Source organism: Nicotiana tabacum, chromosome 20 (genome assembly GCF_000715075.1).
Source record: "Nicotiana tabacum cultivar K326 chromosome 20, ASM71507v2, whole genome shotgun sequence".
Lineage (NCBI taxonomy): Eukaryota > Viridiplantae > Streptophyta > Magnoliopsida > Solanales > Solanaceae > Nicotiana > Nicotiana tabacum.
Genome location: NC_134099.1, coordinates 40120899 through 40181846, shown reverse-complemented (window position 1 = coordinate 40181846; position 60948 = coordinate 40120899). Strand labels below are relative to the sequence as shown.

Here is a 60948-nt window from a genome sequence, read left to right as displayed (position 1 = left end):
AATTAAATTCCTTAAGGAAACACTGTGAATTCAGTGAGCTCGAATTAATTTTTGTTTTAGTTATATCATTTATATTTACGTATGTTACTGCTGTAGGTAGCTGATAAAGAGGATAATATATATCTAAGAGTGGAAAAGTTAAAACTTGATCTTCTATCATTCCATATTTATATCAGATAAGAAGTACTATACAGGAAACAACAACAACAATTACTCAAAAGAAATTGAAGAATTCTCTTTACGAACATTAATTGGTAAAAATGGAATGCAATCTTAGTAAAATTCACAAAATAATGCAAAATCTTTATACCAGGGATACATATAATTTGAACTCTTATTCTAGATACCAATCAATTCTTATGTATATAGAATTATCTTCAATTGCCTTTTTAAATTACTTGATTATCTAACTATATTTTACAATATAAAATATAAGATAGTGTAAGAGTTTTTTTTTTATATTGTCCTATATAATCTAAATCCACTTTATGTTAATCTCTTTTGTTAATGATCGTAATTTGACGTGTATAATTTAATTTGACTGAATATTTAGCTTAATATATATATTTAGATTATACTTTTTGAAGTGATAATTGATGATAACGGCCATGATTTTGCGGGGAAAAGATTGCACCACCAAATTGAAATCATTTTTTGGACGATTTCTGCCTCATCTTATATAAGTAGCGTGTTGATATGCATGGATAACTCACTTTTCTCTCTCTATCTTTTGTTTAAATTCAATTTTTTAGTCTGAAGTATTACTTTTTGATAAGTCATACACTTGCCACCGTATACGTGACACAACAAACTATTCATAGACTTTTCCTGTATATAAAGTTGCTACTCCATCTTTTACTGGTTCTTCAATTCATTACAGTGAGAAACTTTCATTTGCTCTACTGTTCATATTAATGGCGGCTCGTGTGTTTACCTCTCGTCTCTCTCGCTCTTTGACATCCTCTTCTCATCTGCTCTCAAGAGGTATATATATATATATATATTTTCTTTTATGAATCATTTTTTCATCTGAGATTTATTACTATATGTTTGTTTTGTTTTTCTTGGATTGGGTTTTTGTGTAAATGGATTTTGATACCTTTGTTTGATCATGATTTTGTGATGTGCATTTCGAAATATGATGAGTTTTCGTTGAAACTCTTACATTTCTTCATGATCTATAATGAATTCCATGACCATGTTATATCATAAGCCCTGGATGCATTGTATTTCAAGATCTGGATTGAAAGTTTCAATTGCCGTTTGGTTATAAATTTTGGGATTAAATGTATCCTGTGTTTGGTTGAAGGTGGGATAAGTTATTCATGTTATAATCCTGGTATATCCAGGTTTGATCATTGTGGATAAGCAAAAATCCCATCTGGGCAGAATAGCTGCTTATCAATACAGCACGGCGGCTGCTATTGAGGAACCGATCAAACCAGCTGTCAATGTGGAACATACTAAACTTTTTATCAATGGCCAATTTGTTGATGCTGCATCAGGTAAATATGTTGTCGCACTAATAGATTCTGTTCTCTTTTTTCCATATCAACTTTGGCCATTTATTGTACAATGGAGCTAATTTTCTTGAGATTTTAGGAAAAACATTCCCTACCCTTGACCCCAGGACAGGGGAGGTAATTGCACATGTTGCTGAAGGTGATGCAGAAGATATTAATCGGGCAGTAGCTGCTGCTCGTAAGGCTTTTGACGAAGGACCATGGCCTAAAATGAATGCTTATGTATCGAATTCTTATCTCTCAGTTCTCTCTTATGCTATGTTAATGGTTGTGCACGCGATATTGCGCCTAATTCTCCATCTCTCATAACTGCAGGAAAGGTCAAAGATATTGCTACGCCTTGCTGATCTGATTGAAAAACATAACGATCAAATTGCAACGCTCGAGACTTGGGATACTGGGAAGCCGTATGAACAGGCTGCTAAGATTGAAGTACCAATGGTTGTACGTCTACTCCGTTATTATGCTGGTAAGTCAGAAAGCCAACACGAAAGCAAGTATATCATCACTTATTTCGCGTCGAAAATATTAATGATCTCCTATTGGTTTTGCAGGCTGGGCAGATAAAATTCATGGTATGACTATTCCTGCAGATGGACCATATCATGTTCAGACATTGCACGAACCAATTGGGGTTGCTGGTCAGATTATCCCATGGAACTTTCCTCTTCTCATGTTTTCTTGGAAGATTGGACCTGCTTTAGCTTGTGGGAACACTGTCGTGCTAAAGACAGCTGAGCAGACACCATTATCTGCATTCTACGTAGCACATCTGTTACAGGAGGTAGCATCAAAATTTCCATTACTTCTAATACTATAGTCACTAAAGTATTTCTTCTGTTTCCATGAGTTTATGGTGTTAATACAATCAGAAACTGAAGCATATACTAATTGATGAGGAATTTCAACAACTCTTTTTCTTTTTAACACATTGTTGTTGCTACTTTCTACAAGTTATCTATTGTATGGAATATCTCTAATACTCAGTTATCACTAACAGGCTGGGCTGCCTGAAGGTGTTTTGAACATCATTTCTGGTTTTGGTCCAACAGCTGGTGCTCCTCTTTGTAGTCATATGGATGTCGATAAGGTAAACTCTTTAAGCTCTTCTTCAGTCCTATAGTCCACTCTGTGTAACAATCTGACATTTGTGGCTTTTCAGCTTTTAATTCTCCACGAAAGTAATCTGGCAATACTTTGGTTGGACCGATTGCGAGACACTGCAACTACTCCTCGTTCATATTCAAGCACTGATCTCATATATTGCATTTGCTGCCATATCTTGTCAAAACTAGTGGTGTCAAATGAGCTAATATTCCTCAATTTTATATTATTATTTTTAAAAAAAACAATGAAGAGATCTTTGTTGCATGTTGTATCTGCAACTTTTGAAAGGATGAATTTTTATTCAATAATAAAGAAGGCAAATTTCATAGATTTCATGTAGAAAATCCAGCCATCTTATAGTTTTGATCCCATTATGGAAGTCTAGAAATATTTAGTGTTATCATCACACTCATTCTCTTATCCAATCATGGAATTGTATTAAGGGATTTTAGAGTTGGCAGCTTTTGATTCTTTAGCGCGCTGTGCTATTTAATGCAATTTATCCAAAGTCAAAGTATTAGCATGGAAGTAGATACCAGTATATTGCATTGGATTGGACACTGATTCACCTTCGTTTCGTCCACAGCTTGCTTTTACTGGATCGACAGATACAGGAAAAGCTATACTTTCACTGGCTGCTAAGAGCAATCTTAAGCCGGTGACTTTGGAACTTGGAGGGAAATCCCCTTTTATTGTTTGTGAGGATGCTGATATTGATACGGCCGTTGAACAAGCTCACTTTGCTCTCTTCTTTAATCAGGTTATTTCCAATCTATACTTCTGCAAAAAGGTGTTGGTCAGGTTAATGGTAGATACTAACATCAATGGCATTTATTTTAAAGGGGCAATGTTGCTGTGCTGGATCTCGGACTTTTGTTCACGAGAAAGTTTATGATGAATTTCTTGAGAAGGCAAAGGCACGTGCCTTGAAACGAACAGTTGGTGATCCGTTTAAATCAGGCACTGAGCAGGGTCCTCAGGTATTGATGATCCCCTATCTCTATTACCGATCATGATCAAAATAGTATCATGGAAAATATGTCCTTCCTTTTAAGTCATTTGTTGAGGTAATACTAAACCCAAGAGTTTCATGTCGCAACAGATTGATTCAAAACAGTTTGATAAGATCATGAATTACATTAGATCTGGTATCGATAGTGGAGCAACTCTTGAAACTGGAGGTGAGCGACTTGGTGAACGGGGATACTATATTAAGCCCACAGTTTTCTCTAACGTTAAGGTATATGCATCACTTCACTTTAATAGACACAATTTCAGCATCAACATCCACATATTGTTATAACTAACACATTGTAAAATTGTCAGGACGATATGCTGATTGCACAAGATGAAATATTTGGTCCAGTGCAGTCCATCTTAAAATTTAAGTATGTCTGAACGCCCTAATGTATATGTAAGCATGGCGCTTTGAAACAGATTTATTTATTACATGAATTTGTTATTACAGGGATGTTGATGATGTGATACGGAGAGCTAATAACAGTCGGTATGGTCTAGCTGCTGGAGTATTTACACAGAACATTGACACTGCAAACACATTGACACGAGCCTTGAGAGTTGGAACGGTATGGGTTAATTGCTTTGATACCTTCGATGCTACAATTCCTTTTGGTGGGTATAAAATGAGTGGACACGGAAGAGAAAAGGGAGAATACAGTCTCAAGAATTACTTGCAAGTAAAGGCAGTTGTGACCCCATTGAAGAATCCTGCATGGTTATAAACATAATCCTGAGCAATTTTTACAAATAAAACTATATCAAGTTGCTTTATTTTATGATGCTGATGACGATTAAGTGTTGGTTTTCTTTAAAACTTGCTACTATAAGCAAACTGCAATTAATTTTAACAGGCAGCAGGGTTTATTGAATCGTCATTTCTCTTTTATATATCCTCCTTGCATATATGTTTTATCTATCCCAATGAAGATCTAAACTATGAAGTAGAATCCATCCGTTAACGCTGTGATTCTTAGATAGACTGGTCATGAAATTCTGTGAGAACTGAACAGCTTTTTAGGTTATAGGGAAAAATATGACAAATTATAAGAAAACTGCACATACAAACACAAGACTGAACATTGTGATGATATACTGTAGACCTACTAGAGACCTTAGTACATGGAATGGTTATAGAATACAAAGAATACAAATGAGACACTGATTACAAGTGATGTTGGAACTATTTCTGACTCGTATCGTCAAGTATATATCTTTTCATGTTCATTGATCACCATCAGGATTGATCTTCTTTTTGCTGTTCTTGACAAGGGAAACAACGGACTGACCAATTTTCTCACCCATCATGGTGGAAACATGTTTTTTCTCTTTAGGAAGTAGACTTCCTTTCTTGGGAGTGAATGGGAATACGCCACTTTTGCGCGCTCCACTGCCTGCCATCTCTGCTTTTCCTTTTCCTTTGCTTTCCTTATCTGCCATTTTTCTCTTTCTCTCTTCTTGCTTTTCTTGCTTAAGATAGTAGCTTAGTTTGTTATGTGAATTGTGTGTCTCTAACCAACAAGGAAAAGAGGCTTCTTATAGGCCTAAGAAACCAATTCTCCTACTACCATTTTGATTAATTTCTTGTGTGTGTATGTGTAATGTGTATGTTTGTGTGTGTTTAAGCAAGTCAACATGAGTTCAAGCAAAGATCATATTCTGAGCTATGTGTGTTTGTGTGTGTTTAATTAAACTAGTCAACACGAGCTTGAGCAAAGATCATATTCTGAGCACAAAGATCATATTGTGTGTATGTATGTTTATAGCTAGTCAACGTGAGCTCAAGCAAATATTATATTGTGGTGTTTGCCTTCAGGCGGAAAAAGAACACAAATTCCTATGCTAAATCCTGTGTGTGTTGTGGTGTATGCCTGTTTACATTACGAATGTCCTCCAGCTGATATATAATACTCCCTCCGTCCCAATTTATGTGACATTATTTGATTAGACATGAAGTTTAAGGAAAAAAGAAATGTTTTTTGAAATTTATAATCTAAAAAAAAAATTAAAGTTATTGTTTTTAAATATTGAAATGTGACATTCTTTTTGGGATATATTTAAAAGCGAAAAGTGTTATTGTTTCTAAATATAGAAACGTGACATTCTTTTTGGGATAGACTAAAAAAGAATTATGCTACATAAATTGGGACGGAATGAGTACTAGTTTGACGGGCTATTTCACCTAAAATTAATTTTTTGTAATGAAATAAATTGTATCTATACTTATGTATCCCCTAAAAATAAAAACGCTAGAAAGTTATAAATCCAGTGCCATGAACATGTACATCTCCTCCAAGTTAACGCGGAGGCAAGTTTATAAGCCAATTGTTAGATAATGACATACCGTGTTTTACCTATCATTGGCCATGACATAAGTCCCAAGCACTGTGGGTATCTCCCATGAAATTTAAATTTTTAATACATTTAAAAACAAAAGTGACATTTAAAGATTGATTAATATATGAAATAAAAAATGTATAGTAAAATATGTCTAAAAATTGTGTAAACCAATAAAAACATTGATTTAACTATATATCTTGACATTCATAATATATGTACATAATAATATTGTAAATTGCCTAATTCTCGATTGTAGAACAAAATTATAGATTATTATAGTCAAATAATGAAGATTAAAAAGTAAAAAATTATTTGGAGACGAATTTTAATAGAATTCAAATTTTACACGTTTTAATGTTGACGACAAAATAAACTTACGGAAAAAGCTTCATGGTGCACGCCTTGGCTAAACTGCCTGTGATTGTGTGTGTGTGTGCTGGGGTGTGAATCTCCGCGTTGTCTTATTATTTTGTATTGCCATTTTTCTTTTAGATATAACCACACACAGAAGAAAGTTCTTCCTTCATCTCAGCATACATGACATTATTTTACTTTAGAACTTCCTAAAAAGTTAATCATTGTTCTATTAATGGTATTTATTTCTAAATAATTTTAACAATTCAAATGTAATATGGTATTTGTTACTATCTAATTGATTTTTCAACATCATTTTAACGTTTTCTTCCAATGTACTGATATATAAATCAAAAGGAACATTTACGTTCTTGTCCTGCTAAACACCGTTACTCCACCATATAAAATCAGAGTAAAGAAGAGTAATTTTTTGCACAAGATGAAAGAGTCGTGATGTTACTTTTGTATGGAGAATTTATAGGTATTTTGAGGAGGACAAGCATAACTACGAGATCAAGTTACACTGGATTTCAACGTCAAGAGATAATTCATTTTGAACAATATAACTTAATTACAGCTTCACAATTATTATTTTTGCATAAATATTGGGTACAAATAATTTGTTTTCGTACAATAATATTTGTGGGCGACTTACTAACTACTTTCACAATAGATTTAATTGAATAAACCACTTCAAGTGTCACTAAATGTTCTTCTTGCTAGTATTCTTTTTTAACAAAAAATCAGGAACTAAAAAAAAAAAAAAAAAATCCAACCTCATGTACTGCTATCAAATTTCCCTTGCTTCTTCCCAAAAGTCCTAGCAATTTCTGAATTGTGTTCACACAAACTTGAAGAGGAAGCACAAAGGAGATGCTTAAAGAGTCACTATGGCAATATCCTCAATTTCTTTGTAACTAGAGTGAAAGATCGCATAATTGTACTAAAGCTTCTCGTAGACCAAATAATCATCTTTCTTAGAATCTTTTCCTTTTACCATATTTCATTCTCTCCCATTTTCTTAATAAATTTTTTGGTGATTAAACGGGTAGGGCGTCCGCAAAGGAACAATCCAACAACTAAAATACCACAATTTGAACTAAGTTTCACGAATTTAAATCTTAGAATTTTTTTACCATGAATTTAAGTCTTAAAATCGAGATTGAAAAACTCAAATTTTATTCGTTTGGTTTGATTTATAGATAAAATCCGATACAATTGGTTTGAAACTTTAAATTGATAATTAAAAAATCTGAACAAACTTGATCTATGTATACCTCTAATTCAATTAATATGCTCTAAGGTAGGGGTGTTCATGGTTCGGTTTGGATCGGTTTTTCCCTAAAAAGAAACCAAACCAATTTAGTCGGTTTTTCAAATATTAGAACCAAACCAAACCAATTAAGTCGATTTTTTCTCGATTCGGTTTATGTCGGTTCTTCGGTTTTTTCAGTTATTTGTCGGTTTTTTCTTAAATATAAGACATAGACTACCAAACATATATTTCGACGACCACATTTTCAACGTAACACTATCAAATCAATTGTCCTTTGAGAAATCTATTATTTACCAAGATATATTGATGATAATTGAATCAAATAGTGATGAATAATTTAAGGACTTAATTAAAAATATATTATTTTTAACATGAAATAGATTTTTACACTTAACAAAAGAAAACTATCAATCAAACTAGAATGTAAAGGTAAAGAACTGTACTAAAAGTGCAAACGATTAACATTTACTACAAAAATTTTGAAACTTTGTATAAAAATATACATATATATACGTGTAATAATAAATCTAAAATAGCAACTCCTATATTCGGTTTGGTTCGGTTTTTTTAATTAAAACCAAAACCAAACCAAATTTGATCGGTTTTTAAATTTCAAAACCAAAACCAAATCAAACCAAACCAAAATGTATCAGTTTTTTTGGTCGGTTTGGTTTGGTTTTCGGTTTGATTCGGATTTTCGGATTTTTATGAACACCCCTCCTCTCAGAAAAATGTACTTGTGATCCATTTATCTAAACCAAGCATTCTTTCGAACATTAATTGTCCTTGGTGTGATATGATTAAAAAGTCTAAATACTCAGTGCGAGTCTACTCACAATATTTCTTTTTACTTAGGTGCACTTTGTTTAGAGCTTAAACTCACAAGAGTCAGGGCCGGCTCAATGGTAAAGCCACTCAAGCAACTGCTTGAGGCCCCATATCTAGGGGGGCCAATTTTTTTTGATATTATAATAAATTTTCTGATATTAATAAATAGTTGTATCTGCATTTGATGAATTTTTAAAGAAATATTTAGTATATAAAAAAGTATATTCTTCAGAAATAAGGAAACTATGGGACCGTGCTATAACTCTCAAAATAACCGGCCGGGTCGTTACATATTATCTTTTTTAATTTATTAGAATTTTAATATATCAACAAGAAAATATGAATCCGCATATTAAAAATATCAAAAAAAGAGAGAAAATTTGAAACTTTAATACAATCCCCAAAAATAGGAAGAATTTATGGTAGATAATCAGATCAGTAATACAATTGAGCTAGAAGAGAATTGAATCCAACAAGAAGAAGAAGAAGTTGGTGAGAGTTTAACATAGGTCTTTTAAAAAATCAGGAAATCCTAAAAGAATTGAATAATAATCCTAGAAAGTAGAGTATATATAATCCTAGTTAAGAAATCGATTATAAATAAATTATTAAAAATTTTACATCTCAAAAAGCTTGAAAAATAAACTTCAATTTTTTTTTTTTATTAAATGAGTTTTTAAATATAGAAAAACTTAGGGCCCCTCGTTGAAGTTTGGTTTTAGGCCCCGGATACTGTTGAGCCGCCCCTGACAGGAGCCCTACGGGAGAACCTCTCATCTTATCTCTCTCACTTCTTGAATTGCTAGTACAGTAAATGAAAGGGGGGGGGGGGGTTACCAATATGCTCTATTTTGGGGTTATTATTGAAGTTATATTCGTATTATATAAAAATTTATAAGTTTACTCGTTTTAGGATCAATATAGATTTAGCGGGTGTGAAGTGGGAAATATTCGCGTCTGAAATTGCAAACTTAAGATGCACTTAAGATTGTTTAGTTTTATGTGCGGCTAATTTTTACATGAACAGACTTTTTAGTCTGAAGTGCAAAAATTGCACTTAAGACTTAATTGGTCTGAAGTGCAGCTAATTTTGCATGCATTTAAGACATTTTTAGTCTGAAGTGCAAATTGTCTAGGAACAAAAAAAAATTCTTCGAATTTTAACAATGTAACACATGATTCAACACTCAACTTTACTCCTAATGAACTCAAATAACTTTTAAACATCATACTGAACGAACCTCAATCTTCAATTTGTCATAACAACAACAAATCTAACAAACTCATTTTGCAATTAAGAGGGAAAAAAAAGAGAAATCCTAAGCAATAGCAAAGAAAGGAGTGCCGCAACAGCTCACTACTGTAAAACACCTTAAAACCTGCTCACAAATATCATGTAAATCCACTTGTCACTTTCTTTTTATAGCAACTAACAATCACAAGAAGGAGGAGGATGAGGAGGAGGAGAAGAAAAATGTCTGAAGTTATATGTATTTAGGTACTAGTTAATTTATTTTTAAAAAAATTGTGTACAAGTTAAATAGGGGCGACCAAATATGGTGTCCCGTGTCCGAATAAAAGTCTCCTGCACTTGTTCTTCTGACATAGGCCCATTTGTTCGAGAAAAAGAGGGGAGAAATTAAAAAATAGTCAGATTTACAACTGGTCGTTCAAAAATAGCTCAATTTCAAAAATAATCGAATTTTAGCCACTTTTCATGTAAAGATAAATCTGAGCGAAAATACTATTCAAAACCCGAAAAATAATTGTACAGTATATTATACTGGAGTTCCAACATAAGTATGCTTGAACTCCAGCTTATTATACTGGAGTTCCAGCATAATTACACTAAAACTCCAGCATAATATACTGGAGTTCCAGAAAGTATAATTGTACATTATAATATATTAAATTTTGGAGTATTGGTGCTCCAGTCTCCAGTATATTATACTAGAGTCAGCAAAGTATACCGGTCCAACATAATATGCTGGAGGTCATACACAGGTGCACCGAACTCCAGTATATTATGTCGGACCAGTCTCTGTTGCAGCAAAATAGTGACTATTTTTCATTGACTTCGTAAACACTGGCTATTTTTGAATGACCAATCTGAAAACTGACTATACCGTGCTATTTTTACGAAAAAGAGACTTGAGACAAGAAAGCCCAATTTAAGGACCAGTGGCCCATTTCCTCCACGAGCCCGATACAAACCCTAATCTATTTCATACACATATATAAGATTTTTATCCCTCCATCTACAAAAACCTCAGGTATTTTCATTTTAGGTTAGGTCATTTTCCAGCGGAAGAGTGCGAGCAAACCAAACAAAAGCAGAACAATGAACGCGGCACCAGCGGCGGTGGAATCAGTCCAATGTTTCGGTCGAAAGAAGACGGCGGTAGCAGTAACACACTGCAAGCGCGGCCGCGGCCTGATTAAGATCAACGGTGTACCAATCGAGCTCGTTCAACCCGAAATCCTCCGGTACAAAGCCTTCGAACCAATCCTCCTCTTAGGTCGCCACCGGTTCGCCGGAGTCGACATGCGAATCCGCGTCAAAGGAGGAGGTCACACTTCTCAGATCTACGCTATTCGTCAGTCGATAGCGAAGGCGCTGGTTGCTTTTTACCAGAAGTATGTGGATGAGCAGCAGAAGAAGGAGATTAAGGATATTTTGGTTAGGTATGACAGGACTTTGCTTGTTGCTGATCCGAGAAGGTGTGAGCCTAAGAAGTTTGGTGGTCGTGGTGCTCGTGCTAGGTTCCAGAAATCTTACCGTTAAAATTCCTATTTCCATTTATGGCATCTGCTTTTATTCCTGTTGGTACTGTTTGAATTTGAGTATGGTTTTGGTTTAGGAATTGTTATGGATTTACTGCTATCTGAGAAAGTTTTGGATTTTGATAAACGTTCATGTAGCTGTTTCACATGGTAATGGTTTTATGCTATGAAATATGAATGCAATGAATTGTGCTTTTAAATGCGAATGTAGAATTTCTGTTATGCAATGTGGCCTACTTGTAGGCTGTAGCTAAATTGATATTTTTGTTAATGAGGAAACTGGAGTAAAGGTCATTCCCCTGAGAAAAGATATAGGGAACATTGTCCCGCAATATTGAAAATGTCGTTATTCAATTAGTCTGTAATGGTTGTCAGTTCCCCAGACTCTTTCTTTATTCCTGTAAATTATTATTATTTATGGATTAGTTTGAGATTAGGAGACCCTTAATTTGCCTTGAAAGAATGATTATATAGTATTGGGATTAGACCTGAGTAGAGCAGAACAATATAGATGAACCATACAACCTACCCTAACTGAGTTTGGTATATGCCTGTTGATGTGCTACCGTTTTATGAGTTTTCAGGTGAATAAAGGGTTCCCTTCATGCTATGACCTGTTTATACTATCCTAGTTACGTGTATTGCTTTATGGATATAGAAATGAAGCTCTGACAAGAAGCAGACATGCGCTACTAACTTGTGTTGATATTAGGTTCCCTCTAAGTTATCAAAAAATAAAAATGTCAGTTATGCTTAATTCTAGGAACCCCGTAGCTTCTTCTGACGGAGTTTAATACTATACATACTAATGTCTTGGACACAAGAATCCAACGTCCCTGAAACGCGTTAGGATATGGGATTGTTTCTCACTTTTGATTTGAAGAAAAATAGGATGTAACTAGCCCATTACGTAACATGTTGCTCCACTGTCTCATTAGCATGTGTTTACAACCTTCAAGTTTAAGTGTAGGTGCCCACACCACCATATTGGGTTCTTGAAAGTATTAAGTTCTTTGCCATGATTTCCTTTACTGAAAGCCTTTTCCATTTGTTTACCTATTGGCTCTTCCTCATTTCATACCATTCTTGGGCAGATTGTTCTGTTTTATCATAAATAGTTCTTATTTGTATTTGTTCTTCCAGCATATTCCTTGGTGGAGTTATATATGTTAGATCTCAGTTTTCCTGCAGTAATGTGTTGAAACAAGTAAATAAATGAGTGTGCAGTCCATCTTTTTGGTGATAATGCTAAGAAGCTGGAAACTGAGATTTGTGCAATTGCATACTTCTTTCCCCATGGCTTACTGATGATTTTAACCCTGTAGGGAGTTTTGCTCAGTAATGCTTTGTCTTATTACTTTCACACAATCTTTCTTTTTGGCTATTACTTTGGCACACAATTTATCTAATACACAGTGATTCCTCTGCCAAATTCAGTCTCTTTGATGATCCTAGATTAAGTCTAGAGCTATGAACTAACCATCTCAACTCATGTAAGTCCATTGGTGGCATTCAGAATCCCCATAATTCCATATTATGACTTCAGCTGTATTTTGCTTATTTTGCCATAAAGTTCAACTGGCTTTTGGGTTTAGATACACAATAGTGGAAATGGTCCATAGTTTTTGTTACCTTGAAAAATGTAGTCCAGTCGGGCGGATTATTTGGAAACTGGACAATGACTTTAACTTTATTGTGAGATGCAAATACGCCTATAGATGCTGGATGCAACACTTGGTAGCCCATTATTTCTCTCCTTGATTGTTGATTTCTTCCTTGAGTTAAGATGGGAGCTCTTCGAGATAGTTTTATTGGATCAACTAATAACAAATCCCTCTTTCGATCTCTTTGTGTGTGTGTCCACGATGAATAAGCTCCAACCAGGTTGTCTGTTACAACTATAGTGAAAAAAATAAATGAATTGCAGTATGGGCTGTTGATATGAGAATTAGAATCTAGGAATTACGTATGTAATCCTTTTCGCTGCGTGAGAAGTCATATATGCAACGTATAAATGTATGCTATGTTTGATTTGCTTTTTTGTTTCTCTAGTTTTGTTCAATTATACAGTCTAGTGCTTAGCCAGTATATTACTATATACTTTAAACTAAACTTATGGAAATTTTATGTCATATACCCAATTTGTTTCATTAATATTTGAAGAATGTTGTATTAATGTAATAATCACCTGGAGTGTAATTCATGAAATTAAGTTCCTTTATCTTGTTAGTGCCCAATTCACCCTCTGTAAGTTAAGTGAAAGCTAATCAAAATTAAATCTTAGAAAAGGGGTTCCTTGTCGTTCAAAACCTTATGCTCCTTATTAAAAATCAAAATATACACAAAATTAAGTAATACTAGAAGAAGGTAGTATTATTACTCAGTTACATTAACAGTACGGACAGTTTCAGTATCTTTTTTTGCTGACAATCTCCTTTTTATAATTAGAGACAAAGAATCCCGCTTTTTATCTTGGATTGTTATTTTTTATCCCATAAAACAAAGGACCCTAAATCAATAAAGACGAAGATTATTTTTAACGATCTCTACCCCCACCCCACAGAGTTTATCCCGTTGCAAAGAAAACTTTAACACGAAAGAAGAGAAAAGAGACTATTTTCTTTTTTGAATTAACTCAAAATGAATGACATTATGCATATTAAACTTTGGAACTTGTTATGCGTTAATTTTAAAACTTACGATTCTATTAAATGCCAAAAGTGAATCATTCCCCCAAAATACACGATACTTGTATTTTTTATCTTTTTTAAATTTTCATTCAAATTGATATCGTTATTGTTTTAAGAGCTCTCTTCGTAACCTTTTTGTTTTTTGTTTTGGCCAAAATCTCATGCAAAATACTCCCCCCCAAAAAATAATATTATATGCAAAATACAACTGACCACATTAATGCATTGGTTCTTGAAGCTGCGAAAGAATCTTATAGACCAAACCACCAATCCAACATACGCCTTGTTAAAGTAGGCTCAATCACGAATCAACCACTTCATCATTAGCTCTATTTGATTTATAAGAATATGGAAAAGTAATAAACTTGAATACACATCAAACAAAGACTACAACGCACCATCAAACCTGACAAGTATTAAACAAATTTTGATTCTTCACTTAAAATTGGTAGATAGGAAAATTAAACAACTCCCGTAAACAACTCCTAAACTATACAGAGTCAGCGTTTGTAAGAAAAGAATAAACACTAGAGACTCTTGGCTAGGGGTGTACAAACCGAACCGGAAAATCGCATCAAATCGAAAAGTCAAACCAAACCGATTAAAAAATCCGACTAGGTTTGGTTTGATTTGGTTTGGTATTGAGTAAAAAAATTCGAACCAAACTGACATATAAATATATGATTTATATATATATATATATTTAAGGTTTTATAAAGAATTTTCTTTAAAAATGTCTAGAAATATTTGGGATTCTCTTACGTGATATAATATTTAATAGAATATGAAGTGCTCCATATTTATTAACCTTAAATAATGAGTTGTATGATCACTTTCTTATCAAGTGTTACTGAAATGTGTCAATCTTTGTTCTTCCATATTCATATGTCAATATCTATTAAATTTTTTATGTATTGCATATTTACTTTGGGACTACGGAACGGATCTTTTTCAAATTTGAAGTGATTATTATTATCTAGGTAACGTGTTGATTTTTATGTTTAATTACTAAATTCGATTAACCTTAAAAGTATACATCAACAAAAAAATTATTGTCAGACGACTAAAAAGATAACTATCATGTGTTACCAAGTAATTTCTCCCATAAAAATATTTTAATAGATAATATGTTTGTCAATTTTTTAAATTTTTACTAAATATATATTTACTTATAAAAAATTTAACAAAGCAAGATTGAAATAATATTTAAGTAACAAAAAACCCGAAAAGCCCAACAAAACCGAACCAATCCAAGCCGATATAATTGATTTGGTTTTGATAAAAACCGAACCAACCTGGTCCATATACACCCTACTCTTGGCCATAATCTTCAGCAAATTACTAACACTTCACAGTAGCTAAACGTTTCTTCGACTTGGCTTTTCCCATCTCTTCACGTAATTCCTTTTCCCATGTCTGTTTTTTCTCGTTGATTTGTTGTTCATCAAATTCTTTACCCATCAGCAATAAAATTTCTTTTTCTGTTTCCAAATTCAAAGTCTTTTTTATGTTTTTTCTTTGGCCTTGTAACGTTAACTTTGCTTGTTTTATCTCTTCAAACAATTCCTTTTTCCACATCTCTTTTTTCTTGAAATTGCTCTGCTGGGAGCAAGCCATTGGAGAATAAAAATTTTGGACGGAGAAAGAAAATATCGAGAATGAGAGAGTAGAGCAACTTTGGGTAGAGAAACAAAAATATATAGAGAACGAATAGTAATACCGAGGAACAATTTGGGTAGAGGAAGAGAATGAGAGAATAGTAGTAATAGTGAGTAGCAGCTTTGAGCAAAAGAAAGAAAAATATATATAGACAATGCTTTCCTGATTGACACGCTTTCCTATTCCTATCTTCAACAGGAAAGGAAATTTTGATTCTATTTTGCAGTTTAGGAGAAAACGATTCTTTCCTATCTCGTGTAGGAATTGGATGTTTAACCAAAATTTGTTTCAATTTTATGTTTAATAGTTCGGAAATTTTGAGACCCTTTTCTTTTAGGTAAACTTCATAAATGATTATATAATTATAATTTTGTTTATTAAAGTTATAATTATGTTTTCTCACATAAAAATCATAAAACTTTAATTAACTCGTACAAAAATCATAATGACCTAAAAACACAATTTTCCGGTAAGTTTTTTCTTATTCCACATTTTCTTATTCTTTATACCTATATACATAAATCAAAATAATAGTAAAAGTGAATCATCCCTCTCCCCAAATTACACGATACTTGTATTTTTTTCTTTTTCCTTTTTAACATTTTTATTCAAATTGATAACATTATTATTTCAAGAGCTCTTTGATTATCCATACCTTTTTTTATAGTCAAAATCTCATGCAAATACTCCAAAGAAAGAAATATAATATTATATGCAAAATACTCCAAATAGATAATCATATACTTACAAGGACGTCTCAATAAAATTCGTGGTCTAAAGCCAAATTTTAATAAGGGGCATTTTTTTTTCTTTTGTTTATACTGTAGTTATCTTACAAAATGTAATACTAATATTTACTTTGGTTTTTTCCTTTCTTTTTGTCTGTAATTTAGTTACCTTACAAAATATAATACGTAGTACTAATATTTATATTAGTAAGAAAATTCAAGTTACTAAGATGTTAGTACTAATATTTATATTACTAAGAAAATTCAAGTTACTAAGATGTTAGTCACGTATTTACAATGTGTTACCATGGATCTTATTATAAAAAATATTATTTACCAATATAAAGAATTGAGTATCTTAATTCAAAGTTCTAAAATATTTCTACTGTTAAAAATAAACACTCTTTATTTCTACTTTTATAAGGAGTTTGTATAAACTTCAATAATGTCTAAGCAAAAAAAAAACAAAAAAAAAATCGAAAATTCACAATTATTTTTGGGGCCCCAAAATTTAGGGGGCCTAAATCAAATGCTTTACTAGTCTACTCCTTGAGCCACCCCAGTACACTTAGTAATTAGTATTTGAAGCACCTTCAAGTAGCAAATGATTCTAAGATTGGCGACCTAATTCATGGAGTATTATGTTGATGACACTGTCATCGCATCTATTTATGCCCTTCTGGAGGGATTCAAATATTATCTACTTAACTGGACCAATCAAAATAATGAATTTATCCTAATTTACCAAAGTGAACCTAGAATGACCAGAATACCCTTCAAGAGGCAAGCAGACATGGCAATTTGTTTATGAAAATACTAGTGGTGTGTGCCCGTGGCGTACGCCCGACATTAAAGTTCATTTTAGTAGAGACCATTTCTAAAGCTTTACAGCTTTTAAAGGAGAACAGACTTGAAAATATGGCACTCTTTGAAGATTGGTGGAATACAAACCAACCTGTTATAATTTGATGTTTATCCTTCCTTATCTTTGATGAACTTGTTGAAGTTTGGCAAAATGCCAAAGTCCCACATTGGTTGGGAGTTAAGTTTGGAGGGGATTTTCCCCTATAAAAGAAGGCCTAATGTTTAGGATTGAGACACACCTCTCATTTGCCTTCTCATCTGTTTAAGGCATTTGTATCTTCTCTCTTTAGTATTATTTCACTTGTATTTTTGGAGTGGAATAAAATATTGGTTGTGTCCGAGGAGTAGGCAAAATTAGCCGAACCTCGTAAATTCTGGTGTTTCCTTTATTGTTGTTTTATTGTCTTATTTATTATTTGGTGGCTGTCATAATTTTTGGTATAGTAGTTGTGACTTATTCACACTATATACATTTGGCTTCCGCAACAATTGGTATCAGAGCCAAGGTACTGTCTAAGTATGCTCTGTGGTTGCAGCATAGTCTGATCTTCCACATCAGAAAAGATTTATCTTGGTAACTGAGTCAAGGTTCTGTCTGAGTATGCTCTGTAGTTGCAGCTTAGTCTGATCTTCTACATCAGAAAGGAAATAATCTTGATTTGTGTCGTCAGCTATTAAATAATATTTGTGTCAAATATGGGAGACAATAAACAAGAAGAATCTACATCAAGTGTCAACAATACGTCATCATTGGCATCTTCGCTTATGACAAGAATTGTGTCAAATGCGAAATTTGCGGTAGAAATTTTTGACGGGTCCGGACATTTTGGAATGTGGCAAGGCGAGGTTCTAGATGTCCTTTTTCAACAAGGGCTAGATCTGGCCATTGAAGAAAAGAAACCAGATGTTATTGGAGAAGAAGATTGGAGAATTATCAACCGTGTTGCTTGCGGTACCATTCGATCCTACCTTGCTAGAGAGCAGAAATATCCATACACAAAGGAAACTTCTGCAAGTAAATTATGGAAAGCACTGGAGGATAAATTTTTGAAGAAAAACAGTCAAAATAAATTGTACATGAAGAAGAGACTGTTTCACTTCACCTATGTTCCTGGTACCACGATGAATGAACATATCACCAGTTTCAATAAGTTGGTCACAGATTTGCAAAATATGGATACAACTTATGATGATGGTGACTTGGCCTTAATGTTGTTGGCGTCACTTCCTGATGAGTACGAGCACCTTGAATCTACTCTACTCCATGGAAATGACGAAATTTCTCTCAGAGAAGTTTGTTCAGCTTTGTACAGCTATGAACAAAGAAAGCGAGAAAAACAGAAGGGCGGAGAAGGAGAAGCACTGTTTGTGAGGGGTCGTCCTCAAAATCAAACGAGGACAAAGAAGGGAAGATCCAAGTCAAGATCCAGACCCAGCAAAGATGAATGTGCCTTTTGTCGAGAAAAAGGGCACTGGAAGAAAGACTGTCCGAAGTTGAAGAATAAGGCCAAACATAACAATGGAAAGGCTATTATGGATTCAAATGTAGCTGATTGTGATGATTCAGACTTCTCATTAGTTACAACAGAGTCATCAACATCATCAGACATATGGTTGATGGACTCGGCTTGTAGCTATCATATGTGTCCCAACAGGGGCTGGTTCGTGGAATTTCAAGAAGGAGAATATGGAGTCATCCACACAGCGGATAACATCCCTCTTACCTCATATGGCATTGGTTCAATACGATTAAGGAACCATGATGGAATGATCAGAACATTGATAGATGTTCGATATGTACCGGATTTGGAGAAGAATCTCATCTCTGTGGGAGCCCTAGAATCAAAAGGGTTCAAAATCATTGCAGAAAATGGAGTGATGAGAGTATGCTCCGGTACACTAGTGGTAATGAAGGCTAATCGGAAGAATAATAATATGTACCGCTATCGTGGCAGTACAGTTATTGGGACAGCGACAGTAACATCCAGTGACGACAAAGAGGCAGAAGCAACCAAGCTATGGCACATGCGCTTGGGACATGCTGGAGGAAAATCCTTGAAAACTCTATCAGATCAAGGATTGTTAAAAGGAGTAAAGGCTTGCAACTTGGAGTTTTGTGAGCATTGTGTTAAAGGGAAACAGACAAGGGTTAAATTTGGTACAGCGATCCATAATACTAAAGGCATTTTGGATTATGTACACTCTGATGTTTGGGGTCCTTCCAAAACACCTTCATTGGGTGGGAAGCACTATTTGTAACCTTTGTTGATGATTTTTCCCGAAGAGTATGGGTGTATACAATGAAGAGCAAAGATGAAGTGTTGGGAATTTTTCTCAAATGGAAGACGATGGTGGAGAATCAGACAGGCAAGAGAATCAAGTGTATTCGCACAGACAATGGAGGTGAATACAAAAATGATCATTTCAATAAGGTCTGTGAAAATGATGGCATCATCCGACACTTCACTGTTAGACATACACCACAACAGAATGGAGTGGCAGAACGTATGAACCGGACCTTGCTGGAGAAGGTACGGTGTATGTTGTCCAATGCTGGCTTGGGCAAAGAATTTTGGGCTGAGGCAATTACATATGCATGCCACCTCATTAATCGTCTACCATCTGCTGCTATTGATGGCAAAACACCATTTGAAAAATGGTACGGAAAACCTGCTGTAGATTATAACTCTTTGCACGTGTTTGGCTCAACTGCATATTATCATGTGACGGAGTCAAAATTGGATCCAAGGGCAAAGAAGGCTATTTTTATGGGAATTACTTCTGGAGTCAAAGGATATCGCTTATGGTGTCCTATGACAAAGAAAGTAATGTTCAGCAGAGATGTTACCTTTGATGAATTTGCTATGGTAAATAAGGTAACAGAAGATACCAAACAAAATGAAGGTGCTTCTAAGCAGGTGGAGTTTGAGGGAAAATTTATTTTTCCTACACAAGAAGCAGAGGAGGAAACAAATGAAAATTACCCTCTGGAAGGAGAGCCAGTAGAGGAGATTCCAACTCAGGAATCTCAACAACAACTTGAATCAATAGCAACCAGCAGGCCAAAAAGAACAATAACGAAACCTGTTCGTCTCATAGAGACGATTGCTTGTGCAACCTCAATTGTAGCTGATGATGTTCCTACTACTTACAAAGACGCTGTCCAAAGTTCAGAAGAAGATAAGTGGAGGATTGCCATGAATGATGAAATACAGTCCCTTCATAAGAATCATACATGGAGATTGGCCAATCTCCCGAAGGGAAAGAAAGCAATTGGGTGCAAATGGGTATTTGCAAAGAAAGAAGGATTTCCTAACCAATTAGATGTTCGCTACAAAGCAAGATTGGTGGCCAAAGGATATGCTCAAAAGGAGGGAATTGATTACAATGAAGTGTTTTCTCCAGTTGTAAAACATTCCTCCATTAGAATTATGTTGGCTTTGGTAGCACAATTGGATTTGGAACTAGTTCAGATGGATGTAAAAACTGCGTTTTTACATGGAAACTTGGAGGAGGAAATCTACATGACTCAGCCAGAAGGATTCAAAGTTGCTGGAAAAGAAAATATGGTGTGCAAACTTGAAAAATCGTTGTACGGATTGAAACAATCTTCTAGACAATGGTACAAGCGATTTGACGAGTTTATGTTGCGGCAAGGGTACAAGAGAAGCAAATACGATCATTGTGTGTATTTGCACAAGCTTAAAGATGGTTCCTTTGTATATCTTCTCCTATATGTTGATGATATGTTGATAGCTTCCAAGAATTTGGAAGAAATTGATAAGTTGAAGATTCAACTGAAGAAGGAGTTCGAGATGAAGGATTTGGGTGAGGCAAAGAAAATTCTTGGCATGGAGATAATTAGAGATAGACGTTCAAAGAAACTCTGTTTATCTCAAAAGGAATATTTGAAGAGAGTACTTCAACGTTTTGGCATAGATGACAAGACTAAGCCAGTTAGTACTCCACTTGCTTCCCATTTTAAGCTAAGTACTACTATGTCGCCAATGGATGAAGCTGAACGAGAGTATATGTCAAAGGTACCATACGCAAATGTTGTTGGTAGCTTGATGTATGCAATGGTTTGCACAAGGCCTGACATTTCACAAGCTGTTGGAGTTATTAGCAGATATATGCACAATCCAGGGAAGGAGCATTGGCAAGCTGTGAAGTGGATTCTACGGTATATTCATAATACTGTAGATGTCGGGTTAGTTTTTGAGCAGGAAGACAATCAGTCTGTAGTTGGATATTGTGACTCAGATTTTGCGGGTGATATGGACAAACGAAGATCAACTACTGGTTATGTGTTTACTTTTGCAAAGGCACCAGTTAGTTGGAAGTCTACTTTGCAGTCAACAGTTGCTTTGTCTACAACAGAGGCAGAGTACATGGCTATTACAGATGCTGTGAAAGAGGCAATTTGGCTTCAAGGATTGCTAAAGGAGCTTGGTGTTGAACAAAAAGGTATCACAATTTTTTGTGATAGTCAAAGTGCTATTCAATTAGCGAAGAACCAAGTTTATCATGCAAGGACGAAGCACATTGATGTTCGGTATCATTTCGTACGAGAAATCATAGAAGAAGGTGGAGTCACGGTGAAGAAAATTCATACTACAGAGAATCCTGCTGATATGCTGACAAAGGTGGTGACTGCGGTCAAGTTTCAACATTGTTTGGATTTGATCAACATTGTTGAACACTGAAGATTGAAGATGAAGACACAACCAAAATTTGTTATTGAGAGAGAATTGAAAATGTGGAATTTTGCCAAGGTGGAGATTTGTTGAAGTTTGGCAAAATGCCAAAGTCCCACATTGGTTGGGAGTTAAGTTTGGAGGGATTTTTCCCCTATAAAAGAAGGCCTAATGTTTAGGATTGAGACACACCTCTCATTTGCCTTCTCATCTGTTTAAGGCATTTGTATCTTCTCTCTTTAGTATTATTTCACTTGTATTTTTGGAGTGGAATAAAATATTGGTTGTGTCCGAGGAGTAGGCAAAATTAGCCGAACCTCGTAAATTCTGGTGTTTCCTTTATTGTTGTTTTATTGTCTTATTTATTATTTGGTGGCTGTCATAATTTTTGGTATAGTAGTTGTGACTTATTCACACTATATACATTTGGCTTCCGCAACAGAACTAATCATATTATATAAACACCTAAGCTGTCCAATAGTCTGATGAAATTACATTCTTCCGCTCATTCATTTCTAAATGTATCGAAGTCCTGGGTAGTAAAGAAAAGTGGGATGCTATATTTCCAGGATTGGGATTCGTAAATATGTTAATAGATTCTTGATCTATATCTTCCTCATTGCGGACTGAAATTTGACAAAGTAAATCAACTGCTTCACAGTTAAGAAAAGCAAATGGGAAACCATCTGAAAGAATATAAACAAAGGTATCAAACATGAAAATCGGATATACATAAAACTAAAAGGCTGACAATACAGAACTCTCTTGCTTACCTATAAAGGTCTTCAGTAAGATTAGGTTGAGCACTGAAAAGCAGCTTCTGAAACATTTAAAACACTCAATTGCTACTCTCTTCTTTGTAGAAGTTGAAATCAAGAATTCACCTGATCATTCTTTAGACACACCGATTGGCGCGACTAATGAATCACATTTACATCAAGCAGAAGAATAGCATCCTCCCCGTCATAAAGCTTAAAGCTTAAGACTTGGTTTACACTATCGTTCCATCCGAGCAGCGAAAATTTGCAGAAGAACCGGATGAAGCACATATAGACCAATCACGAATTCATGATCTTCCAGTGGCTGAGTTGTTATGGTTTCTTTATTTTCCACGTTTGAAGTTACTTCTTGAATTTGCTTATCAGGCTGGCTGAATCCCCCACTGTGTCATGCACAAGAAATGCTCAAGCAAAATAGAAAGGATAATAGAGGTAAATTACCTCAATTCTCAAGCATATGGTATTTCCCTCAGTTTAAATACATTTATTTTCTCAAGCTCCGGTAAGATTGGCATGAACAATCAACAATGGTATCTCAACTACAAATACATTATGCATAAGTGAAAGTAATATAACTATTACTTCATGATAGACGACATAGTTAGAAGCATCTCGTCCTCATTTGCTTTTATTTAGCACAGACGATGGATGAATCTGCACAAATCAAATAGCTATGTGAGATTTGAGAATTCAAATACACCAGTATAAAACCATAATAATGGCCAAACATAAAAAGAGACTATGGAGAGCATACACCATATTTAAAGTTCATTTTCAAACTACAAATGAAACTTGAGCACATGGCCTCCACATAAAAGGACCAACATGCATGACAAAGTACCACTGTGAAAGAGTAATTATCTGTATGAGTTTAGGCCTGAAACCAAGAGTTTTACCTATCATGTCAAACCTTCTAATTTGCATAGTCAATGCACATTGCTTTCCGCACATTGCTTTCCTCATTTTTAAGAAGGTAAAAGTATTTGTATGAATGAAGCAATACTAAGAGTGATGTGAGAACCGTACAAAAATACATTTAGCAAAGGTATATCCCTTTACACCTGTAGGAGTTGTAGCATCTCTAGAATTGATTCAGCCTAATTTACATGTTCCCTACAACTCCAGAAGCAAAACAAAGCTATACAAATATATTTCTGCTTCTGGATATTGTTTGCATCGTTTTCCAAGGACTTTCGATTTTTTTTTATCCAAATAGTCCACCAAATAATGCTAGAATAGCGTGTTCCTGCTAGTTCTTCTTCCTCCTAGTCAGCCCTTTTCTACCCCCAACACTTCAGCACTCAGTAGTTTTTCTTGCACGACCCACTGCATGCCAAATAGCATTAAAGAACAAGCTCCATATTTGATCAGTGATGCAAGAGTGCAAAAGTAATCTATCAATAACTTCAACATGTTTTCAACATAAAAACACCTACTGCACAGTACTCTTTTCAGTAAATTTTCATGTGTAAGACATATCCTCAAATTTTTATACTCATGTTGGCTGCCTCACTGTCTTTTGCTTGTTTGAACATCTAATGAGCCTAGTTTAACAAGACAACATAGAGTGACATTAGGAGCTTGATTTTCTCAAAAACATTATAGAGGCACCCATGCACTTCCCAAAATCAGAAACTAAATACTAATTTAAGGGAGATTTCAAAGTTAATATCATAGTAGACTACAGATGTTGGATTATGATGTTTAAGAGAAAAGGACAAGTTAAAATTCCTCCCAACAGCAAAATCAGAAATGACTCTTATTTATCAATAGTTTCTATTTTAAAAATTCTAGTAACATAAACCATTACCTTTAGCCATTTTTTACATTATTTGGTCAAGAAAAAATAGAATCTACTTATATCATTCCACCTATGTGTAATTGCATAAAAAGTTAAAACGACTTCAAATAATAGTGAAAAAACTACCTGTAAGTTGTTCTCTTTACACCAGCCTGCATTGTAGTCAGTCTGATGCCATTTCTCACAAAGTTAAAGTAACTGGAGTGATTACCCAGCCCAGAACCATCCAACTTGAGCCACGACAAACTTCCTCCCCCTTTATTTTAAGTCATGTCTTCGGAAAATGGTTCGAGTTATAGTAGCACTTTCTGATATATGAGCTCTGGCCTTTTCTTCCTTGGTGCTTCGCGGAATAGCATATAGTTGTAATTCTCATATAAAATGGCAAATAGATAAGTATTAGTTGAAAACAACATTTGTAACAAATCTAATTGAGTTATCTCGTCCATCAGCTATTGCCTTAAAGAAGAATACTAACAGAGTTGTGTATTTTTTCCTAAAAGATCATTAGGATATAAATAAACCCAGCCAATATTTGTAATAGGAACGACCACAACAATTTGCAAATTCAACATTTGATAAAGCGAGAAATCGACATATCACAGTGCAATTTGTACCAGTTTATCTTAAACCTTAAATTTAGGTAAAATAGATTATGTGTATTATTCTAAAACAATGATAGCTCCTTTCAGCTCCTTGCTGTTAGATCGTCCGAACCTGAAAAGATAAAAGGAAACTAAATGCTCAAAAAGTATATCCATATTTGCACATCCAAGCAACATCAGATGAACAGAGGAAAACGTTCACCATGTAAGAGTTCCATAAATTTTTCAAACTCCTCTGGAAAAATTAAGTGCTGAGAGGCAGAATTCAGTAAGTAACAGCAATAACGTCTATAAAACAAAAGGTTAGGTTACCTGCGAGAACTTAATCAATTAATAGTCTGAATAAACACTACTGTGACCTAACTCCTAACATTTTATCAGTGTAGTCTGATACTGTAAAAAGATTAATATGCGGGATTTGCAATGAAACTCACAAAAAAATGCAGTATGCTCACCACTAAGTTCATTCCAAAACAAAGCAACAATACCGAATACATCAAATAATTAGAGAAAACATCTTAACTTCCACTCTGTATGTCACGCCATAGCTAGAACATGCACTGCAAGAGAATAATTTGACAAAAATCAGAGAATATCAGACCCAAAAATTTTATTTTGAAACACATGCATGGTTGGAAAAAAATGCAAAAAAGGTGTCCATTTTACTGCTACTAAGTAGTGAGGAAACTGAAAAGTCACAAGAGAACTTCATTATCTTAAATAAAAAACCCAAATCAGAGATTGGATTTCTTTGATTATCTGAATTGGACAGCAACTAATTAATTAATGATAGATGAACTGTGGGTCAATTTTGGAATATAAAGAATATTATATCAAGTGACTTAGAGAAGAGAATGCTCCAGAGACAGAAGCACAAAACTTACTGATGGAGGAACCGGTGATGGATTTTGGGTGTGAACAAATATATCCCACTGTAACGCAGCGAACCAAGTCAATTTCAAGCATAAATCCACTTGCATGTTCAAAAAAGTGTTCCCAGCCACCACAATGGGAAGGATGAAAAGGGCTGGAGAATGGAAAAGACGAAAATGAGAATTGTCAATTGTGTACACAAGAAATTAGAGTATTTGTACAAAACACGTGGAAAGCTACTAAATCAAGACTAATTTACCATAATACCCTTCGCCGTACCTATTATACTTTCCTTGTATACACATTTGATATCTCCAAAATACCCTTATTAATAGCGAGAACCTTTTTCTCTTTTCATCAACTTTTTCCATTTTACAACTATCAGGCGGGAAACATTTCCCCCTCTATTTTTCTTCTCCAGTCATTGCTCTTCTCAGATTTTAGAAGGGGGTTTTCTTTTATTATCTTTTTTGGTTGCACCTTGACTAGCACTGCAATGAAGATAGGAGTTTGGTATTCTAATTTCTCTTCATTCAGTGATCAGAATCATGGTGTACACTTTTTATAAGTTTTTTATTTATTTGTTTATACCCAGCAATTAGTCTTTCTAATTTTATTCGATAGAAACCACCATTGTTGTTTCATTTAATTTTGGATTAGCTTTAGTTTTTCTTCGATCACTACAACAGGATTGGTAAAAAAGTTTTCTTCTTGCATAATATCTAAAATCTAGGAACAAGGGATGAACATTCAGAAAGATCTAGAAAATAAAATTTAGAATTCTTTCAAACCGCATTTTTTTTTGGGTTTACCTCGTAGTGGAAGTGAAAATCTTTAGTATTTGGGTATTTGTTACTATTTGCCAGAAATAAAAATAGAGATGAATTTGGGGAATATGTTATGGAATAATGAGAATAAGTCTATGGTAGCAACTGTACTAAGAACAAAAGCTTTAAATTGCTTAATGTCCAGTTCTGTTTCATACAATGTTCTTTAGTGACAACGTGGAAATTGATGGGAAGCTGTAGATTGAGAGGGTTTGGGCTTTTGGAACAGTTATGTATCGAGTGAGAGTAATAGAAAACTTTTGGTGAAACGACAAAAAGCTCCTCACTATTAATGAGGTGGTAGCAAATAATAAGGGTATTTTGGAGATATCAAATGTGTATACAATGCTAACCTAATATATATATATAACCCATTCAACTTGGCCCCATTTTTCATTTTGGCACTCTATCTCTACTTTGTTTCATTTTGGCCCTCAACTCTATTTTATATGTTCCATTTTGACCCTCCAACTCTATTTTTTATGTTCCACTTTAACACAAAAGCTGAAACCAGTGTAAAAAATATAGCGGGTGTGTATACACAAATATGAGGTGTAATAAATATCCAATTAAATGTTACCACCTGGTTTTTCCATTCATGTCAAACGGGTCAATACTAAAATACCCGAACCCGACCGTATTTTTTCATCCACTGTTGCCCCATCTTCATTCTCTAAGTTCCAAAGCTTTCATCTACCGATTTCATACTTGGCCCGTTTAGATGAAATAAACTCACAAAAAATATGGTCGGGTTCATGTATTTTAGTATTGACCCGTTTGATACGGATGAAAAAATCAAGTGACAACATTTAATTGAATATTTATTACACCTCAGATTAGTGTATACACATGCGCTATATATTTTGCACTGATTTCAACTTCTGTGTCAAAGTGGAACATAAGAAATAGAGTTAGAGGACCAAAATGGAACATATAAAATAGAGTTGGAGGGCCAAAATGGAACAAGGTAGAGATAGAGTGCCAAAATAAAAAATGGTGCCGAGTTGAATGGATTATATATGTATTTGGCCATATATATATATATATATATGTATAACAAAGGTCGCCTGATATAATTGAATGACAGAACAATCGTTAAATCTTTACTTTAATGATTATTTTTCTGTTTCTAGGAAATGATGATATAGGGAATTAACAGAGTAAAATCACTAACCCTGTTTTGAATATTACTGATAATGATCTGCACTATACAATAATATGCTTCCAGCTAAGGAATTTGGTAATTATATAATGTAATAATAATGTTGAAAACGCAAGCTAGTAGTGGATGTTTCTCCTCACACTAGCTTGAAGGAAAGTGTTGAAGATACTTGTAAGTTGTAAGGATCATGGATAGAAAATCTTATGTTTGCTCTTGAGCCTGAGGGAGTTTTATCCTAATTTGAAATTATAGTAAAAAAGTACGGGATAAAATTAAACATAAAATTTATTCATGTTATGTTAGAGTTCTGTTAATAACAAAGATAAGTACGAGATGTGCTAATCAGGGGCGAAAACAAATAGATCGAAGCGATATCACGTGACACCGCTTTATCGAAATTTTTTAATTAAACATTTTTGCTGCAGATGACATGCAAATTGTACATGTATAGATATTATTTAAAGTGACACACTTGACTACATTATAAACCAATGGGACATATGATGATCTGCAATGGAAAAAATGACCCAATTTTTTATTTTGACATTTTAACTCAGTCTTATTCTATTTTGGCCTTCTAACTCAATTTTTTTTGTTTCACTTTAACGCAAAAGCTGACTAGATTCCATGTTTGATTTGCCTCACCCTTGTAGGCGCATGAGAGTCATTTTTAAGCCAAATTTCATATTCCCAACGCAGAGGCAGATCCAGGATTTAAATTCTATGGATTTAATTTTAATGTTTTTAACATTGAACCCATTATATTTTTAAAAGTTATGGGTTCATATCTATTATTTTTGCAATTTTAAAAAAAAATTAAAAGAGGGTCGCGGGCTAGGGCGGGCCGGCCCTTCAACTTTTTTAGAAAAAAAATATTTCTTCAATTTTTTTAGATATTTTTTCGTGACATAATATTTTAATCATATGAACGACTTCTGTTTATTTAGAGTGTACAAGAATCTTGATATTTGATAAGGAATCTCGTAATTGAAATACAAATTCTCTATATCTCTAGCTCTTCTTTTTTTAACGTTACATGAATATTTTTGTAATACTTTTCTTATATTTTCCTTACACTTTGCAATACACCTATTACAAAGACTTCAACTCATGACTAACTCTAGTCACGATACAAACACAAAAGGGTTTATGATTTTATAAAAGGGTTCCTAAGCAACGCTTCTAGCTAAGCAAATTAGGAGTTACAATGAAGAATAATTACAAAGTTACAACTCAACCAAAGACAATAAGATACTAGATTTAGGAACTGGTCTGTAGCAGTGTTAAACTTTGTTCTTGATGCACTTGAGAATTGAATGCTCGAATATCAGATGGCTTGAATGCTTGGAGTGAATTCTCAAGTGTTCAAGTGATGTTTTGCTGTGATACTCTTGTTAATACAACTTGGATGACATCACTTGAATGATGTAATCACTTGGTTGGTCAAAGGACAAGTGACTGCAGAACTGTGCTGTACTGTTTCTGTGTACAGTGCAGGCAGTCACTTTCCGGCTGTACACAGTTGACTTTTCGTACTGCTGTCAGGGAAACACAAGGGATCAGGTCCCTGTGTTGGTTCTCTATCTTCTGAAGTTGTAGCAGTTCACATTAGCTGGAGTCTGTTGATTAGCAATGTGTACCAAGTGTGTTAGGTTCCCTATCTGGTTCTTTGACAGTAAGTTTGTTAGATCATCAAAACATAAAGCTAAGATATTAAAAACCCATCAATTTTCCCCTTTTTGATGATGACAAACTTAGACATTGATAATATATTTTTGGAACAGAAAAACCGGAAGAAGCAATAGGAACTTCACAAGTTCCCCCTGACTTTATGCTTCCCTCTTAATCCGATCCCTGTTTCAATTATACTTTCCCTTTTTGGCATCATTAAAAATACACAAGCAGGCAATCAACATAAAGAAGTCTAGCCTAGCTAACTCATGTTAGATATGTGCACACTGTCGTGCCCCCTTTTTTCCCTTTTGGCGGGGAAGTCCAGGTTTCGACATTTATGCGGGAACAACTCTTTTCCTTTTGGAAATTTGGGTATTTGAAGAGTCGCCACCTAACGTATTATGGTGCATTAGGGCACCTAGAGTAATTAGCTCTTGTGACTAGTTTGCATTACCAGAGATTAGGGTAAGGGCTCGAAATAACCTTGAGGGGAAGGAGTTAAGCACCCCTAGCGGTCCACAATGGTGGGTCCCGACCGAACTTAAATTATATGAATTAGTCAATTATCAAACAAGCAAGTATTTGCAGATAAAGTAGCTTTCCCCATGCATATATGATCAAGGAAGTTCAAATAATGAAGGTAAAGAGATTTGGACCACTTATGTATATGTAAAGGAGGTTAAGGGAATTTAAACACATTTGAGAATTGGGAAAGAGGAGTCCTAGGTTAGTTAGCCTACAGGATCATACCCATGCAATGCCCGGTAATCACTCCTCAATGAGGGTCTACATGTGATACTAGCGTGCAGGTCATCATATCCTTACTACCCAATTCCCTCCCTTTGGTCATGGCCTAAAGCGTTCTAGCAACCTTAAGATATATCCTATGTGTGCATTACCCGTCCCTTCCTTGTGGCCTTGAGGTATTTAGAACCTCTAATTTAGGTAGTTTTGGACTATCCTAAGGTGCTTAAAGGAGAAAAATCTAGGCGACAACCAAAACAATTAGGACTGGACCAAAGATATAAAAATTAAAGGCTCAAGTTTTACTCCACAAACAGAGCAAGCAAGTGCACATCTTAAACACAGTTTCAGATATTTAAGAGAAGCCCTAGAACAAGATATCCAAGTGAGCAGAGGATATGCAGTATTGAGTTAAGACCAAAGTGTCAAAGACCTATTCAGTTTGTCTACTAAATTTTTAGAACCTGTTGAATCTGGGCAGTCACAATAAGCAAAGCAGTTTCACAGTTTTTATTAGACATTAATTACCTATAGGCTTGCCTAGGCGTAATACCTTATACATGCTATATAAATGCAATTAAAATTCTGCGACCCATTTTTAAAACAGTTTGAGTTTATTAAGTCCTATAGAAATGCTGGTCTAGGCTCTGAATAACTGATTTTAGACTTATAGATGCCGGCAGCTAAATGCAGAAACTGGTCTTTGAATCCTATAAGCATGACATCTAAATGTAGTGATTAAAACATGCTGATGATTTATTTGAACATTGTTAATACGCAGAATCTGATCTTTTTCAGGCAAGACTAATTAATTTTAAAACCCCTATAGGCATGGTATCCAAGCGAACATCGCAACAAACTTACATACATGTTATTAGAATGCAGGATCGAATTTTTTGAATCTTATTGGCATGATGTCTAAGTGAACAAATATTGTAACAACTTATAGGCATGGTATCTAGATAGACAAGATATTGTAACAACCTATAGGCATGGTATCTAGATAGACAAGATGTTGTAACAACCTCTAAGCATGGTTTTTAGGAATGTAAACATTGTTTTAAAATCCTATAGGCAGGATATCTACCCATTCCCTAAGAAATGTGTATAATAATCCCTCCCAGTTTACTAATTTCCCCAATATCTGTTTACAAAGATTATTATTATAGCCCATAAATTTACATAATGAATAAAAAACTATACTATAGAGAGCCTAAAATAGGCCCAAAGTGAATCCTAGAAATACCAGGCCTTCAAACAGTCCCAGATGACATAGCCTCATGATGTCCAATAAGGGTATCCTGGTGTGTCAAAGTTCCCAAGGGCCTTAGGGACCCCGGGCAATGCTCACACCAAGATCCTTTTGAATAAAATAGTAGTTATGTGCAGTGTGGAAGTGCCAACCCTAGTGTGCTAGAGTTCAGAGGAATCTTATGGATCCCTAGGCAGTACACACACTGGAGGGGTAGAGCTTAAGTAATCTAGGAGTAGAAGTGAGAGTGCTCGACATAATTAAAATGACTTTTGGAAAAAATAGGGTAGAGATAAGATCTTTTGGAGTGAAAATACTTTTAGGAGTAGCAGTAGTTTAGGAAAACATGTTAGAAATAAAAAGATGTTAAAAATCTTTTGAGGGAAAAGAAGGTTCAACAAACAACAACCTAGTCACAAAAACATCATATTGCCCAACTTCAGTTTGTTAATTAGTCTGGGTAAACAAATAATTGCACAAAAGGGAGCATGGATTGGGAACACAAGATGTTTAAAGCATGAGCATATAAGATGAAGGGGAAGGCAATCATGTTAATTAATAGGAACATAGAGCGGGCATGAATTAATAAGACATAATGATCACTCAGATCTTACAAATCATACTTAGTGATAGGGTAAACATTCTACTTAAGACAAGAGACAAGAAGGCCTAGTATTTACACACTGAAATAAACATATAAGGATATATAGGTATGGATACAAAAGTAGTCATGCTAAGTAATACAAAAAGAGCCATAGCAATTCAGTCACACAAAGTAGCCATACTAGTTGGGGTTACAAGACAGGGGAGACACAAGTAAACAGGTTGTTCTAAAGCCATATTGGATACTCAAACAGAATAGACAAGCTGATTAAAACAAGAGAAGGTGAAACTTGAGCATACTGGTCAAAGCAACAAACATGAAAGGACATAGAATTATGTACATAAGCAATTAAACTAGTGCAAGAATAGACATGGATTTAACAGCTATGGAACAACAATGAGCACATAGATTTGAATTTCAGAATGATATTGAGATAGGAACATACCAGTTAAGGAAGCAAATGCAGAAAATAGAGCATGAAGGATGCAACAGTCTAGCCTTGGCTTTCAGCCGGCTAGACAAGCAATGAGCACAAGTAGCAGAAAGAGAGATGAGAGGAAGTTTGTGTGTATGTGTGTGTTTTTTGAACTACTGTTCGTGTGTTTGAGAGGTAGAATAAGAATGTATATACAGTACTTAGGGACTACAACAAATAAGGTAAAGAGAATTAGAATTCAATCAATTAAGGGCAATCACATAATCACAGAATAAATTTCCATGAGGGAGTCCGGGATAGACCCATTAATTTGGGGATAATCAGTTAACGGTCACAACATGAGGTTTAATTAAGGCAAAGTATCCATAATCATGCCATATAAAGAGTCAATAAAAATCCCCAAACTTCTGTTCATTAGTTAAGGCAAATAAAATAGGGAAGCATGTCAGAAATAAGGAAACAAATAAAATTTCAGCACACACACACTGATTTTAATAGGACAGTTAACATGAATCAACCAGTAAAATCTTCAAAGAATATTGATATTGTAGGAAAGACTTATTCAGATTCCCTAAATAGAAATCAATTAAGTAACCTCACAGAAATACCGGATTTAACAAGAAAAACTGGTTCGAAGCCCTAATAGAGATCAATTAGGGCAAAAATTCCAAAGAATACTGGATTTAACAAGGAAAATATTTGAATCCCCAAAATAGAACCAGTTAGTACCACTAATTGCCAGAAATCAACATAATAAACAAAAGAAGAAAAAAATTAGTATAACCACTAGAAACGTCTAGGGTTCGAGCATTTGTGCAAAAATTAGTCAAATACGTAAAGAGATGAGCAGATTAAACATTGAAAGTAGAAAAAATTCTTTGAAGAAGGTCTGGGAAGAACCCTAGTTTTAGAAGAGAGTGACTAAGATCGAGATAGTTAGTATTAACAGGGGATTTTTAAAGGAAAATACTTAATAATACTCGAATCACCTCGGATCTATAAAGATCTGTGAAGAATCGAATAGTAGTGAATTAGGGTTTTCAGAAAATAGTACAGATGAAGAGAATCGGTTAAAAACTCATGGATTCAAACAAAAACAAGAGAAAATCCTTACTTACAAACGAAAGCGGTCGGAGACAGACCGGTAAACGAGTTTCAAACTGGAACATGTTGGCTTTCTTTGAGAATCTTCTCAAGGATTCATGAAGTCGAAGATCCATGGAGTATAGGAGACCAGAGGTGGTCGGAGAAGGCACGAAAATACCATAGGAGGGAGCTTCTCGTTGGTGACAGCGATTAGGGTTAGGGTTTAGGTGGAGAGTATTTGAGAGAGGAGGGAACATATGACGGTGGGGTGGGGTGGGAAATGATTAGGGTTTGAAGGGGGTATATGGGTTTAATTAAGGTAAGGGGGATTTGGACTGTTGATCAAAATGATCAATGGCCAGGGTAAGCCAAGGCATTGGGTCAGGTAGGCTCGTTAGGGTCAGATGGGATTTGGGCTTGGGATTTGGGCTGGTTAAGTTTGAAATTGAGTCTTTTCTAGAGATATATTTTAAATACTCGATTAATTTAGTAAAATAATTTATAAATGATAAAAATATGATTTGTATGTGAAAATATTTTAAATACTTACTTAATATTATTAAAATATGAAAAGCCATTTTCTGTATGGATAATATAATTTTGCATATATATAGGCTATTGTTGCAAAAATACATAATTCTAGCCTAAAAATGCAAATGTGATTGTAAAAGTACAATTAAAATATTTAAGGGTTTATATGGGCATAAAATGATGAATTTAAATAATAATCTTCATAAAAATAATATGAGGAATAGTTATTGAATATTTGTATAAATAAAATACAGAAATAGATTGGTTTTTAAGTCCTTCAAAAATACTAGAAAAATTATAAAAATATTTGTGCATGTTTGTAAGTGTGTATGCAATATTTTAAAAGTATGTATACATATTTAAATATATGAAAACAAAACCACATATGTACACACAACATGATAGAAGAGAGAAACATAAGCATTAGATAGCAAAATAGGATAGGTTTTATATATAAAACATATGCCTTTGATGTATTTTTATATATAAAAATATGCCTTTGCTATACAACAAAGGCAAGGTTTGGACTATTTTCAGTATGAGCAGTACAGGTGCATCCCATCCACATCACAAAAAAGAAACAAAAATAATTGCCAAGTCATTAAAGCAAGAACATAAAATCCAGAAACTGGTCGCTGAAAGGGCTGCCTATGGGACATTAGGAGGAGAGGGTTTGGAAGTTGCAGCAAGGGTTTGGAGAACAAGATCTATTTGGGCATTCGTCGACGTTTGCTCGGTGAGCAGTTTCTCCTTCAGGCTCTCTACTTGTGCCCTAAGATCAACATTTTCTTTGGTCAAACGAGCTATCTCCTCATTTGACCCTGAGGCCTCTTGGGCCTGCTGACCTTCCAGGATAGCGTTCCGCGCCTTCAACTTTCAAATCTCCTAAGTTGTACTATTTTGAGCATTGATGAGCTGAGAGATTGTCGAAGTACTGCCTAACCCTCCATTCTTTTCGATACACTCACATTCCTCCAAAGTTGTTTGAGAGAAGGTCTACTTCTTGGTCCCTACTTTGCACTTTCCCAGTGGTACTTTGAAGAACTTAAAAACATGCGTAAGAAGAAACCCATATGGAAGACCATGGTTTCCATCCTTGAAAGTCGCCACCTTCCGCATATTCTCAATCATGATGGAAAGCAAGTTCACAGGTGTAAATCTATCCAGTGCCTCCATCAGATGCAAGTCGGACCTGGAAGTCATGGACCTCCGCTCAGCACGGGGTAGAAGACCCTTGTTCACCAGCTCGAGGAGTAACTGATAAACATGGAGTAAGGCTTTCTTGTGAACCCGTTCCCCTTTCTGGTTTGGATTATCCTTTATGATAGCATTTCGGAAATTTGACTTACACACATCCTTCATAGAAGACATACCAACAGTAGAGACTTTCAGAATATCCCCAAGTAGAGCAACATCAAACACAATATGCACCCCATTAACTAAACCACAAAATATGGTTAGAGTCAACTGGAAAGAGGTCGGCATAGAAGCTTTGGACCTCATCCTCATACACCTTGGGCGCATCCATTTGGAATAAATGCCCCCACCGTTGAAACTCAATCATCTCAATTACTTGTATCATTCCAGCCATATCAGAAATTGCTGGGTCAAAAGTGCGACCCAACAAGACCTTTTGGTGCCTCAAACGTTCTGTAGCTGACCTAGTCTCACCTTTCACTTTCTTTGCAGAACTAGGTTCCTTCAGAGATTCCAACTTTCTCTTGCCAGACTTCACAATACTGGATTTTTCTTTTCCACTAGACTTGTCCAAAACATCCTCATCAGAAAATGATGGTTCACTCACAACATCTTTCGATTTTCCACTTTTCACAACAGCTTTCAACTTTGAACTGGGGGTTGTAACAGCTTCCACTGAAGCAAAGTGCTTCTTCTTTTGGGACCTTTTGACCAAGGAACTAGGTTCCTCTATTGCTTCCTCATCAACTTCCACCACAGGGACGTCCTTGTCACATACTACCTCTCCATTTTTCACCAACCTCTTCATTTTCTTCTTACTGCTCCTTTTGCTCTTTTAGAGGGCAGACTCATAAGCCTCTTTTGCTTGCAACCTAGTAGTAGGCCGCTTAGTATAAGACTCAGGAGTGATTATTGCCCTTCGCTTGACAATAAACTCATTTAGAGCAATGTTGTCTTGATCTTCCTCATCACTAGACCTCATCTCAGGAGCCAGAATTTCCAAGGGCTCAACAACAAATTGGGGAGAAGGTGCAGGAGCAGAACTGACCTAGGAGAGAGTTCCTTGACTTGTTTCCTCCGAAGAGGGGTCAGGTCCTTCACGAGAAGTCCCAGTAGTTTCTGCTGGTGCAGAGATTTCAAATAGAACCACGACTCCATCTTCCACAAACTCCTGTGTCTCATTCCTCTGAGACTTGTGTACACCAGAGACTACCTCATGCACTATTCCATCTGTAGATACAACAAAAATGGTTGCGACGGTTTCCTCCTCTAAAGACTCCACGGACACCACAGAATCTGAAGTAAGAATGGCAGAAGGTTGATCTATCTTAGCCCCTAAAACCTCTAAAAACTTTGGAACTTTACCCTATTCTCCACCCTTGCCTTGGTCGGTGAGAATCTTAGTCGATAGAGATGAATGGTCATTGATTTTTGGGGTTTCTGTGTCCTCAAAATTTGGAGGGAGATAGGGGTCTGAGATAGTTGTATTAGAACATGAGGGTGTAGGGAAATCTGGGTTGGAGGTATTTTCAGTGGGTGAGACTGGAATGGTGATAGATGGTTCATCAGGGATGGAGGACTCAAGGGTTTTCTCTGGGTTAATTTCTACTGAAGAAGGGATTTTCGAGTGATTGTCAGCCATTGCAGAGATAGAGTTGAGAACTTTTTGGAGAAGGTCTGATGAGAGGAATATGATCGGTCAAGAGAAGATAAGGTTTTAATGAGAGATTATAATTATGAAGAGAGAGATAGAAATCGGTTCTGAAATAGTGGTAGTGCGTGGGAAATTGCAACATTTCAGAGGGAGATGGAAAGGATTTGAAATTAAAAGACGTGACAGCAGAGTCTGAAAAGGTGGATGACGTGGCAGTTGATATTTGCACCTTTTTAAGATGTGTATGAAAGAATGCACATGACTACTAACCTTTGGTACAAGAACCATGTTCATACATGTCTTTGAAAATTTCAATCCTCTTTTACCGCCCATGCAATGCATCTACAGCTTCTATAATCATCATGCGTGTTTACCTATAATGGTATTGAAGTGAGTTAGACTTGGCCGGAAAATACTTTAGCTAATATTACCTGGAGGTGACTTTCATAGCCAACTGATGGGAATCAGGTTCTCAATTAGGCTTCAATAGCTCCAGCTTCACCCTATTTCTTTCAAAATTCTCCCTACTCAATGCTTTGGTAAAGATATCTGCAATTTATTCTTCTATACTGCAGAACTTCATACAGATAAACCCTTTCTCTCTATTTTCCCTCTGAAAATAATATCTCACATCAATGTGCTTGGTTCTTTTGTGTTGAACTGGATTCTTGTCCATGTTGAGTGCACTGGTGTTATCACATAGAAGAGGCACACAATCAGTATACACACCAAAATCTTCCAATTGTTATTTGATCCATAAGAGATGAGCACAATAGGAAGTTGCGGCTACATATTCTGCTTCAGCTATTGAAAGAGCCACTGAGTTTTGCTTCCTTGTGCCCCATGAGATGAGACATGATCCTAGAAAGTGAACCATTCTAGAAGTATTTTTCCTGTCCACAAGATAACCTGCATAGTCAGCATCAGCATATCCAATAAGATTAAAGTTGTCACCTGAGGGGTAGTATTGGACCGGGTCATACGTTCCCTTAAGGTATCTCAAAATTCTTTTGGCAGCCTTCAGATGAGATTCCTTGGGATTTGACTGAAACCTTGCACATAGCCCCACACTGAAGACAATATCAGGTCTGCTGGCAGTGAGATAGAGAAGAGACCCAATAATGCCTATATACATAGTTTGATTAGCAGAAGAGCTAGATTCATCCATGTCCAGTCGAGTGGCAGTGGCAATGGGAGTGTCTATTACTTTTGATGCTTCCATATCAAACCTCTTCAGGAGCTCATTGATGTATTTCTACTGGCAGATGTATGTACCATTTGTGGACTGCTTCACTTGAAGACCCAAAAAGAAATTCAACTCACCCATCATACTCATTTCAAACTCACTTCCCATGAGTTTTGTAAATTCTTCACACAGTGAATCAAATGTTGCCCCAAAAATGATATCATCAACATATACCTGAACGATGAGCAGGTTCCTCCCCCGTTTCTTTAGGAACAAGGTGTTGTCAATTTTCCCTCTTGTAAAACCATTTTATAAGAGGAACTTTGACAACCTTTCATACGAAGCATGAGGATCCTGCTTCAACCCATACAATGCCTTGTCTAGTTTAAACACATATTCAGGGTATTCATGACATTCAAACCTTGAAGGTTGTTTTACATATACTTCTTCCTTAAGAAATCCATTCAGAAATGCACTTTTGACATTCATTTGGAACAGAGTGAATTCCATATGTGATGCAAAATCGATTAGGATTCTAATGGTTTCCATGAGAGCAACCGGAGCAAACGTCTCATCATAATCAATTCCTTCTTCTTGATTGTAACCTTGAACCACTAGCCTAGCCTTGTTCTTTGTAGTGTTTCTATGTTCATCAAGCTTATTCTTGAATACCCACCTGGTTCCTATGATGGTTTGATCTGAGGGTCTAGGTACCAGGTGCCATACCTTGTTCCTTTCGAATTGATGCAACTCATCTTGTATGGCTGTAATCCAGTCTGCATCCTTTAAGGCTTCCTTGATATTTTTGGGTTCTATTTGGGAAAGAAAGGCTGAGAAGGTAAGTGAATTTTTGGCTTTTGATCACACCTGAATCTAGATGGGTAATTATGTTGTCAAGAGGATGAGAGCTTTTGTGTTTCTAGTTGGATACTTGAACCTCATTTGTAGAGGAGCTGGGAGGATCTAACTGGTTCCCTTGTGTTCTTCTCTCAGCTACTTGAGGAGTACCTTGCACTGCATTAACCACTCTTTCTTCCGCTTCAGTGGTTGTAATTGTGTTACCTGGTTCCCTTGAGGAAGAAGCTGCATTGTCTCCACTTGGCTCCTTCACTTGACTCATCATATCTGCCTTTTCATTTGTCATGTCGATGACTTCACCTGGAACCAGTAAAGGCTCCCCATCTTGATCATCCTTGTTGATTTTTTCACAGGAGGGATAGGACTCGTCAAAGATTACGTGAACACTTTCCTCAACACACTGAGTCCGTTTGTTATATATATTGTAAGCTTTGCTTTGAGAAGAATACCCCAAAAAGATTCCTTCATCACTCTTGGCATCAAATTTTCCAAGCTGATCCTTTCCATTGCTGAGAATATAACATTTGCACCCAAATGTTCTCAAGTGAGTCAGCTTGGGCTTCCTTTAGTTCAACAACTAATAGGGGGTTTTGTTAAGGAGAGATCTGATCATGCACCTGTTTACCAAATAGCAAGCAGTGTTGACAACTTTAGCCCAGAAGTTCTTTGCAATCCCACTTTCAATCAGCATAGTTCCTGCCATTTCCTCAAGAGTTCTGTTCTTCCTTTCCACAACTCCATTTTGCTGGGAAGTTCTTGGGGCTGAGAAGTTGTGAGTAATGCCATTCTCGGTACAAAATTCATCAAACTTGGCATTGTCAAACTCTGCTCCATGATCTGATCTAATTTATGCTACTTTCTATTCCATCTTCACTTGGATTTTCTTTACAAAGGCTACGAATACTTCAAAGGTTTCATCTTTTGTTCTAAGAAATAGAGTCCAAGTGAATCTAGAGTAGTCATCCACTATCATAAAGATGTACCTTTTCCTCCCCTACTTTGCACTCTCATAGGTCCACATAGATCCATATGAAGGAGATCAAGTGGTTTTGAGGTGCTGACATCTTTCTTTGACTTGATTGAGGACTTCACATGCTTCCCCCTAGCACAAGCATCATAGACTTTGTGTTCCTTGATTTTTGACATGGGCAGACCATGAACCAGGTCCTTATGAATTAGTTTATTCAGAAGAGAGAAGCTTGCGTGCCCCAGTCTTCTGTGCCAGAGTTCAGCATCATCATCAATAGCTTTCAGGCAACTCAGATCACCACTTTGTATAGACTCAAAATCAGCAACATAGATGTTCTTGTATCTTTTGGCCACAAGTACCACTTCACCAGTTAGCAGATTTGTAACTATACATATCTTGGACAAGAACTCCACCTTGTTTCCTTTATCACAAATCTGAGAGACACTCAAGAGACTGTACTTAAGACCATTGACATAGTACGCATTCTCAATTGAGTGAGTGAGTGATTTCCCGACTTTTCCAACTCCGAGAATGTACCCCTTTTTTCATTGCCAAAGGATAAACTCCCTCCTTGCAGGGCTTTTAGTGAAAGAAAGTTCATGGTGTTCCCAGTCATGTGCTTTGAACATCCACTATCCATGAACTATTGTTGACTGCTTCTTGTCACTGTTCCCTGCACAAGGAAATCAAGAATTAGTTTTAGGAACACAAACAAGTTTGGGTCCCTTGAAGTAGGCAAGAGGATGAATAAGAGCTCTCTTAGTCCATGCAGGTAACATGTGTTTTCTTATGGGTAGCACCTGGTCCCTTTATAGTAGTTACCTTTTCAGCAAACACTTTGTTTTTCTGAATAGACTGGACCCTGGCTTGGCAATTTTTCTTGAAATTCCCATTGTTTCCATAGTGGGTACACATCTAGTTATCCGGTACAGTAACATACTTGTTATGAGGGTTGTAAGGAGTTCTCTCCCTTTGAAACCCTATTCCCTGCCTGTTTCCACCATTATTAACATACATGGCAGTAATAGCTTCCGAGGACCAGGTCCACTTAGGGAATTTTCAAGATCATTTTTTACTCTTTTCCAGTTTAGTTTGAAGATGCTTGTTTTTCTCAAGTTCAACACACAGGCTAGTTTTCACAGCTTTCAACTCATCTTTAAGCTTAATGTGTGCCTCACTGGCCACCTCTTTTCCTTTATCAGAATTTCCATGTCTAGACTCAGTTCCTAGTCCCTCTATAGTTTCCCTCAGGTCTGCAATCACTATTAAGGGTCATCTCTTTCCTCCTCAAACGCAGTCACTCTCTCCACTAAGGCCTCTTTTTCTTTACTGAAATTCTCAATGGTTTCCTTATAGTCAATAGCTACAACCACCAAGTCATCTCTTTCATGTTCTATACTAGCAATTTTTTCAGTTAAAACAATTTTTTCATTTTCTAAATCGCTTATGGTTTCCTTCATATCGACTACACACACTACCAGATCATCTCTAGTTTATTCAGCTTCTCCTAGCTCTAAGGTTCGAGCATCTTTATCCTCTATAAAACTATGATAGGCATCAAAATACATTTGCTAATGCCATGATTTTCTTAGGGGAGCAGGATTTCAGATTTCTTTGTGTCACACCTCCTTTTTGCGCGCCTGCCCCGAAGGGTAAAATGCGTGAGGGAGTTTTTCCAATTTAAGTGACAATATTCGAAATGGGATTATTTATTTAATTCAGAGTCGCCACTTGAGAAAGGTTTGGCTTTTGGTGTCCCAAGTCACCGGTTTATCTTGAATCCCAAATCGAGGAAATTTTTTCGACTTTCCAAATGAAGTCTGCGAACCAGAAATTCTAAGTAAGGAATTTTGTTGACCCGAGGGAAGGTGTTAGGCACCCCCGAATCTCGTGGTTCTAGCACGGTCACTTAAATTGTTATAATGGCTAAATATCTGATTTTAATACATGTTATAACTGGTGTGCTTTTATTAAGTTTAAACCGCTTTTATTATTATTTTTCAATAGAATTGCAACGTTGTGAAAATGCATCTCGAACCACGTCACAATCAATGCACCCGTGGTTGTTAATACATTTCAACTCCGTTGAGATTTGAATTTGGGTCACATAAATGCGCACCCGAATTTAAAATGTAATTTAATTAAGTCGCGCCTAAAGAGTCTAACGCGTTATTATCTTTGGGGAAGGCAGTGAAATTCACTAAACAATTCATCCCAGATTCTAAGTATTTGTTATGATCAATTATTGAGGGCCCTGCAATTTGCACTTTTATTTGGCGAGGCTCGTCTCATTATTTTTAAAAGGATAATCTTAGCATGACTACATTTTCTATTTTTTTTGTTTTCTAAAATAAATAAAGATAAGGTCCTACTTTATTTACATACGTTCGAGTTATTATGGTTAAGTTTCAAAAGTGAGTTGTTTAAGGAGTTTGCATGGCAACGCATAGAACATTCTACATACAGACAGTAAAAGAAAGAAAAGACTACATTAAATTACAACTTCAAATCTTTCTCATTTGTTTGCATTCATGCCTCGAGTGACTTACAAGATGAACCAGTGTATCAGTTTGTGTCCCTGGTATTTGGGAAAGCAAGGAAAGAAGATGAAGATCAGTAGAAGCAGCAGTAGTGTAAATACACAGCAACAACAACAATTCGAACCAGATTCAAGGCCCAGAAAACTTTGAAGAAAAACCGAACAACTCAACAGAACAAACCCAAAAGTTTGTAAACCAACTAAACAGCAACAAACCACATCACCACAAACATAATCCAAACCCACGTGTATTAAAACCCGAAACTAAACTCGTTTCTCACTTTGTTTTTGTTTTCTCTTTTTAAACTCTATCACACTCTCTTCAGATTTTCAGAATGTATTCTTCTCTCTCTAAGTAAGTCTTTCAAGGTCAAGTCTAATATTCAAGTCTTGTCCCCCATCTCAAGTCCTAATGACTCTATTTATAACAAGACTCTTGTCTTGAATCCCCAAACCCAAATATTCCCCCAATTGCATGCTTTGTCCCCACTACTTAATGTTTTCTTTATTTTGAACACTTGTCCCCCATTCTTAGCATAAATAATTATATTATTCCCACCCCACTACATTATGTCTTGTCCCCCACTATATTAAACAATTATATCAACCCCAACCCATTACATCTTGTCCCCCATGCTTAACATAAATAATTACATTATTCCCTCCCACTACATTATGTCTTGTCCCCCATTATATTAAACAATTATATCAACCCCACCCCATTACATCTTGTCCCCCATGCTTAACTTAAATAATTGTTCAAATGTTTAATTCCAAAAATACCCCTCCGACCTTACTGCAATTATATTTTACCCCTGAACATACTAAAATTTACCAAACTACCCCCATCAGCTATAACCAAATCACCTAATCAATCTCAACCAAAATACAACAAATATGACCAATTTCTAAGCAAATTCAACAACAAATCTCATGAACACAGATTGAATCATACAGATTCAAATTAATGGGAATAAGTTAACCATATTGGGAACCAATCCTGGTTAACTTAGACCAAAAATGAATGAGCAAAGAGACAACAACATCAACAACAAAAATAAACTGAAACAACATGAATCACAATTAACGGAAATGATGCAAACTGAAATCATACCATGAACAACAAAAAAAAGCAGGAATTACTTTGACTGAACAAATTTTTAACAATAATCCTACTTTCAAATTTAACAAAGATAAGAAATTGATCATAACAAACAAATAGATTCAAACTAAATCAACAAGTCAAAAACCAAAACATAAACTCACATTAAATCACTGGATTAAAAACGAACTTCAAACAAAGATGAACATGAATTAAATCTATTTTAAACAACAAACATGACAGATTCAAATGATTTAACCAACATTAACAATTTCTGAAAAAATACATAACAACACATGAAACAAACTGAAGAAATAATTAATTAAATTTCAATTTGAATATAACGATATTAAACTAATAATTTCACATGAACAAAATGAAAAAAAAATTAACAAAACAATGAACACGAACAAAACAAAAATCAAACATTTACCGATTTTAGATTCGAGAATATCAAAAACAAAATACGGACAAAAGTGAAACTCAAACCCACTAACCGGATCGGAAAACGAACAACGACTGACCAACAACGAACTCAAACTGTGTATGGACCATTTCGACAAACCCCGACCAAAGCTTGAATAAGCGAAATGGTGAGTCTCGTTTTTGAACTGGAGGCGTCGGAAAATGGTAAGTCCAGCTGCTTGACAAAGCAGCAGCATCGCAGCCCCACGCAGCTGCTGAACGGGCTAGGGCAGCAACGACGTAGTGGAAGCAGAAGTGTTCGATGAACGAGCAGGAGTGCTCGATGACAAAGCGAAGGTCGCCGGATTTAATAGGGGGTTGCCGGACTGGTTCTCGTGAGGTAAAGCAGAAGCAGTCGAGGCAGCTGGAGGCAGCAACAAAGACGACGAGGCAGCAGCATCAAGGTGTGTTTGGACGTAGCAGGAGACGCAGCGACGCATCAGCCATGGGAGCTCGGGCTCGAGTTCGACGGAGACGAAGAAAATGAAGCTGAAGCAGAAGTGTGGTCTGCTTGGTCGTAGCAGAAGTGTGGTATGCTTGGAAGTAGCAGAAGCAGCGACAGCCATGGGTGTTGAGCTCGAGCTCGAGCTTGACGAAGAAGAAAATGAAACAGTGACAGTGGGGTCGTTCGGGGAAGAAAGTCGCCATGGAAGCTTGAGCTTGGGCTTGGCGATGAAGAAGACGAAGCAATGGCAGTGGGGTTTGTTTGGAGTGAGCTTGAGGGTGAGCAAGCCATGGTTGGCTAGGGTTTGGGGTAAAGGTTTTTTGGAGAAGAAGAGAGGGGGTGGCGGATGGGTTTAGTTTAGATTTTGGGTTTTTTTTTGTTTTGTTTTGTGAAATGCAAGATAGGGGGGTGTTGGGTCTTTGGGTTATGGATCGGGTCGACCCGGTTTGAAATGGACCGGGTCATAGGGAAGGTTGGGTATTCTTTGGGCTTGTGGCTTGAATTTTGAAGAAGGGCCCAATTCCGATTCTCTTTATATTTTTTGCTCTTTTTTCTTCTTTTTCTAAAACTAAATTCTAAAAATCCTTAAATCATTATTAAGTTATAAAAGCACAAATTAACTCCCAATAACAATTAACGCACAATTTAGTAATAATTAAGCATAAAATTGTACATTTGGACATTAAATGCTAAAAATGCAAAAGATGCCTATTTTTGTAATTTTTAATTTTTGTAAAACAAACTTAATTACTAACAATTGTAGAATTAAATCCTACATGCAAAATGCGACATATTTTTGTATTTTTTATTAATTTAACAAATAATCATGCACAGACAAATACAAATAATTATCCAAAAATGTCACAAAAACTCTCAAAATTGCACACCAAGGAAAATCATTTTATCTTGAATTTTTTGGGAGTAATTCTTTCATAGGGCAAAAATCACGTGCTTACAGCTGCCCCTCTTTGCCCGAAGACACGAAGGGTTTTCGTGCAAAGATAAAGTGAGCGATTTTTGCCCATCCGAGTACTCCGTGTGAAGCATTTTTTTGAAAAAGATTTAACCGAACCTTTGCTTCAAAGATTTCCTACATATCCCTGGCTAAAGGGGAATCAGGTTAATGTAGTTCGGGAAATTTTGGTAGCTGGGACTACCATGGGATTGCAATGCTTGTTGTTACTGTTGTTGTTGCTGCCACTACCGCTTTACTGACCTCCTTATTACAACCAAAGGAAATTGAAACTGAACTAGCTACTTATGCTTGTCAACCGCTAGTTACAAGATTCCTATCTATAATTCTTTTGCAACTTGATCTTGGGTCTTAGCTGATTCTGCTTGTAGACTTCGATCCGAATCTTGATGCTCGCAAGTTGTAGGCGCTTGCTTATTTCTGCAGTATTGAGTGAAAAGGGATTGGCGGAGCTCGGGAATTTGATCAAATTTTTGAGCGACCTGCCCTTTGTTTGTTCCAATATGTGGGAACATCTTCTTTTTTTTTGTTCTTTTTCTTCTTTTCTTTATTCTGGATTGAGACTCATCCCGTAGGTCATCTCGATCCATGCACCTCGAGGTCAGACCTGCTGAGACAACAAAACAAACGAACGAAATTTTCTGCCCCAGTTTCACTAGGAAAATTTCGTGAGTTAATTGTCATGAAAACTTACAGCACTGATGAGGGGATTGGAAAAACTCTAGTCTACAAAGCGCAACTCAGGGATTGGAGCCCTAATGTCGCAAAAAGTAAAAATGTACAACTCAGGGATTGGAGCCCTAATGTTGGCTAAAGGAAAGTTGTTCAACTCAGGGATTGGAGCCCTAATGTCGGCTAAAAGAAAATTGCTCAACTCAGGGATTGGAGCCCTAATGTCGGCTAAAAGAAACTCGCTCAACTCAGGGATTGGAGCCCTAATGTTGGCTAAAGAAAAATTGCTCAACTCAGGGATTGGAGCCCTAATGCTGGCTAAAGGAAAAATGCTCGACTCAGGGATTGGAGCCCTAATGTCGGCTAAAGCAAATTGCTCAACTCAGGGATTGGAGCCCTAATGTCGGCTAAAGGAAAAACGCTCAACTCAGGGATTGGAGCCCTAATGTCGGCTAAAGGAAAATCGCTCAACTCAGGGATTGGAGCCCTAATGCTGGCTAAAAGAAAGTTGCTCAACTCAGGGATTGGAGCCCTAATGTCGGCTAAAGAAGATTGCTCAACTTAGGGATTGGAGCCCTAATGTCGGCTAAAGAAAAGTTGTTCAACTCAGGGATTGGAGCCCTAATGCTGGCTAAAAGAAAAACGCTCAACTCAGGGATTGGAGCCCTAATGCCGGCTTAAAGAAAATTCGCTCAACTTAGGGATTGGAACCCTAATGTCGGCTAAACAGGGAAAAACGCTCAACTCAAGGATTGGAGCCCTAATGCTGGCTAAAGAAAATCGCTCAACTCAGGGATTGGAGCCCTAATGTCGGCTAAAAAGACAATGCTCAACTCAGGGATTGGAGCCCTAATGCTGGCTAAAAAGGAAAATCGCTCAACTCAGGGATTAGAGCCGTAATGTCGGCTAAAAGGAAATCACTCAACCTAGGGATTGGAGCCCTAAATTGGGAGGATTGCCAGGTTATGCCGGGAGAAAAGGAGAAAGGGCTCCTGGGTTATGCCAGGGAGGTTCACGGGTTATGCCGTGAAGAAAAGAGGTCATCGGGTTATGCCGGGGTAGAAAGAAAAAGGGGCCCTGGGTTATGCCAGGGAGGTCCACGGGTCCTGCCGGGAAATCATCGGGTTTTGCCGGGGAGATCATCGGGTTATGCCGGAAAAGGTCCACGGGTTATGCCGGAAAAAATCATCAGGTTATGCCGGAAAAGGTCCAAGGGTTATGCCGGGAAAGTCCACGGTTTTTGGCCGGGATTTTGACAGAAAAAGCTCCGCGGTTGCTTTGGCCGGGAGATCCTCGATTTTTGGCCGGGACTTGGATAGAAAAAGCTCCTTGGGTTATGCCAGGGAGATCCGCGGTTTATACCGGGATAGTTGAGGAATGAGGTCCTATGCTACCATGATTTGTTTTTCTTTTGGGATTTTCATTTTTATTTCTTGTCTTATTTCTTTTCTTTGGTTTTCCTTTTTTATTTCCTTTTATTTATCAAAATGCATGAAAGAATTTTGGGGAAACTTCCTTTTGGTCGTTTTTCTGCTGCAAAGCTGTTTCAACGCTCGCGCATTTCATTTCTTTTTGGGTTACACCTGCTTCTTGCACGGTTGCTTTGGATAGCACCTGTCTCAATTTTCCTAAACAAAGAAAAATTGTCAGTTTGAAAATGGTGGTTGGTTCGGTGGCCTTGATCGTTCCAATTGCTTGGTCTCGGCCTAATTCCTGTTGAGAAACTCTGCCATTGATTGGATTCACAGGCGACCCATTTTAAACTGATCAGACTCGCATTTCCGGATTTTGTGATGATTTGCCCGTGTAAGGTTTTGATTCTTTCATCCCATTTTGCTTGGGGTTTTTTACCGAGGCAGACTCACTGGGGATTTTTATTAGGGCAGACTCGTTGGGGATTTGCTGGGGCAGACTCTTTGGGGATTTTTACAAGGGGAGACTCTGTGGGTATTTTCCGGATTTTTTTTGTTTCTACTTCGAAAGCAATCAACATCACGATCAGTCGGGATTGGACTGACGTACCACTGAAGCGGGGTATTTTATTTACTTCCTACTAAACGGAGCTCCGTGAAACCGGTCCTGCCACCTTTTCTTTCCACCACATTTTGGAATTTAGGGTTAAAACAAAAGGGATTCAAAGAAAGGTAAAACAAAGAGCGGAGAAAACGAATTTAAAAAGAGAAGTGCCCCTTTCGGGATAAGAAAGACTTATCTGAGGCAACATGCTGACTTTAAATTAACATGACATGCTTTTTGGACTGGATGCCCGACCTTCATGAACTTGCATTTCCTCATGAACAAAAACGGATCTATGTTTTCAAACCAGGGAACCTTGCCAGAACTTTCTGAGGTGGAATCATCTTTTCGGCCGACAACGCCCTTTGCGGGTTTTCGCTAGTCGACCTTTCTCATTTCTCTTCTTACTATTGCCTGATAGCACTCTTTGCGAGTTTTTACTAAACAAGCTCTCTCAGTTTTGATTTCTCTACTCGCGTCGCCTCATGGTGCCCGAAGGTTTTCACCGACAAGACTCTCTCATTTTATTCTTCTCATTTTGTTGTATCAGATCCAAATAACTCCATCCTCCCATTTTGAAACACTTTGCTGATTGATCAGAAGGACTTGAACAAGGTTTGGGGTGAAAAGAATTTGGATTGAACTACAACTTTGGAACCTTTTGGGCGGGATCATTGCCGAACCATTATAACTTCTGCCCCAGTTTTACTTTTGGGGGACTTCTTGGATTTTTGTTTTGGTGTGACTGAACCCCAAGGAGAGGTTGCCTACGTATCCTTTCGGAATCAAGTTAGACGTAGTTCAGGCAATAATTTTTGTTTTGTTTTTGTTTCCGTTTTGTTTTTCTTTTATTTTCTTCTCCTTTTCTTTTCTTTTCTTTCTTTTCTTTTTCTTTTTGTACTTCCGGGTTCCAAAGAGGGTAATCAAAGAAAGGTAATCGGCTCAAAGGGTTTGCGAAGGATTGATAGTGTTTGGATAGCGGGAATGAAAGCCTTCGTCATCTCAACTGTGCAAAGACATCGCCGAAGCGATTTAGACATAGTACTGCATCTGCATTCATAGCTGTGTCGGGGGTTATTTCTTTCGATGTTACCCAAATACAATGCTCCTCTTGGCAATATTTTCAAATGATGTATGGACCCTTCCGATTAGGAGCAAACTTTCCCTTTGCTTCCTGGTGATGAGGAAGAATACGCCTTAACACCAGTTGCCCTACTTCAAAATTTATAGGCGCGGGCCATTCTTTGTTGGTACAATTGCCCGTGACAAACTGCAGTCATCCGTTTCAATTAAGGTCAACATTCCATACGAGTCTAGACCCACTCACTGTCCTCAGACTCTGCTTCAGTGACGGACATTTCCCAAACCATAAACCAATTTTCTTCAGTTGTTCCTATTCTTTTCTTTTAATTTTCTTAACTTCTCTATATTTCAATTTTTGATTCATTATGTCGAAGTCTGACAGAGTTCTTGGGATCTGGGTGTGAAGTCCGCAAGCATGTCATGTTATTTAAAGCTGCATTATTAGAATCGAAGAGAACTAAAAGAAAACATAGCAAAACTCTGAAAAATAAAGAAAGTGAACGATGAAATATGATTTCATTTCTTGCAATTGGGAAAATAACAGGGTTGACATTCAGGAAATTAAAAACAGGAAACTAAAGAAGAACATCCGAGTTACATCCTGGGATAACTCGTGATGCAGGAAAGGTGGCAGGGCAGGTCTACCCGGACTCCTGCCTAGTCGGGAATGGCGTAGCCTTCCAGTTTTGAAGCTTGGCGCTTGGTCCCATGTATGATACCTCAGCGGTGCTAGGTCCCTCTCCTGGCTGGACCATGTGCGTTTCGCATAGCATTTTCCTCACTGCCTCACGTATTCCCTCACTCTCTTCAGCCGTGAACAACTCATCATCTTCCTCTTTACTGTACTTTGTCTTCTCTGGTATGCATCCAATAACCACTGGCTCATTCAGCCGAGGTGGTTTGATCGTCCCCCATACCACATAGGCCTGCTTGGATACATCAATTTCCTTTTCCGGTTCAATCTCGGTGATTTTACTCTTCTTTTCCCCTTTCTCTTGCTTCGGGGTTGCCTTGGGCTTCCTTTCTGCATTAGCAATAGCAATTATGGCCTTAAGCGCCGGATCAAATTCTTTGTCTTCACAAATCATCCCGATTATCGGCCCGTTGTTGTGAGCGGGCAGCAGATTATTGGTCACATTTGGGACATCCTCATCTTTCAACACAATTTTCCCTTGCTCTAACAAGTTCTATACCGCTTGTTTCAATGTCCAATAGTTGTTTGTATCGTGCCCTTCTGCCCCTGAATGGTATGCACACCTGACACCCCGTTGATATGATGGTGATTTCGGGTTTTGCCCATTTGGGGGTATGGGCTGCAGCAAATTCATCTGGACAAGCTTAGGGAACATGGTGGAGTAGGGTTCACCGATTGGTGTATAGTTGGGTCTCCTGGGTGGTTCCCGAGGATGGAAGTTATTCTGGGAAGGTCGAGGATTATAGTGGTTTTGGTGAGGAGGCTGGTTTCTTTGGAATGGAGGTTGATTTCTGTTAGCCTGTGGTTGCGGTTGGCTGAAAGGTTGAGCATTCATAACCGCATAAAGTGGTGGAGCATAGACCATATCAGAATGAGGATAGTAGTGTTGAGGGGTTATTTCAGAGAACACAGGTCTAGGGGCCCGGTATCTTCTTCCCCATGATGCTGCCATGGTTGTTTCTTCTCTTGTCCTATTCTTTGCCATTCCTCCAGACCCGCCTTGGATGGCTTGGGAGGTTGCTCTAATGGCTGCCTAACTCAAAATCCTACCCGTTTTCAAACCGTGTTCTACCATGTCACCAATTTTGATGGCCTCTGCAAAAGGTTTTCCCATGGCCGACATCATGTTCTGAAAGTAATCGGGCTCTTGGGCTTGCAGGAAGACAGTGACCATTTCTATCTCATCCATTGGAGGTTTCACTCTTGAAGCTTGTTCGCGCCACTTAACTGCATATTCTCTGAAATTTTCTGAGGGTTTCTTCTTTAGATTTGTCAGAGAGTTCCTATCTGGAGCAATATCAACGTTGTACTGGAACTGCCTGACGAAATCTCTAGCAAGATCATCCCAGATATACCAGCGAGACATATCCTGGTCCATGTACTACTCAGATGCGATGCCAACTAGACTTTCTCCGAAATAGGCCATGGGTCGTTCTTCCTTTCCACCGGCTCCTCGCAGCTGATTGCAATATCTTTTGAGATGAGCAATAGGATCACCATGCCCGTCATACTTTTCAAACTTTAGTGTTTTGAAACCCACGGGTAGGTGCACGTGAGGGAACATGCATAGATCGGTATAGGAAGCACTCTTCTGCCCGCTTAAACCTTGCATGTTTTTCAAACTCTGCTCGAGGCTCCTCATCCTTTTTGCTATCTCATCTTGTTCAGAAGCTTTGGGGTTTTGATCTTGCCCAGGTGCAAACTCGTATTGAGGTTGTTGGGGATGAGTGCTGGTGGTGAAACGAGTTGGTTCCAGTGAGAAGGATGGTGCTTGAAATGTGAATGAGGACGAGTCAAAATTCGGCCTGTGTGTAGCGGGTTGTGCCACGATTGGACAGGGCGGTGCAGTAAATATGTTCGTAGCTACATCTGTTGTTGACATCCGGGGATAAGAATCAGAGGGTGATCCAGCAGAGTGGGCTGAAATGGCCGGGTACCCTAATGGGGTAGTTGGATAGCTTATGGGGACGTTGGAAGTCCCACTTGTCCTGGAGAACAACTCAGGGAACCCAGGGATTACACTCGGTGGCTCTTTTCCGTTATTCCAGTCATCCAACATTTCCAACATGCGGAGCCGTAGGATTCTGTTTTCCTCAGCAGTCGCTGACTCGGGAGTTGGGACGACCGAGATTGAACTCTCCTCGGAGACAGGAATTGTCGGCAAAGGAATTTCCGAAGACATCTCTACACTTCCCTTTGATCTTGTGAAGTAAGTGTGGACACTTCCTCTCGACTTAACGACGGGCAACTGAACACTTCCTTTCGACCTCGTGAAGTATGAATGTGAGGCCAGACCTCCACCAAACCAAACCACCTTTTCTAAAAACTTGGAACTTAGCAGCAAACAAACGGTTAGTTTGAAACAAATAACAGATAGGTAATCTCACGTTGGGGCGTGATGCACCTAAACAGTTAAACGCTTTTACCATGTGTTTGAACGGGTTGCATGTTTCATCCCGGCCTTAAACTAGCCCTCTTCACTATGTACCTCCTTTCTTTTATTCTTGCCTCTCTTTAACCACTCTTGATCTTGTTTTTGCCGCTCTTTTATTTTTTGTACTCTCTTTTTTTTTCTTTTTTTTTTAATTTTGTCACTCTTTCCCTTTTTTTTCACTATTTTTTCTTTTTTTTTTTTCACTCAATTTTCTTTCTCCTTTTCTTTCAGTTTATTTTTTCACTCAATTTATTTTATAGCTCTGATCGAATCCGATGGAGATTGCCTACGTATCATGACCCCGCATGAATCAGATCTTGCGTAGTTCGGGACTGACAAGTGCAAAAATAAAGAAACAAGTGTTCATTTTGCATTGTGCTCATCATGCACATTTATTAAGGTGATTTAAGCAAAAATGATTTGACTCAAAAATGATTTGACTATATTTTAGAAAGAAAGATCTGATTTTCGAACACGGCCTTTCAGCACTTCGGGGATGAAGATTTTAAGGCTGTGAGGGTCAACCGATCAAAACTCTAAAAGATGATCGAAAGTGGCCGTTTATGCAAAGTCAGCCTTCCGCCGTCCCTTTCGGGAACATTGGTTGTTTTTGACAAAAACAGCATCACTTGATTTATTTATGACTCTTTTTTCAGAAGGTGACCCGACATTGGGAATATGGCCTCGCAGAGCCTCGGGGACGAGGATCCTAAGGCCATTGGGCAATTTGGTCAGAATTTTAAAAAATGACCAAAAATGGCTGTTTATGCAAAGTCAGCCTTCCGGCGTCCCTTTCGGGAACATTCGGCTATTCTTGACAAACAACATTACCTGACTCATAAATTAAAATTCTGACGTTTTGGCCATTTCTGAAGAAAGGGGAGGTTGGACCCGATGAGTGTTGCCTACGTATCTCACGCCCTATGAGAATCAAACTGGCGTAGTTCAGGCGATCGTGAATAGAGTAAGTAAACTCTTTTTTCTTTTTGGAATATTTTTTTTTTTGGATTTTTGTTTCTTTTGGATTTTTCTAAAAAAAATGCTTTAAAAGAAGAAAAGGATATTTTTTTTGGATTTTTGAATTTGACTTCATTTTTATTTTTGAAAGAAAGACTTCTAAAAATTCCTTTTCTTTTGATTGGAACTTTGATAATTTTAGAAGTAAAAAAAATATTTTTGTTTGAATTTTCATTTGTTCTCTCTTTTTGGATTTTCAAGTTTTTTTTTTTTCAAAATTTACAAAAGTACTTCTGAAGAAAAAATGAAAATATTTTTAGACTTTTAATTTTTAATTCTATGACATTTATGAAAGAAAGACTTTTAAAGAAGGAAAGTCTTTAAAAGAACGAATATATATATATATATATATTGATTCTCTTTTTTTCTTTTTTTTTTTGGGAAAAATACTTCAAAATAAAGGAACCCGTATTTTGGATTTTGATTTATTTTTTTAGATTTTTTTTATTTATTTCTTTTTCCGTATGAAATACTTCAGAAAGAAGGAAACTACCTTTTTTTTTAGTTTTAAAAAACTTCTTTTTTTTTTTTGAATTTTCTAAGGAAAGATTTCTAAAGAAGGAACTAATGAAAAATATTTTTTTGGATTTTTTTTTTTTAAAATTGGGGTCGGAACCGATGAGGTTTGCCTACGTATCTCACATTCGGTGAGAATCAGACTCGCATAGTTCGGTCGATCAGAAATAGGGGAAACAAACTAAATCCTTTTTTTGAATAAAATCTTTTAAAGAAAAGGAGGAAAACTATTTTCTGGATTTTTATATATATATTTTTTATTATTTTTTTTATTTTATTTTGAAAAGAGACGAAGACTAAGGAAATATTTTGAATTTTAAACTTCTTTTCACTCTTTTTTTTTTTTTGAAATTTCGAAAATCTTTTAAAGAGGTACTATAAATGAAACAATATATTTTTTTTTTGAATATTGAAATTTTCCCTTTTTTTTTTACTTTTAAATAAATACTTTTTTTTTAATTTTGAAAGTGATTAAAAGGAATTTTTTTTATATGTTTTTTTTAATAAATCAAACTAAAAGACGAATTTTGTTTTCATTTTTTTTTTAAAAGAAATTTCCGGCGAGGTTTTGACACTACTTGGACATTGGTTTTATTTTTCCAAAAAATAAGTAATTATCTCCCTACGCTGCTATTTTTTTTTTAAAGTTTTTTTTAACCGGTCAGCATGCAGAACTGAAGCAAATAAATGCGCAAAACAAACGGGATGCAGCAGGATGGTCTTTTCATTTCCGGTTGCTTGTCCTAGACGGACACAACCCCTGTGTTGAGTCCCCTATGTCAAATGCAACATGATGCAAATAAGCGTTCCAACTAGGGATCCGACATGAGTTTTTGTTATACTAGGTTTATAACCTGGGTATTTTTTCTAGACTGTGTACCCGAGCGGACAACTCGAGTCGAGGAGGGGGCTACATACCGGGGACCCGCGAGATCGTCCGGCTTTGTAACTTGTCCGGCCTCTTTCTTATTTCAGGGTATGAAACTAACAGAATAGGGAGTCTTGACCAACAAGCTCCTCCCCGAAGTTAAGAAGAGAAGGGTTTCAGCATAGTTTATATACAGTTCAGATAATATCAAAGCGGTAAAAGATGGCATTTAGCACGTCATGCCCAAACATGTAATAAAGATCAGATAATAAAGCCAAATATAACAATTATTCTAAGCTCGAATTCTTGAACCCTGAACTAGAGGTTCTGGGTTAAGTCCCCAGCGGAGTCGCCAGAGCTGTCACACCTCCTTTTTGCGCGCCCGCCCCGAAGGGTAAAATGCGCGAGGGAGTTTTTCCAATTTAAGTGACAATATTCGAAATGAGATTATTTATTTAATTCAGGGTCGCCACTTGGGAAAGGTTTGGCTTTTGGTGTCCCAAGTCACCAGTTTATTTTGAATCCCAAATCGAGGAAATTTTTTTGACTTTCCAAATGAAGTCTGCGAACCAGAAATTCTAAGTAAGGAATTTTGTTGACCCGAGGGAAGGTGTTAGGCACCCCCGAATCCCGTGGTTCTAGCACGGTCGCTTAAATTGTTATAATGGCTAAATATCTAATTTTAATACATGTTATAACTGGTGTGCTTTTATTAAGTTTAAACCGCTTTTATTATTATTTTTCAATAAAATTGCAACGTTGTGAAAATGCATCTCGAACCACGTCACAATCAATGCACCCGTGGTTGTTAATACATTTCGACTCCGTTGAGATTTGAATTTGGGTCACATAAATGCTCACCCGAATTTAAAATGTAATTTAATTAAGTCGCGCCTAAAGAGTCTAATGCGTTATTATCTTTGAGGAAGGCAGTGAAATTCACTAAACAGTTCATCCCAAATTCTAAGTATTTATTATGATCAATTATTGAGGGCCCTGCCATTTGCATTTTTATTTGGCGAGGCTCGTCTCATTATTTTTAAAAGGATAATCTTAGCATGACTACATTTTCTATTTTTTTGTTTTCTAAAATAAATGAAGATAAGGTCCTACTTTATTTACATACTTTCGAGTTATTATGGTTAAGTTTCAAAAGTGAGTTTTTTAAGGAGTTTGCATGGCAACGCATAGAACATTCTACATACAGACAGTAAAAGAAAGAAAAGACTACATTAAATTACAACTTCAAATCTTTCTCATTTGTTTGCATTCATGCCTCGAGTGACTTACAAGATGAACCAGTGTATCAGTTTGTGTCCCTGGTATTTGGGAAAGCAAGGAAAGAAGATGAAGATCAGTAGAAGCAGCAGTAGTGTAAATACACATCAACAACAACAATTCGAACCAGATTCAAGGCCCAGAAAACTTTGAAGAAAAACCGAACAACTCAACAGAACAAACCCAAAAGTTTGTAAACCAACTAAACAGCAACAAACCACATCACCACAAACATACTCCAAAACCCACGTGTATTAAAACCCGAAACTAAACTCGTTTCTCACTTTGTTTTTTTTTCTCTTTTTAAACCATATCACACTCTCTTCAGATTTTCAGAATGTATTCCTCTCTCTCTAAGTAAGTCTTTCAAGTTCAAGTCTAATATTCAAGTCTTGTCCCCCATCTTCAAGTCCTAATGACTCTATTTATAACAAGACTCTTGTCTTGAATCCCCAAACCCAAATATTCCCCCAATTGCATGCTTTGTCCCCACTACTTAATGTTTTCTTTATTTTAAACACTTGTCCCCCATGCTTAGCATAAATAATTACATTATTCCCACCCCACTACATTATGTCTTGTCCCCCACTATATTAAACAATTATATCAACCCCAACCCATTACATCTTGTCCCCAATGCTTAACATAAATAATTACATTATTCCCTCCCACTATATTATGTCTTGTCCCCCATTATATTAAACAATTATATCAACCCCACCCCATTACATCTTGTCCCCCATGCTTAACTTAAATAATTGTTCAAATGTTCAATTCCAAAAATACCCTTTCGACCTTACTGCAATTACCATTTTACCCCTGAACATACTAAAATTTACCAAACTACCCCCATCAGCTATAACCAAATCACCTAATCAACCTCAACCAAAATACAGCAAATATGACCAATTTCTAAGCAAATTCAACAACAAATCTCATGAACACAGATTGAATCATACAGCTTCAAATTAATGGGAATAAGTTAACCATATTGGGAACCAATCCTGGTTAACTTAGACCAAAAATGAATGAGCAAAGAGACAACAACATCAACAACAAAAATAAACTGAAACAACATGAATCACAATTAACGGAAATGATGCAAACTGAAATCATACCATGAACAACAAAAAAAAAGCAGGAATTACTTTGACTGAACAAATTTTTAACAATAATCCTACTTTCAAATTTAACAAAGATAAGAAATTGATCATAACAAACAAATAGATTCAAACTAAATCAACAAGTCAAAAACCAAAACATAAACTCATATTAAATCACTGGATTAAAAACGAACTTCAAACAAAGATGAACATGAATTAAATCTATTTTAAACAACAAACATGACAGATTCAAATGATTTAACCAACATTAACAATTTCTGAAAAAATACATAACAACACACAAAACAAACTGAAGAAATAATTAATTAAATTTTAATTTGAATCAAACGATATTAAACTAACAATTTCACATGAACAAAATGAAAAAAAAAATTAACAAAACAATGAACACGAACAAAACAAAAATCAAACATTTACCGATTTTAGATTCGAGAATATCAAAAACAAAATATGGACAAAAGTGAAACTCAAACCCACTAACCGGATCGGAAAAATGAACAACGACTGACCAACAACGAACTCGAACTGTGTATGGACTATTTCGACAAACCCCGACCAAAGCTTGAATAAGCGAAATGGTGAGTCTCGTTTTTAAACTGGAGGCGCCGGAAAATGGTAAGTCCAGCTGCTTGACAAAGCAGCAGCGTCGCAGCCCCACGCAGCTGCTGAACGGGCTATGGCAGCAGCGATGTAGCGGAAGCAGAAGTGTTCGATGAAGGAGCAGGAATGTTCGACGAGCAGCAGTGTTCGATGACAAAGTGAACGTCGCCGAATTTAATGGGGGGTTGCCGGACTGGTTCTCGTGAGGTAAAGCAGAAGCAGTCGAGGCAGCAACAAAGACGACGAGGCAGCAGCATCAGGGTGTGTTTGGACGTAGCAGGAGACGCAGCGACGCAGCAGCCATGAGAGCTCGGGCTCGAGTTCGACGGAGACGAAGAAGATGAAGTAGAAGCAGAAGCGTGGTCTGCTCGGTTGTAGCAGAAGTGTGGTCTGCTTGGACGTAGCAGAAGCAGCGGCAACCATGGGTGTTGAGCTCGAGCTCGAGCTTGACGAAGAAGAAAACGAAACAGTGACAGTGGGGTCGTTCCGGGAAGAAAGTCGCCATGGAAGCTTGAGCTTGGGCTTGGCGACGAAGAAGACAAAGCAATGACAGCGGGGTTTGTTTGGAGTGAGCTTGAGGGTGAGCAAGCCATGGTTGGCTAGGGTTTGGGGTGAAGGTTTTTTGGAGAAGAAGAGAGGGGGTGGCGGATGGGTTTAGTTTAGGTTTTGGGTTTTTTTTTTTTTTGTTTTGTGAAATGCAAGATAGGGGGGTGTTGGGTCTTTGGGTTATGGATCGGGTCGACCCGGTTTGAAATGGACCGGGTCATGGGGAAGGTTGGGTATTCTTTGGGCTTGTGGCTTGAATTTTGAAGAAGGGCCCAATTCCGATTCTCTTTATATTTTTTGCTCTTTTTTCTTCTTTTTCTAAAACTAAATTATAAAAATCCTTAAATCATTATTAAGTTATAAAAGTGCAAATTAACTCTCAATAACAATTAACGCACAATTAAGTAATAATTAAGCATAAAATTGTACATTTGGACATTAAATGCTAAAAATGCAAAAGATGCCTATTTTTGTAATTTTCAATTTTTGTAAAACAAACTTAATTACTAACAATTGTAGAATTAAATCCTACATGCAAAATGCGACATATTTTTGTATTTTTTATTAATTTAACAAATAATCATGCACAGACAAATACAAATAATTATCCAAAAATGTCACAAAAACTCTCAAAATTGCACACCAAGGAAAATCATTTTATCTTGAATTTTTTGGGAGTAATTCTTTCATAGAACAAAAATCACATGCTTACACTTTGAACATCCCTGAAGTTTACCTCATCATTGTCATCTTCTTCATCATCGTCTGATTGGGCCATCAAAGCAAATATAGAATAATATTCATTTCCTTTACTTTCAACTGCCATCATAGAACTGTCACCTATATCGGTTTCTTCTTCAGACTCACTGGAGTAATCTCCCCATGCTGCAAGAGCTTGCTTCACCACATTGTCAGCAGATCTCTTCCTTTTGAAGTGTTTGTCAGGAATCGGGTTCCTCTTTGCTGCTTTATCAGGGTTGTATTTGGAGTGTTCTTGCTTCATGAGAGGGAAATCTTTGATGAAGTGCCTCGACTTTCCACACTTATGGCAGAGATCATATTTCTTTGGTCTACTGGAGTTGCCCTTTTTCAGTATTCCTCCATTTCTTCTAACCATCTTTTGAAAACTTTTGGTTAAGTAAGACATGTCACTGTCCTCCTCACTTGAGTCATTGCTTTCAGCTTTGAGTACTAGGTTCTTTTCCTTCTTTGGTTCTCTTCTTTTACTGTCTATCTTCCTCTTCATTTAGTAGGTTTTCAGATTTCCAACTAGCTCGTCCATGGTCAGCTCCTGCAAGTCCTTTGCTTCAGTAATAGCATTCACTTTACTCTCCCATGAACTAGGCAGGATACTAAAAATCTTGCTCACTAGCTTGTTCATAGGAATGACTTCACCAAGTGAGTGTAACTCATTTATGATGGAAGTAAATCCTGTGTGCATATCTTGAATAGATTCATCGGCCTTCATCCTAAAGAGTTCATACTCAGTGGTGAGCATATCGATCTTAGATTGCTTTACTTGAGTGGTTCCCTCATGTGCTGTTTGCAAAGCTTCCTATATCTCCTTGGCGGTTTGACAAGCTGAGATCCTATTGCACTCGTCAGGTTCTATGCTACATGTAAACATGTAATTTTGACCCTTCCTGAAATTTTATAACTTTTAATAGTTAGATATTAGTTTTAGGTCTAACGGTACTATTTTAACTATTTTAAAACCTTTTCCTTTATTTTATCTTAAAAATTTAAAACTACCAAAATATTTTTGTTTGTCTTAGCTTATTTGATATTTAGTCTAGTTAGTTTTATTTTATTTTTATAAAAGATAAAAAGAAAAGTTTCAAAAAATATTTTACTTTGTTTAGTGTGATTTTAAGTTATAAGTATTTAGTAAATTCTAGGTAGAATTTAGATTTTTTCTAATTTCTCTTTAAATATCACTTATTGTCCTAGATAATTAGTAATTTGTGTAATTATATTTTAAGTTAATCCTTAAAAGAAAGAAAAAAACAAACAAAACCAAAAGAAGAAAAGAAAAAGCAAAAAAAAAAACGTGAAAGGCAAAAATAAGAAAGAAAAGTGGGCCCATTTCCCCCTCTTTCCTCCAAAATTCACGTGCTCACCTAACAGATTGATTCCTTTTGATCATTTTATTAATTTTGGCATCTTCCTTTGGAGGGGCCCACACATTTTTAATGTTGGTTTTCTTGTTCTCCAAGGCCCCATTCATTGGTTGAAAATTTTATATACATAGACACTCACACACAAAGAGGACCCAAAAAAAAACGGCATATCCCATTTGCAAAAGAGCTACAACCTAGCGCCTCTCCCCTCTGAATTGGGAAGTTTTCACCTGCAGCCATGAAAATATATCTTTCACCTATATTTCTCAATTGAAGGACAAGCTAAAAGAAAAATAGATCGGCTGCTCCTTTCCCATTTTTCGATTCCAAAGCAAGGACATTTGCTCTCT

General features: G+C 36.6%; 2 protein-coding genes and 1 long non-coding RNA gene across 4 annotated transcripts; 2 read left to right on the top strand and 1 right to left on the bottom strand.

Annotated features, from left to right (window-relative positions):
* Positions 1-860: 860 nt before the first annotated feature.
* On the top strand, positions 861-4519 carry LOC107782067 (aldehyde dehydrogenase family 2 member B7, mitochondrial-like; the record flags this gene model as incomplete). The annotated part of the gene is given in 11 exon segments (NM_001325332.1): positions 861-984; positions 1350-1505; positions 1603-1745; positions 1839-1992; positions 2078-2307; positions 2524-2613; positions 3217-3390; positions 3473-3610; positions 3733-3870; positions 3957-4018; positions 4099-4519. Coding segments are annotated over 11 exon segments (1629 nt in total). The 5' UTR covers positions 861-914.
* A 6267-nt stretch (positions 4520-10786) lies between these two features.
* LOC107782068 (small ribosomal subunit protein uS9) lies at positions 10787-11230 on the top strand. The gene has a single exon (XM_016602897.2). It carries the CDS (start codon positions 10787-10789, stop codon positions 11228-11230), a length of 444 nt encoding a protein of 147 aa, XP_016458383.1.
* An 11324-nt stretch (positions 11231-22554) lies between these two features.
* Positions 22555-26107, bottom strand: LOC107782069 (uncharacterized). 2 transcript variants are annotated; one of them, XR_001647149.2, is made up of 4 exons: positions 25937-26107; positions 24574-25612; positions 23229-23300; positions 22555-23029 (listed from the first exon to the last, which is right to left on the bottom strand). It is a non-coding gene; the product is annotated as an uncharacterized LOC107782069 (long non-coding RNA). The 2 variants fall into 2 exon arrangements; XR_001647147.2 differs by having other exon boundaries at positions 22555-23300.
* Between the last annotated feature and the right edge of the window lie 34841 nt (positions 26108-60948).

Coding starts and splice junctions, on each gene's coding strand:
- LOC107782068 (XM_016602897.2), top strand. CDS start 10,787: ATGAACGCGGCACCAGCGGCGGTGGAATCAGTCCAATGTTTCGGTCGA.